Below are 72089 nucleotides of genomic sequence, written 5' to 3' on the forward strand. Positions count from 1 at the left end.
GAATGTGGCCTGCAAGACTTCTGAAAACCTTTGTCTCCCTCCGAAAGTAAATGCTTTCTGTAACATCTGAAAACGAGCGTCATTTCAAAATGTTAGTGACATTAACTTTAAACAGAAAACGTCTCTTATTTATACAACCTCCTACCTTCAGCAGACCTCCTCCAATGTTCCCCTATCACCCAGCTCCACCTCCTCGTCCACTGGACCCACAACATCCACCGCTAGTGTACTATAGTCTTTGGATGCTAGCCAATGATAATTAGGAATTCTTCTTATATATAATTTGCTGCGCACTGCTGAAGAGAGAGGACAAGAGCCGAGGGGGTAGTGTGGTTGATGCAGGACTCCTGACCTTTTGTTAGGTTCATAAGGGTTTTCAATATGTACCGTAAATAGATAGGTCGATAGATAGATAGATAGATAGATGACATAGTATTGTGAGAGGTAATTCCGTCATTTCCAAACAAAGGATTTCTGTTTCTTGCCAGCAGCAACTGTTAACCACCAGCTGGCTCCAACAGACATCCAGTCCTGTACAACCAACAGGAACTTCAAATGTGCACAAAATGTGGGAGAGATGAGAACGGGAGACAGCTGAGGGGCAGGGAAAGTAAAATCGTTTTCACACACATGCATACACAGGAGTTCATCTATTCCACCCTGCAACCTGTGCTACTCTCATTTTAGTCTGTATTGTTGTTTTCTACTTTTCCCCACTCCTCCTGCTTCCAACTACAAGTGAAATGATCAAAAACTGTGTCAGCCGCCGTTTGTATTATATATCATCAAGACAAAATGTAGATGTGTTTTCTAAAACTGTCATTGCAACATTTCCGCAGTAATTCAGAGTTGGTGAATTCAGAATCTTATCAATTATTATAAGATCCTATCCATTACCAGGGGTCACATTATAACAATTACAGAACAACAACAACAATAATAATCTAAAATGTTTATTATTAGGCTGAAAAATATAATTATTAATATTACTAATATATCAAATATGTTATTGATTTCTTTGATATTATGGCTGTGCTGGCAGGAGATGGGAGCCTCCACACACACACACACACGCACACACACACGCACACACACACACGCACACCAGCCATCTTACTACAATATCTATCTCCACTTCCCTCGTTCACACACACACACACACACACACACACATACACACACACACACACACACACACACACACACACACACACACAAATAAATACCCGGGACATACAGTAAACCTACCTTGACTGTGCGTCTTCCCTCAAATCACGGGCGATGAGAATAATGTCAGACCGGCAGATAATAGGTCGGATACGGTCGGGTTAATATCAAACCCTCGGTGAGTTCTCCTTCGTAAATCTCCGGTAGAAACCAACGGAGTCGTTGAGGATGAGGCGGATTCCCTCTCTTCCCAATTCCCCATTCATTACCGGATATTAGTATCTCTTTATCAATAGACGGATGATGATATTATGACCATTATTTTCCTTCCCCCGGTGAGCACGAGCTGACGTCTGAAGAGCTCTGGTGGCACGAGTCTCCTCCGGGCGACGGTGGGTGATGAATTATTCACGAGAGGGGCGTGGCCAATACGCTCAGTGTGCCTATGCGTGTGTGTGTGTGTGTGTGTGAGCGTGTGTGTGTGTGTGTGTGTGTGTGTGTGTGTGTGTGTGTGTGTGCTACAGACAACAACAGAATCCGTGGCTACAGTTGAAGCAGCAGCTGTCATGATGAGGCGGAGGACATCTAGTGGTCAAAGGACAGTTTGCACCTAAAAACCACCTCACAGCAAGGAGAGTACATGTACTGTAATTTGTAGAGAAAATAAACACAATTGTAATTAAAAATAAATTACTCATGATAGGACAGAGGTTGAATAAAGGTGGATTAAACTAAGATATAGGCTATACAATTAGTTTGTTATAACAACATGTTTTCCACATTCACACACCTGTTCCCACTTAATCAGCCCTGCAGTCTCTTGAGCCATGTTGTGATGTGATCACTTTTTGATATAACATAGAACGTTTCATGTTATAATGTGATAACTCATATTCATATTCATATAACAGGAAACATTTCACATTTAAAGATAAGGTGGTCTTGAGCGGAGGTGGACTCACAGTGATATGTCCTCTGGTTGTGACCTGGGACTTGACCTTTTGCAATGAACTGGCATCACCATGGCCCAAAACATGGATGTGAGATTTCCACCAAATTGCAGTGTACCAGAAGAGTGCCTCTCATGCATGGAACAAGAACATATACAGTACCACTACTTTTGACTAGTACTGTAAGTGTATTTCTATGTAGCCCATTTCTTGTAAAACATGTATTTCATGGCTTTTAAGGGTCATCCAGAAATATACAGCTAGCATGTTAGCTAACCTAGCTAGCCATCCAGCCAGCCATGCTAACACAGTCCTGCAGCTTACCCTTCTGTGTTTAGGCACTGACTAGATGAGAAGGGCACACAACAAACATAGCTATATATACTATATATAGACAGTGGGGTCTAAAAATCTAAGACTACTTTCCCATTCAAATTTAATAAATTGGATTAGCTGCAAAGTGTTGGGTTAAGGCTAAATTTCAGCAAATACACAGGGACGTGCAGAGGATGTTTGAATGGCAGTTGCCGAAATTCATAAAAGGTGATTTTTTATACAAATAATTAAATAAATAGGCTAATATGATAAACAATTAAAATAAACAAGGACTTATGATATTCAGCACACACTAAAGTACATATACTGTAATATACATACTGTATATATAAGCCTGCTGGTCCCCTGTGATTATTTAATATGTACAGGTAATTTAAAAAGTACTTTCAGTGTAATTTATTTCTACCTCCCTCCAAAATCTAAATTTGTTACCTTTTTCTTTCCTGCTGTTCTTTCCATGTACACTGCTGTGTAGAGATCAAAAGTCCCTCAACACTTGTAGTACAAATTACAGCTTTATTGTCAGATCAATGCATTTCGGCAAGTGGCGTCCATCAGGATCGTCATACAACAAATACTGTTTACTGTATATATAAACAACCAGTCACCATAAAGAGATCCCTGATCTATAAACAGGAAATGCATGCAGGCAGCACACGAGCTTGTGTGGTCTTGGCCCAAAACGTGCCTTTTTACAGTGGCATACTTTAAAAACCCTTTACAAAAGTGCTATATATATATATATACATTGCAAGTGTCTTAAAAACAATGTCAAAGATAAAATGCAATAAAAAATAGGAAGAGCAATGAGATACATTATAAAAAACACAAGGCAACTAATAAAATGCTGCTATAAAAATGAATTGATATCTCCCAATTTATACCACCTGGGAAATACTTACATTTTTAAATTCGGAGAAAGTTGGCATTACCAGTGTTTTTTGTGTTTATTATAATTAATCTTAAATAATTAACATATGTTTTATATTGCTAATAGATTTATACTAATAGGAAATTATTAATGTGTACAACATTAGATTAGATTAAATGTTTTTCATTTTCCAAGATCTTTCTGGAGCTGTCCCACCACCACCCACAATAGTGTCCATCAATAGCAAAAATCAACCAAATTTGTTAGGCATGCTGTCTGCTATGAGTGACACTTTTCACTGTGAAACCTGCTTAGAATTAGCACATTATATAGATTTGAAACCCGTCAAACAGTATGTTTTGTGTTTGTAATTAAAGAAAACACATATGATTAAAATGTTTGCAGTGAATCATGTACTGTTGTTAAAATGGTCATCAGCAGAAAGCTGAACATCTTGATAAATATCTTCTTCTACTCCATAAATGTCCAGAGCATCTTCAGCAAAGGACTGGCGTAGACTTACATAGGCGTCATCATAAGCAACACTGTCTTCATACACCGCTTCCTCTCTGTTGTCCTCTACAGAAAAATAGGTCTCCTGGTTTCCTACATAACAATGGCCTTCAGCGTTCTCATAGACAGGATCTTCATCGCTCTCTTCTTTATCATGATCTTCGTCACTGTCCACCATCCCACATGTTTGCTTCTCCTGCCTCTTCTTCAATGGTTCAAAGTTCATATAATGCTGTTCCTCCTCCTCCTCATTGTCGGAGTCTACATAATGATTCCTGACAGCCACTGGAACACAAGCACAGAAACAGAATGTGTCATGAATAAGAGACTCAACTGTTTAACTAGAATTACCGCCTCCTGGTTGTATGCCTCCGTATGCCTCCACCAACCAGCCACGTTGCAGGAAGTATGGTCACAGTCTCTCCTTCCTGAGCTACAGCATGAATGTTTTTGCAGAACATTATGATGTCACCGGGAAGTTGACCTTTGACCATTTCGATATAAAATGTCATCACTTTATTTTATCCCTATAGATATTTGAGTTAAATTGTGTCATAATTAGTGTATACGTTTGTGAGTTATGGACAAAAAATGTGTTTTGTGAGGTCACGGTAACCTTGACCTTTGACCTTTGACCACAAAAATCTAATCAGTCCATTGTTGAGTACAAGTAAAAGTTTGTTCCAAATTCCCTCAAGGTGTTACTGAGATATCGCGTTCACAAGAATCCACACTTGGATACTGAAGTGTGTCTTGAAAATGGATAAAACAAACAACAGCACTTTCATGTAATGTAATGTGTGTAATGGTGAGTACAGACATTGAGATTGTCGTCTTCTCTTGCAGACCAGATAGATCACCACCAAGACCAGGAGCACAAGGCTCCCAGCAGCCAGTAAGGAGACCGGCAGTGACAGCGACACTAGGAGAGAAAACACCGACAGTTACTGTTTTTTTGTTCAGAATCAGAGCATGTCTGATTCTCTATTGTATAATGTTTTTTTCCTATTAAAGGTATAGTCTGCTGTTAGAGTCAAGCTGTTTCTTTAAGTGTTGTCTTTAGGAATCTGACAATGATTGTTGTGGTATGATATGTAGGCATGGATTTAGGTATAGAAGCAGGGACATGGCTCTACCCATGTTAAGGTGCTGCTGAAGTGTGCCTACCAAGTCCACACGGTATGTTAAGGTATGTGCAGTGCTGCCAGGTTTACAGTTGAAGTCAGAAGTTTACAGTCACCAAGTTGACTGTGCCTTTAAAGGTTCTGTAAACCATCGTCAGTGCCACTAGAACGCACTAGACCACCAGGATCTCAGACCAAAACAAATGCTTCATCGGCCACACCTCCAGCCCCCTGGTCTAGCACTACCCCCCTCCCTTCACATTCTCAGTCAACATGGTGTTACGAAGCCCAGTGAAAGTGGACACTTAGCAAACAAGAAGCACAACTGAATAAAGTTATCCTGTGTACACAAGAGCTGAAAAAAAAAAAACCCAGCCACAACCATTAGCCCACACCAGCATTGCTGTTATATCCTCCACAGCAAAGCTGACAGTTAGCCAACTAGCAATAGCAACATTTGCTGAACACATTTATAATATGGGTAACAGCAAGTCAGATGATGTTAGTATACCTATTGTAGCCGGTCACTAATGAAAATAGACAAATAACATGTATGTAGCCATCAATTTACTTACACATGAAGAAGGAATGACACTGATGGAGCCGGTAAAGACACTAATGGAGCCAATAAATTCTACCTACTTACACTTAATGATGACAGTAATTGATGTTGTCTTCGTAGAAATGAATTTCCTTGATGACAGTGTGACTTCATACACACAGCTGTAATTGCCCTGGTGTTCATAGTCAGCTGCAGGGAACTCAAAGGTAGTTGAGTGGTTGATTGCAGGCTTAGTGACAGCGGTCTTGGAACCAGAGAAGATGAGAGAGAAATCACCCCAAGGATAGTTGGAGGAAACTGAGCAGGTGATGAAGAAGCTGTAACCCCTTGTGACCTCTGTGGCTTCAGGACTCCAGACCAACCCTCCATCAGGAGATGTCAGGGAGATGTTGGGCTGCTGCAGGGGCACTGGTTACAAAAGAGACAACATAATGTGACCATTTAGTTTTCCTAAATTTGTAAATCAGTAATGCTAAGGATAGATACTACACATATTTAAAGCTGTGCCACTCTGAAAAACAGTGGAAACAAGAATGCAAAAGAATCAAAGTTAAAGGAGAATGTGGAGTTTGGGTGGAACCAAAGAATACAAGATGATGTCCTCATACATGACTTAGGATTAGTATTAGTCTGATACTGGCCAAAAACAATAGATCAGATATCAGATATAAGAAATGTACCTCTAGAAAAAAACAACTAAAAAAGTAATATGACAAAGTTCTTGCAACTGCATTGCCTCATAACAGTTGTATAATCCAATCATGGTATTCAACAAGGTATTCACTCTCTGCATACTTTCTAGTATACTTGATAATTTATACATGTAAATGACAAACCAAGTTCAGGATGTGGATTTATTTTTCTTACCAGTAACTGAAAGCTTGACAGAGTCACTTAGAGGAGAGCTGAAGTCTCGACTTGAACCTCTTATCTGATATTGACACTGGTACGGTCCCTCATGATCAAAGTTCACTTGAGGGATGCTGAAGGTGGTAGAGTCGGTGGTTGATGTTTCGGTCTTTCTGAGTGAGCCTGACGTCTGCTGTAGAGTGAATGTTCCACCTAAATGCTGAGTTTTGATTTTACAGGTGATACCGATATTCTGACCCCAGGTAACCTCACCAACAGGGTTCATGGAGATGCTGGGCTTTGGGAGGGTCACTGAAAAAAATCCCCAAAACATTAGAACAATAGATATTGCCTTTGAAATGAGATACATCTGTACATTTTACCTCTTTGACATTTTTACTTAATTTAAAATGATCATGTCAACAAGTGAACAAAAAAAGGATTGGGAACTGTATTTTTTGTTTACCAGTGACAGAGAGTCTGACAGAGTCACTTAGAGGAGAGCTGAAGTCTCGACTTGAACCTCTTATCTGATACTGACACTGGTACGGTCCCTCATGATCAAAGTTCACTTGACGGATGCTAAAGGTGGTAGAGCTGGTGCTGGACGTTTTGGTCTTTCTGAGTGAGCCTGACGTCTGCTGTAGAGTGAATGTTCCACCTAAATGCTGAGTTTTGATTGTACAGGTGATACCAATGTCCTGACCCCAGGTAACCTCACCAACAGGGTTCATGGAGATGCTGGGCTTTGGGAGGGTCACTGAAAAAAATCCCCAAAACATTAGAACAATAGATATTGCCTTTGAAATGAGATACATCTGTACATTTTACCTCTTTGACATTTTTACTTAATTTAAAATGATCATGTCAACAAGTGAACAAAAAAAGGATTGGGAACTGTATTTTTTGTTTACCAGTGACAGAGAGTCTGACAGAGTCACTTAGAGGAGAGCTCAAGTTTCGACTTGAAATGCTTATCTGATACAGACACTGGTACGGTCCCTCATGATCAAAGTTCACTTGACGAATGCTGAAGGTGGTAGAGCTGGTGCTTGACGTTTCGGCCTTTTTGAATGAGCCTGACGTCTGCTGTAGAGTGAATGTTCCACCTAAATGCTGAGTTTTGATTGTACAGGTGATACCAATGTCCTGACCCCAGGTAACCTCACCAACAGGGTTCATGGAGATGCTGGGCTTTGGGAGGTTCGCTGAAAAAAACACCAGTATTAGAGCTGTAATTCCTTTAAAGTTATAATATGAAACTTTTCCACATTAAAATGTCTAAAATGACAAGACAATGTAAATTTATTTTTGAGTTGTGTACCTACATTATCCCAAATGTTTCCAGGAATTCTCAAACCTAGAGAAATCTGTGATTTTAATCATGGTAGGTTGCCTGTCAATGACATCATCTCCCCTATACACATGTGTTGGGGTTGTGGTTGCCTGCCAGAAGCTCAAAATGGACTTTTATCCAGTTTTAAGACACATTTTAAGATACGCTTTTTGCTCCTTAGTCATTTTCAACTTGGGCCATTTTAATTGACCATAAAACCTTGGCATCAAGGATACTGCCCTCAGTTGCTTTTACTCCTACCTAATACTTTAGATAGAACCTACTATGGTCACTGTAGGTAACTTTGCATCTTCCACAACTCGCATTACCTGTGGTGTACCACAAGGTTCAATTTTAGGTCCAATTTTATTTTCCATCAACATGCTTCCACTTGGCCAAGTCATCCAATGCCACAATGTCTCTTTTGCTACACACATATATACTCTAAGACCTGATGACCCAGAACACCAAGCTGCTGTTTTAGACAGTGTAAATGACATTAACTGTTGGATAGCACAACATTTCTTTCAACTTAAAAACTTTTCAAAATCAGAAATAATACTGTTTAATCCACCAAACCCCATCAGTCCCGTTCAGACTGCCAATGTAAAATCCATTGCTAGAAATATAGGAGTATTATTTGATTCACACCTGACCTTCGATCACTACATCAAAAAAGTTGTCCAGTCCTGCTTCCTCCAAATAAGAACCATCTCCAAAATCACTCCTATAATCTCTTACCATGATCTAGAAGTCAACGTCACTCATGCATTTGTTTTCTAAAACTGAAATAAAATCTCTCCTCTCTGGCATAAGCCAAAAGTCATTCTCCCGCCTCCAGCTAGTTTTAACAGACAACATCACATCACCCCAGTCTTGTCTTGTCCTCATTTAAGAATTGACTTTAAGATTTTACTGATCACTTTTAAAGCACACCGGGGCCTGGACCCAAGCTACATTACAGAATTATTAACCCCATACAAGCCAGTACGCAGCCTTAGATCCTAGGATGGGGCCCTTCTGGCTGTTTTAAAGACAATGCTTAAATCTAAAGGTGATTGGGCTTTTGCCATCAGGACCCCTCACTTTGTAACAACCTGCCGGAGGAGATGAGGCTAGCTGGATCAGTGACTTCTTATTTGTGATGTTGTCTTTTTATTGCCCCTTTATCATCCTTCTATTGCTTTTTTATGGCATTTAATCTCTCTGATTGTCCTTAATTATATTGAGGTAGGCCTATATTGTATGTCTTCCATCTTTAACTTCACCTTGCTTCTGTCCAGCTTTTGTTTGGCTTTAATATCCAGCTTTCTGTTGTTATATTGCCTCTAAGCATCTTGCCAATTATTTATTTTGCTTCAATTGTCAAATCACTTTGTAAACTCTGTTTTTAAAGGTGCTATATAAATAAAGTTATTATTATTAATATTATAAATGATTACTTACTAATTACCTTAGATGGAACCACCTGAACAGACGACCCCAGCATCCTCACCATGTATACAGTCCTTTTGTCCAAATCCACTGTACTGACACTCACTTAGAGACCTTTATTTATTTTCATATTCTTTTATAGATTTATTTTTTATAGCACTCCGATGACTCCATAGTCAAACATAATATTACAACATACATACATAGCAGATACAGTAAGTGAGTCAAAATTCTTCTCACCTGAACAGATGACACCAGCGTCCTCATTATGTTCACAGTCATGTATCCCAAATCCTCTGTGCTCACACTCACTTAGAGTCCCTTCATTTCCTGAACAGTTCACATTATCAAGCCAGATCTTCCCGGTTGCTCCACCAAAGTAGGCAAGCTCAGCTGCTGTACCACAGCCCAACTGTCTGCACACCACCTTAGCATCATTTACGTCCCAGCTGTCATCACAAACTGTCCCCCAGTCGTTATTGTGATAGATTTCAACTCTTCCAGAACATTGAGTAGATCCAGATCCAACCAATCTGATCTGAGAACCTGACAAACATAAAACATAGTTTACAACATTTAGTTTTTTATTCCAGTTACATGTATATCCTCAAATCTGTGCAACATGGAGCTTCAAAGTTTCCAGCCATCACTTTCATCCTATATAGGGTTGTGAGGGGCCTGGAGCCTGTCCCAGGTCATACTGGTCGAGAGGCAGGAATTCTGTGATCCCGCAATCAAATATTGAATACTTAAAGCTTACTTAATCAGGATAACTAGAACAGCATTTGGATGACTATTACTAAGAAAATAATTTCAATAGTAGTCACAAAAATAACTCCTGCAAACTACCTTAGCATCACGTAAGTCCCAGTTGTCATCACAGTGATAGATTTCATCTGGCCCAGAGCACTGAGTAGACACAGTTTATCTGACCTGAACTCCTATCAGCTATGTAAAACACAGCGTACCATATTTAACTGTACAAATCACACGGGAGAATGGACTGACCTGCAGCAGGTGAAGATGAGGTCAAGAGAAAAGAGACTGTAGGAGGGAAGAAAAAACAGTTCATTATATAGTCAGAAATGTGTTTATATTTACATTATTCATCACCATCATCCAACAGAGTAACAGTTCTCCTTAATAATTCCATGATAGCTACAGATATGTATGTGTGTATATAAAATACATACATATGGTATCTATATGGCATTTTATTTCCCTCGTCCCTCTCCTCAATGCACAATTTACAGTGTATTTTTATTGGAGTGGAAGCAAACAAGTCTTCTTCCACTCTAATAAAAATTACTTATCAGCTATATAATAGTGAAAAGTCATGATGATTTGGCAACTGCACTTCCCATTTACACTGAGGTTTGCTTTTATTCTACGATTTTTAAACACATTCATGGACAGCTGTGTACAGAGTGAATTCCACTAATTAAATCAATGAGTGTATGATGTCTGTTTGTTCAGATTTGACTCTGAGAAGTTATGTTTGTGCTAAATTGAGTAAGTTTTGAGATAGTTTTGAGTGTGGTGGGGTGATGGTAGGGTTGAAAGTCACTGCAAAACATTTGTTTTCCGAGTTCATTATCTGTGCATGTCCAAATAATGTGTTCCTATTGGTTTATGCCCTGAGGAAAATACAATCATCGGAAATTAAGACTGGACACACTCATGGTTTAGCTGTTATATTTTGTTTTCTATCTTCAGTCCCAAAGAACCTTTGGCATGTCAGAACTACATTTTAGTTGCAAATGTGAAATGTGAATTTTGTTCCGTAAAAAACACCATTAAAATGCTGCAAGTTTTTCTTTTACATGAAAACACTCAATCATAATCATTATTGTTGATCCTGGTAGGACAGATCAGTAGATACAGACACATGTTGACTGTCTGTCACACATACAGCAGCGCAAGTTACTCACCAAAAAAAAGTGCAGGTAGAGGCTTCAACATTTTGGTCAATGCAGGTGACTCAGAGACGAGGGTTGGCATAAACGCAGAGGCTGCACAGCAGTGTGGTGGCAGTGGCATGAACTTTTTCGCTTATACTGTGAATATAATGCATAAAGCAAATAAAGAGGAATTTGTAGGCTAGCGTTTAACACCCCGACATCAGTGTTACTGACTGTGACGTGTTTTTATAACCACTGAGCATAGACTGACATGTCATAGCCTTGGGTTTTACATCTGCACTTTTCACAGAAACATCTCTCTCTCTCTCCATAAAGTCTTTACCGTTCCATTTATTTATATCTGTGGTCGGACAGCACATCGTACAAACGTGTTTCGTCTCTTGTCACCAGTTCTGTTTGTGATTTTCTTGGACAGAACCTCAGGGTGAATTGGAGAGGGAGGACCACAGAGGCACTGTCATACAAATGATTCCATAAACTGATTAAACGCGATAACTGAAGTGTTTGTTATGATTATAGGCCAATCATAAAGATGCAGTGCAATGCCTAGGGGTTCCATAATCTCAACCATATTTTAACAAAGTTTACGATTGTACATAGCACAGCAACACAGCCATGCAATTTACTGGACTAAACTGAGCATCAGCATCAGGGTCTTTGGAGCACAGCAGAATTCTAATCTTATAGGAGGTGTTGAATGTTGAGCGGATGTGTGAAAAGATCTTTGGTTGACATATTCAGGGTTTTTTAGCTTCCTCTTTCCTCACAACGGCCCTGTACTCATATCATCTAAGGATTACATGCACACACAAAGTCTAGTGTTACTGTGTTGCCTGCCCAAACCACATACACAAAGTTTTATTTCTAACCTCCTTTTGCAGTGCATTGATGACTGGTGTCCATTTGGACTTCAGATTGTGGGTATCAAAGGGCTTCAAAAGTGAGTATTGGCATTACAAATGAATGGAATGAGCCAGGTGACTTAATGCACTGAACTTTCTGATTAGTGAAACACGAGGTCATGAACATCTGCAGGTGTTTAGAAACAGTGAGTCATGGAGCTTAATATTCCAACTTGTTGAATAAATTCAGCAGAAACTCGGTTCACTTCTGGATTTTGAATTATTTCCCATAGCAACAACCAAAGAGGCTTATGGGTACTGTAGTATATAGACCCAATCAGACAAAAAGACCAATCTTCGAATGACCTCTAGAAGCTGGCTCCAAAAGCGAGTCAATCCCTATAGACTTCCATGTTAAAATGTCCAATTTTACAGCAGAAATAAACATGTTTACAGCCTTTTTTTCAGTAGACTATTTCTTTGACACAGGAAATTGTCCACAGTGAAGTCTGTGGTTATATTTTCTGACTCAAAACAACCTCAGAGCAACAAACCTTGATACCAGTTTATACATTTGATTTCCTTGTTACTTAAAAAACTTTTTCCTTATTTTCTACCTATTTATTTTTTTGATTATTTTACTTTTTTGTTAATATTCATATTTAAGTATGTCCGTATGTATCTGTTTATGCACATACAGTATTTGGGTAACTATATTTGCGAAGTATGTGAGTTCGTGGGTATATATTTCTTTTTAATTATTATTGCATAGGCCTGCCTTACAAATAAAATAAAAAAAAACAAGAAGTTGATTTACATAGACACCCAACGGGCACAGAGGAACACAGGCATCCTGTTAGTCATTTTTCTTACATTAACTGGTATTTTATGTACATATTCATTACAGATGCTTCAACAGATATCGACTGACCTTGCATTTTACATGCATTTACAAAACAAACATCATAGTGGGTGGAGGATTTAGAATTACTTGATAAAATGAGTTTTCTTGGTTGTTGTGTCACTTGTATAAGACAATATGAATATTACAATACCACATTTTACAGTGAGCATCATGTTTTTAACCAAAGAGCACACACATATCAAGATAGAAGAAGAAAATCATACAACTTTATTTAACTCCCTGTATTTTTATAGTCTTTGAGTGAGTGTTACCTCACCATAAATTAAAGAGGACAACAGTGAAATTGGAGTTACAAGATTTGTACCTGACAGTAGGCAGTGGCACCCTAGAGGGATACTATGATAGTACATTTTGCATTTTGACTGTAAAAACAAAACACAGCTTTTACATTTAGACGCATGTTTTGGCGGCACCTGTCATCAGTGACGATGAGATTTCCACATTATCTTCATTGAACTATAACTCTGCAGTGCTTTACACCTCTAGTGCCTCAGTGGGGGTTTATTATCAGATGGGGAAACTCTTGTGAAGGGTGTTTGCATTTCAGGTATCACAGTTAACTTTGGTTGAAAGTGTCCACCAACAGGCAGATATTGTACTATTTTAAAACTAATCTTATGTTTCACAGTTTGTTCAAGTCATTTGAGTTGCTGGAGCTGCATCTGAAAACAACCCAAATACATCTTTAACTACAGATGATGATGCAAAGTAAAACAGAGGAGAAAAAAAAAAATCAATTTCCCATATCTAAAGTCTGTAATTCTTGTCTACATTTCTGATTTCAGAGAAGGGAACTGAAGTCAAGGATCATTATTTTTCCCTGATATGTCTGTGGGGAGAAAGAAAGGAGAAGACTGGGGACAGTATGTGAGGTTTGGTGATGGTGAAAAGACGAAGAAGGAAGAGGTCTCCATGGCTGAATTGGGGAAATACAGAATATACAAATGTACACTTAGGAAAATAACTTCTTGTATCAGTCTGTCTCCGTCGAACAACTTCTTTCACAGCCTTTTTATATACACTATATTATACATAATGATTCCACATGTACCAGGAGATCCACTAATATTCAACACATGTAAGAGTAAAGTTATGCCAGAGAAGGACAGAGGCATGGTGGAAGTTTCAGGTACTCAGGTACACACCTGTACACACCTTTGTTTTGTGTCACTCCAGGTGTCCTGCTTATAGTGCTGACAATATAGATCAGGTGTTGGCAAACAAGTTTGGAACCAGGACAGTTTTTTTTTTCTAAGCCATTAGATGGCGGGCCAGGACACAATCACACATACACAGTCAGACATAAGTTTGAATGATTTACTGAACTGGTGTTATCTTTTTCATACCACACATTGTATCACTGTTATTTCAGAGGTCTGGCAAGTGAGCAGAACCAGAATCTCAGAAAGCTCAGTTTGAAGCAACTCACATAGAGGACAATCATCTATGGACAATCTACAATAACATTGAAATTAGTGATCAAAGTAAACATTGGGAAACACTACTGCTTAAAGAAGCTTTTGCTATCAGCAGTTATAAACCTGCCTCGAACGGTGGTTTAAGAGCCTCAAAAGAAATAGAGTTGCTTGCTGAATTTTTTGTTCACTTGTGTTGTTGCTGTGAGATCTCACAAGCTGTGCATCATCAGCCCAACTGATGTACCTGAGCAAAACACTGGCACACCTGCTATTTATCATCTGTTGTTTTGTCGTCACCTCTGTCTGTTGCTGATGATGTTTTTCAAGTAAAACTGCCACCATGCCTCTGTTGCAACTTCACTCTTATATAGATTTTGCATATTACACATGACTTTTCATTAGAAAGGAAGTGAGTGATATAACAGGAATCCTCTTAATCAGTCTGCCCATATTCCGTATACATAATCCTTCATTGAGGTTCACACAGTCTGCAAATAATTAACATTTAGGCATTATAAAAAGACTTTAAAAAAGTGAGCATATTTTTTGCACTGTACGTATGAAACTGATATCTGAACACAAACCATAGTTTACCTGCTTTCACTCGACATGTTTCAGTGAGTTTATGGGTTCAAATGTGTCTTCCAGATTATCTGTTATTAGGTGCAGTTTTTTTCTGCTTTCATTCTCTGTGTGTCTGCCGTGTGGATGGTTGTCCATGCCCCCTGAGTGGTGGCGCTGTGTGGAGGAGAGTTGCTGAGTGTGGAGCTTCAGGTGGAGGGGGAGGGAGAGGAAGGGGAGCAGGAAATGGGGCTTGGGCTGCGGGAGGGGACTGATTTGAGCGAGGGCCTTGGATGACAGCTCCTGAGGTCTTTTTCATCCTCTTCTCTGCCTCCTCTTCTACCTTTTCCTCCCCCTTTCTCTCCCCCAGCTCCATGCCCCTCCAGACCCTCAGAGTTCTCCAGCATCTCCTGAATGAGAGGAGGCATGGAGCCGGGGATCTCCATTTTCAGTGTGATCACTCGCTCTGCTCCTGTAAGAGAAAGAGGTGGAAGAAGAAAGCTCAGGATAACAGAAGGAGTTATTATGAATGGAGCTGCCTTCATTAACTGAAACTGCCACTTCAACGAAATAAATATTCCACAATTTATTACCATTATAACCTGAAGACAATAACAGAACAACAGAAACCAACTCAAACAATAAAGGATGAGCAAAGAACCCAGAGGAACAATGGGTTGAATCTGTGTGTGTGTGTGTGTGTGTGTGTGTGTGTGTGTGTGTGTGTGTGTGTGTGTCTCTCACCCTTCACACTGATGCTCCTGAGGTCAGTGATCTTCATCAGTATTTTAGGGAACATACAGGGTTTATCAGGCCTCCTCCTCCTCACATAGATCTATACATACATGAAGACATGTATTCATTAATTTATTTATATGAAAATGTTCCTTTTTGGTGAATCAGTTATTTATAGTATGTGCTCTGCGATTACAACATTTCCACTGATGCTTGAGAGTAATGGCACATGTGTTTCTTGTTTTGGATGCTTTTTTTACTCTGGTGGTTTAATGTGTGTGTTATGGAGCAAACATAGGCAACAAGGTAATAAAGTGGAAGAAACAATATAGTATTATAATAATAATTAGATGTCAAACCTTCAAAGCTTCTAGCATTGGCTCCTGAAGAACATCCACCTTTTCTGGTTCCTCCAAATCCTGACGATCTGCAAAAACACACACCCAGAAACAAGACCAGGTCAAACCCTCGTTATTGAAAATTGTCATGGAAGCACTGTAGATGACTTTTTATCTGCTCTCTTCTCTCCTCTTCTCTGTGCTCTCATAAAAAAATGAAAATAATAAATCTCTAAATCTTGCGATAAATGCGCTGAGCTGGCCACACTGCAGGCTGTAAACACCCCCCTCATAGAAACGGTGCCTCTTCATTTTGAAAGAGCAAGAGCAACGGCCAATGGGGGAACGCCAACCCTTGGCCGACCGACCAATGGTGTAACTTGATCACTCAACTCTATCAGTCAGTCAGTCAGTCAGTCACAGACATTCATGTTTATGGGGCTGGCCTTGTTGTTGCTTTCTAACCAAAAACATCATTAAACAAATATTAAAAATAAACACACATGCCAGGTAGATGGCAGTGGATACTCTCCAGCAGCCATGAACATGACACAGACACTTGCTGCACACATTGCAAGTTCCACATTTTTTTCCACCACAGCACAGAATAAAAGTAAATAAATAAAACTCTTCTCTCTTCTTTCAGTTCATTCTCCTGAGAAATCAAGTGCAGTACCTCCACAGAGCAGGCAGATGGCGCTGAGTAATCCCGTCTCTGCATCATCCATCTCCAGCGGGAGCAGCTGGTTGGCAAAGGAGAAGACGAGGTCTGTGAGAGGTCCAAACCCGGCGTTGTGCATCTGGGTGCGGTTCAGAGTCAAACCGTCAGAGAAGGTCATTGTGTCCTGGTCCGGGGTGTAGCGAGTGCAGATCCTCAGAACCTAGGAAAAGTGGATGAAGTGGCCGAAGACCAAAGGAAACACTGAACTTTCTGCTGTCACAACTGTACATTTTCTCTGTCTTCTTGAGGAGTTGTTAAACTCACCAGTATGTCGAGGCAGGCGGCTTTGAGCAGCGTGATCTGATCAGCGATGGTTAGCGTTGTGAAGCCAGGCAGGTGCTTGGCGAACTCCACCGTCTTAATGATGCATTTGGTGGAGAGTTCGCTGAACTTGTCCCAAAGACTGACGTCCAGCGAGACACGGTGCTCTGAGCTGTTGCTCTGTACATTGGGGTTTGGGTGAGGGGTGGAAGACAGAGACACAGATCTCTCAAGAAAGCTGAAGAAAATGTCTTTATAACAGTGGCATCAGTTAAAGCTAGATTCATGTGTTAACAGAATGCTGTGGTGTGCGTGTGAGTACCGTGGTGTATTTTCCCAGCTGACACAGGGAGGGAAATGTGTCCTGATGGGCCTGGCGAACCCGTTCAATCATCTGCTCTGTGTCCGCTGACAGAACGTGGATCTCTACCTCCCCTTGCCTCTTCTCCTCCTTCTTCTTCTTCGTTCTGTCGTTTCGTACCACTGATGGTGGAGGTAAAGAGAGGAGGATTTATCTTAGAATTTTCAGCGGCAATTCACATTGAACATTTGAGATGTGAAGGACAAGGAGGTTTTCTTGACCTAAGTTTTAAATCACCACTTTGGTAGACTTTACTTATCACGGTCATGGCAGTTTTATACAGTTTTATAATCAGGCCTGCAAACCCGAATGGGCTGAAAGACGTGTCTGCCTTTGTGCCTGAAACAAAATATCAAGTGTCTCTTGTTGAGCCATATGCTATTTGTCTTCCTCAACCTCCCCTGCCTTTCTCCCTGCTACACTTGAGGATGGCTGGCAGTCGAACCAGTCAGTCAGTTGTTCTGAAGCAGTTCACACAACAGAAATATTCTCACAACTCTGAATACAGTTCTCAAACAATGAAGGCATTTCTCATAACAGTAACTCACCTGTGCAAAAGCCACTAAAACAATCAAAATCCAACGACCCAGTGCTTTAAGATTTAGGTACCAAATGTTTTGATATGTGTCTAGGATTTTACAAAGAAAACAATAGGCGCAGGTGTTTTGACAGGCTGTCGGCTACAAAACGGATAGGGATGAACGCACCACATGTTACTGGGCCAGACAAAGATGGAGTTATCCCTCTCTGGAGAAGGTAACTGTTTTATTTGAAGATATATTTGTGGTTTAAGAACCAAAAACCATCTCAATGTAGTTTTACATCTCTTCTAACAACAGGTCGGTGAGCCAATCAGTAGAGAGGAGGTTCTAATCCTCTCTTCTGATTGGCTGACTATTTTCTGAGAGATCCAATAAAAATATAGCAGATTTCAGGTAAACACTCAGAGAAACCAAATCCTGTAAGGTTGGATTGTGGGCGGGGCTTAGGGCGTGGCTGAGGGCGGCGGCTGCTTTGTTGTGACATCACAAAGTTACAGAAGTCCTGACGGCTCGTTTGAAGGCTCAGTTTCTGAATACAGACTGTGTGCATTTCTCTGTGGACTGAGTGCTTTGATACTTTCACAGTATTAACATAGAACCTAGACCTGCTTTATTACCAAAGAACAAATGGAAATCTCACTTTATACAATATGGGACCTTTAAGATTTGAAAAAGCATCTGAGAGAGTGATGCATGAGCCTGGCTATTACACGGAACGCTGGTGGTTTTGCAGGGCATGTATTACCCATAATAGGCCACCAGGGGGAGACAAATATCAAGGTTAAAACACATTACTGTGCTGCCTGGGAAGAGCACTGCGCTTGAAATTTATAGTTTACCCTGCAGATCTGTTCTATCAATGTGTGACTGCAAAGCATTTGCAGTAAAGTAGCTGCCTACTGTTTCATGTTTCTTATTTTCAGTCTTTTAGAGGTTCATCCCTCTCCACACACTGTACTCACACTCCTTGGACATGCCGACATCAAGGCATTTCTGCAGTCGACAGGACTGACACCGGTTCCTTGTCACCTTGTTTATGACACAGACTTTGTCCCGGTGGCAAGTGTACACCATGTTCTTCTGGATGCTCCTCCGAAAGAAACCCTTTCAGAAAGAGGTGGGGGCAATGAATGAAACACAGAAGCAAGGGAACAAGAATACAAAACAGCATTGCCAGCATGCTGCCTTTTAAACCTGCAGTGAAAACAAGGATGACTTTTGATGATGACTGTTTTGTTGGGTAGCTGGTAGCAGGTCAGTACATGGTCTAACAGGACATAAACTCTGTCTGTGTGTGTGTGTGTAGTGTTCGATGAAGCAAAGAGGCTTACAGATCCAAGGGTAAAGGTTGTGACCTCTTCGCTGACACATTAAGCACATACTCTGTAGTCTCATGCTCTTTCTAATTATTTCTCATTCAGGTTTTCTCGCTATAGCTCGCAGCTGTTCATGTACATGGATGACCCTGTTACCCAGAGAGTGTTGTAGTTTGTGTATGTTGTGCTGCTGTTAAGTTAAGCTAATGCATATGTGTTCAGCTGCGTACCTTGCAGCCCTCACAGGCGCTGACTCCATAGTGGTATCCTGAAGATTTGTCCTGACACACAAAGCAGGGCTTGTAGATGCGGGGTGGGGGCGGAGGTGAGGGGGGGCTGGGGACGAGCAGGTCCTCCCCTGAACTCGTGCTCTCAGTCTCTATGGCTGCAGGAAGACACAGGGAAAACAAGAGAGGTTAGCATTTGGTAAGACAGCAATTAAAGTGTGAAGGAATCCATGTCATGTCTAAAGATTTGGAAATAACAGCAAATAACACCCTAGTTTTGGTGTCTTACCAAATAGAGTGCTGCAGGAATTACATATTTTTGGAGGCCAACTAGGATGTTATCATCACCCTGTGTCCATCGACAAAAACAATGGGATTTTACCTTTTGGATTACTGCAGAAAATAAAATATGTGATATTGTTCAGCGGGATAATCTTCACCGATGAACATCACTTTTATGATTTCTGAAGCCTAAATACAATCAGCCGGAGTCAAAAGCTAAGGTTAGGCTATAAACAAACTACACCACCGTTGCATGACATCAATGTCACCACCACCACCACCACTAACTTAAACTTGTAGTTTGATTTAGCTCTTACTTCTTCTACGAAAGCCTTTCCTCTTACAAAGTTAGTAACAATATAAACACAACGATGCTGTGAAGGTGGACTGGTGAGTTGAGCGGTTTTCACTTTCAGTGTTAAAATGTTTAACATCCCGACAATCTCTGTAGTCTCATTCAGACACTTCTTAGCAACCGGCCTTTTTTAAGAGACGTAAGAGCTTAAAGAAATCAGGACTGGGGTACTTACTGATGAATTTTATGTCGTAGAATAAAACGTTAAAATGTCTGGAGCTTGTGTTAACCACAGAAAAGAAGAAAAATAAAGAAAATAAACTGATTTTCGGCTGAAAGAACAGAAAAATGAAAATAAGCCACAGAATGACAGGACGTATGATTAACAATGCAGCTTTGCAGAGAGGGCGTCTGCTCTGATGTTATTAATTTGAGCAAGACAGCGAGACATGGAGGAGGGTAAAAACAATGACTCTGGCGAGCATGCAACAACATTAGCAAATCCAGTGCAATCTAAATCTGTGAGTCAATCATTGCTATGAATTTAACTTGCGCAAACCCTGAGTATCCAGAATCCAGAAAACCCTGTAAAACAGCCCTGCAATAAATCCTGTGCTTATAATGTTCACTTTGGTCAGGCCGGTGCCAGGAAGGTGTTTTATTCTTTATGTTGAAAAGCCTCAGTGGTTATTGTGTGCACTAGACTGTGCTGAACTCAGTATTTAGTTTTTAAATAAATTTGTAAAGAAAATACTTGGAACCTCTTTGCACACAAAGCAGCCGGCTGCTGTCCAACAGACTTACTCTCGTCCAAAATCAATCTTCTGCATAATAAGCTTTGCATTTCAATAACCAGCAGATGTTACAGGCAGATCTGTGTGTGTTTGTGTGTGTGTCCTGAGGTCCAGGCAAAAGCTTTCAATTTGTTTCACCTCACTTGGTTTACAGTCAATATATATATTATATATACTGTATATATGTATATATATGCAGATGATATTTAACTGCACTGACTCATTCAAAATCAACAAAAAACCTGACTCTCAAAAGTGTATCAGTATTTAATTGTACTTTCTTTAGCAGCATCTTAATGTTTCTGTGTGGTGCACCTTAATTTGTCTTTTCAGGTTTGTGGTTTTCTTCCCAGTGATTTTGTAGCCACAGGGCTCCTCTCAACCACTTTTTCTCTCAGCAGCATTGCATTTGAAGAGGGTCCAAATGTCAACCTGTTTTTTCTTTTTTCAAAAGAACATGTTGCCATCATGTTTTTTTTCCCCCATGATCATATGTTGTCTGAGCTTCTACAGCCTGTCTCGCTCCCCAAGGAGGAACCAGGGGTTGAGGGGAGGTAAGAACACAAAAAGTTTTCAAGGGAGAAGGAAGATCAGGAGGAAGTTAGTTAGTTTTTAAACAACTTCAACAACAGCCAACTACTAACTTGTCCCATATGATCAAACGTGCTGTGTAGTAGGTAAACTATGGCTACGTCCACAATACTACGGTCTCTGTACAGACGAGTGCTTAAGCTCCGTATCAGAATTGATCTCCATCGAGACTAACACACCTGAAAACACACATGTACATCACCGCTCACTTCCACTGGGCATGCAGTGTAAACAGGAAGCAGATTATATTTTCTGCAGTTGATTAGTTGCAGAAATTACTATGAACGAGGAACAGCAAAGTCATTTGTAGCGTTAAAATGCCGAATTTAAGCGCCCACCAGCTGCTAGCAAAGACAACAAGGTGAGTAACACTTGTAATATCATGTTGCTTTCACCACTGCTAGTTGAGGCTGGTATGATAACAATCAGGGAGCGAATGTGGGTGTCTACGTCATCGTCTCCGGTTCTACCCATCCAGACTAAAACACAACCCCACAGTTTTCTAACTAAAACGGGAACAGGAAAGTCTCAGTTTTAGGCATTCAAAAACTCCGGAGTAGTGCGGACGCCAGGTGTAAGCGGAGCAAGAGTGATGCGTTTTAAAACTTAAATGTAGTGGTTTGGATGTAGCTTATAATATCCCCCTCCTCATTCTGTATCCAGGCCCATTATGTCGGCGTGGTTGTTTTATTTTCGTTCACAGACCTGGTAAATACAGACCATGACCATCTACAACAACACTACTCTACTCCCGGTCTGCCTCCTCTAACCTCTAACCGAACACACACACGCACGCACACACACTTCCCCCCTCCCCCTGCTTTAGTAGCCATACCAGACATTCTTCTATGGAGGAGATTCAGCTCCCCTCTGCTGGTCTGCTCTGTTTACACAGAGAGGGAGAGAAGAGAAACGAAGAGATCCTCCTCCTCCTCCACAGCCACCATACCATCCCTTCATCTTTCCCGTCTCTTCATCTCTCCTCTGTTTGCCTTTGCTCTCTTCTCACTGACACACTAGCCAACAGAAGAGAGTACCGTCTGACCTCTTTTAAACTCCTCGGTTCTTTTCCCGCTCCCTCGCCTCATAAATCCAAGAGTCTCTTACTTTGTTTTCCTTTGTGTGTTTGTTAATTCCTGCTGCTTCCCGCCTCGGATTCAGTGTGCAGGGCATGATGCAGTTCAAACAAAATGCATTGCTTTTAGCTGTAGGTTCCTTTGACTTTCTGTCTTACTGTTGATACGACGGGCATTTCAACAGAGAGGAATATTAAACACGTGTATGAGATCAGATAGGAACAACAACGTTGATATAATTTCATCTCACCCTGAAGTGACCCAAAATTTTTATATCTGCAGTCATTTGAGTAAATATTTAGATATGAAGTGTTTAGATATAAAGCATAATTTTTGGTGCGATGAACAGTATTTAAAACAAGTTTTGACACGATGTGACTGTAGTAGCGTCCACAGTTCATAAAACATACCTCACCTAAATAAATCCTTCTTTAGTGTGGCGTCTTAGCACTGATTAAAAGGGGGGTTTCTCTGTCTGGTCATGATGTAAGAAAAAACACTTGGGTTAGGGTTTGACCAGGAGCCAGCTGGCTGTGACCACCTCCTCTGCTTGTTATCAACGTCATGATCTGTATCCTCCCACAGCTTTTACACGGTGAACAGCAGCTTTATTGTCATCATACAAAATGTATGACACCTGCAGCTGCCTTGCAATTGTGAAGGCACAGACTGTGACTGTAACTGACTACTCATATTCTGTGCAAGACAAGTAATGGTATAAAGGTCTAGTGTAAACACGGCTGAAGAGTGTAACGCATGGTTACAGATTTTAACAGCAGTGTAAAAGCTGACCATTCAGAGTCTGGGTCAGTTTAGTTCAAATCCAGTAGTGATAATGTTAAATGTCAGCCAGCGCTGGACTCATTCACCGACTGTGATGTAAAATACATTAAATGGCCTCCGCAGGGGGTCCTGGCTTTACGCCAGCCAGCAGTTCCTGAATAGAGAGCATGCTCGGTCAGCTTAGAGACCAGCCTTTAATCACTCTACTGAATCCTTCTCCACATTTAACAAGGCGTAGGAATAGGTTCTTCAACACAAATTTCATAGAAACACTGTGGAGGGCTACTATTAGTGCTAATGACTGTTTGTTTACGTGTGTTTATTAACGTGGTTTTGGATTCATATCAGTACAGTCTAGTGCCAGCTTTTAGTAGCTTATGCTCCATTTTCACCTGCACCTAGGGTTGGGCAATATGAATAAGTACATGTAATTTTATATAACGATAATACTATATATATACATATGTCATGATGTAGTGTGTATATGGTAGAGAGTATAGTGGAAATCCAAGTGAGAGATCATTTATAGATAAAATAACCAGATGAAGAATGTCTGTTTTTAGTGAATCAAAGTAAAACCTGAACATGACATTAAAGAGACACCTACCACGGTATGAACTGTATGACATCACCGGGTGGTCCAGGCATTGTTCACTGTTTTCTCTAGCATCCCCCTCTCTACCAGATCTGCCCCATCCATTGATTCCAGGCTTAAAACGCACTTTTATTGTGTAGTGTTTGGATCCACTTGATGGTTTTTTTTTTACGCCTGTGACAATGTTTATTGATGTTTGCTGTGTGTCATGTGGTTGTTTTGTTTTTAGTATTTTATTATGTTTTACTGCCTGAGTGTTTATTGATTTTATTCTGTACAGCCAGACAATGTGATGGAGACACTGATTCTAAATACCTAAATAAAACCTAACCTAACCTAAATAACCAGACATGTACACCCACACCAAAACACATTTGTGATAAGTTGATATAATAATAGGATAAACATCAGGGTTTACTGCAGTGTATTGCAGTGGAGGTGGACCACTTCACCTGGAATAAAGAACACCATCACTGACATGAAAAATTCAGGGGAAAAGAGCAGAGAATCTATTTTAGACAGAGAGTGTCATGTTTAATGAATGCAGCTTTTATTTAGGCCGTCATCTTCTCAGTAAATTGATCATGAGACAACACGTGTTGGGAGGCTTATATCACAGCTGAACAATGTCCAGAGGGAAATCCTGTACATTAGAGATGTCCTCAACTGATCCTAAGGATTGGTATTGGGGCGGATCTGGGAATAATTTACTTTATCAGTATCAGCTAAAATAAATCCTATGATGTTGATCGTTTCTTTACTGTCCTCTACAGTTTTTTTTCCCACTTCAGCCTGCTGGTGTCGCAGAGTTCCTCCCCTTTACAATATCTAGGCTCTACAGTTTAACATTTTAATGTATATGTAAGAGAAAATTTGTGTGTCACAAATATGAAACGATGATTAACAATTAATCTCTCCTCTCTGTTTCTTGATAACAAACAACTAAAGATGCGCCGATCAATCAGCTGGCGATCGGTGAAGGCCAGTTTTCGGCGTGAACGGCTGATCAGTCTCCAGTATCTGATTCTGTGCAGGTGAAATTTACACTCATGCTCCACATGATGGTTCACGTTGTGCACACAACAGCACAGACACAGCTACACACACACACACACACACACACAACAACAACAACATGCCGTTGCCATGGAACATCTTCACCGTGAGTGAAAACGACACAACGGTCCGTTTTGTAACAACCTGTGAGGTCAAAGTAAACGGTGGAGGAACGAGCACGGAAACATTCGGAACAGACCGCTGACTTGACCTGTATTTGATGGCCATCAATAATAACAGTAATCCAGTATTGCAAAGTGAAAAGTTGTAGCCAGAAAGCATTCATGCTGATTTTTGTTGTGTGTGTGAGAGACAGAGAGAAAGAGAAAGAGATAGAGAGAGAGAGTGTAATAGAGAGTAATAGTTGATAGTGAATTAATATATGAACAAACAATTGAATTTTCCATTAAAGAAGAGCAACAAAATGTTTGAGCAGCTGTTAGTTATAGTTCTTAGAAAGAAAATCGGAATCAGCAGGTCACAAAAACAAGACTAGGTCAAAACCTAGTATCTGTCTGGACTGCCTGGTCAAATCCTGATTTCATAACTGTGACGTCGTCCGACAAAATTACCAAACACATAAATTAAGGACAAAGACTGAGCTGTCGTATTTACTGTAAAATCATCACTCAGAGAAAATGTTAGAAGAGTCAGATTATCTCTCTTTTTTCAGGCTTTTGCCTTTATTTCAGTCATGGGGAGAGTGAGAGAGTGAGAGAGACAGAGAGAGAGAGAGAGAGGACGACACACACCAAACAGACTATATTTCTTATTTTGTCTCTCACTCTCCCTCCTCACACCCTCCGTCTGGGATCCACAATAGTTGAGCCTTTATTTACTTCAACTCCAGAACATAACAGACTTTTATTAGAGGCAGGTCTTCATGTCTAACTCGCTCTGTTTGATATGTACAGTGGGTCATAGCTGTTAGTACGAAGCCTCGTTACAGATGACCTCTCTCCTCTGCTCTCCCTGCTCGGTGTGTCTTATGTTTAGTTTTTCCTCTGGCTCCTTTAGTAGTAATGATACATGTAATGAAAGTAGTTTATTTGCTGTAATGGAGGGGAGGCTCAGTGTATTGGAAGCGCTCCTCTGCGGTTCCCGAGCAGCAGGGAAACAATAGTGGCTCGGTAGACTGCGGCTCGGCACTCTGCTGACCAGTGGTGGAACTATCATCAGTCAGTCAGTCAGTCAGTGACATTCGAGATTATAGGGCCGGCCCTGCTGTTGCGGTTCAGACAAAAATCATAGATTGGAATCAAACAGTATGCAAAACATTCAGCTATGACAAACATCACCAGTGGCGAGTCGAATCAACTGTTGCTAAAGTTAATTCTGTGAGTAACTTATTGATAACAGGCTAAAATTAGACTTGCTGTTCTTTTGTTTTCTCTCTATAACCCAGTGTCTGTAAAGGAAGAACCTCCACTCAGTACAGGCTGCACTTCTTCTCTAGTAAAAACATCAGCTGATCATGTAACATCAACAAGTCACATTCCTCCAGTTAAACTTCCATTCACATCATATCAGTAATTTAATCTCAACAGTTAAATAATTTTGACCATCAGTATTTGGATCCAGTACCTCATATTTAGTGGGTCATTTCAATGTGCCAGATACATATTTAATAACACAATATACAATCAGTTTTACTATGTATACTCAGAATCTTTGGCACAAAAACGTCTTTCTTCTTCCATAATAAAGCAGGTCTAGGTTCTATATTAATACTGTGAAAGTATCAAAGCGTTCAGTCCACAGACATATGCACACAGCCTGTATTCAAAAACTGAACCATAAAATGAGCCATCAGGACTTCTGTAACTTTGTGACAACAAAGCAGTCACCTCCCTCAGCCACGCCCAAAGCCCCACCCACCTGGACCCACCATCCAACCTTGCAGGATTTGGTTTCTCTGAGTGTTTACCTTAAATCTGCTATATTTTTTTATTGGATCACTCAGAAAACAGTCAGCCAATCAGAAAAGAGGATCAGAGCCTCCTCTCTTCTGATTGGCTCCGCAACCTGTTGTTACTAGAGCTCCAGAGAGAAGCCTGAGAGAGGAGATGTAAAACTACATTGAGGTGGTTTTTAGTTCTTAAAACCACAAATATATCTTCTGATGGATCAACACTTCAAATAAAACCTTTGATGAAACATGCAAGCTCTGCAGAGCTTTAACATTAGCACTATGTGCATATTCAGAATTAGAAACTGTTACCACTTCAAACTGGGATGTTATTCTTTCCTCTTTATCCTTATAAAAACAAAATATGTGAAGATGTGACATGTGAGAAGAAATTCCTCAAATGCAGACAAGGACTATGCTGTGTCAGAGTGTGATGGCAGATTGATCTCACACACACATTCAGAAATAAAGACATCTATCCGACACAAACACTGACACGCAACCATCCACCTCCTCCCCTTTTCACACACTCACACTCAGGTCAAACTTGGTCAGTATACCCTCACATTCCCGGACAAACTGTGAGTGTGAGTGAACACTGAGTGCGTCACTGTGTGTGTGTGTGTGTGTGTGTATGTGTGTGTGTGTGTGTGCGCGTGCGACAGACACAGACAGAGGTCATTCAGTGCGGAGAAGTGATGACTGGGCAGCTGACACAGGAAAGAAAGAGGCAGATAGAAGGAGAAATAAAGAGTGGGAGAGATGTAGGTCACTTCCCAATTGTCAGTGAGTCATTGCTCTGGATCACACCCAAACACACACACACACACTGATGCACTATCCTGCAGCCAGTGCTTACATGTCCCTGGAGCAGTCCCTGAATTTGTGTGCGTGCCAACATCTGTGTACAGCCTTTGACCTTTGAACCTGTTTGACACTCTTCATTCCAGTCACACACACACACACGCACGCATGCACGCACACACACAGACACACAGACACACAGACACAGACACAGACACACAGACACAGACACAGACACACAGACACAGACACAGACACACAGACACAGACACAGACACACAGACACAGACACAGACACACAGACACAGACACAGACACACAGACACAGACACAGACACACACACACACACACACACACAGTGCCTCTCTTTCCCTCTGTTTCTCACCAGCTGACCAGAGTCCACTTTATTTCTTCTCCCTTTATAACTTAAACTTGTCTAAGGGCTGTGTCACGGTGACATCACGATATCATCACCCTTAGGTCACTCTCTCTAGCATGTGACACTGGGGTGGAGCGGCACTCCAAACCCACAGCAGGACGGTCCTTTGCATGTTTATTAGGGGTTGGATAATTATCACCCTGGCCAATAATCAGATCCAATATTCATAATTTTTCACATTATCATAATTGTTATTTTATCTGATCAGGTTATCAATTAAATAAGTAACAAATAAAATGTATGCTGCTTTGGCTCTGATGCAGCCGCCGCTCTGGGAAAGGTTACTACTTGTACTGTGACTCAATGCCCCGCCCACTCCATCATCGGATTGGTTCTACATCTCATGTAAATAGCCAATCAACACTGAGCTCTGTTTGTGGGAGAGACGTGGAAAAGACCAACGCAGAGATGCATCACTGAGACCAACAGATAATTACGATCCATTTCTACGATGATAATACCCAGTTTCAGTTTTTTGGGCTAATGTTACTCCACTGAAAATGCCTGAACTTGTAATGTTTGGTTTGTTCATTTTCAATATTTTTTTCTGGCCAATAGAACAAAATGAAAATGTATTATTTTCAATAGACTGGTGTCTATAACCCATTGAAAAATACAAATAAACAGGAGTCATCACGCAAGGCGATGGTCCTTTTAACTACATGCAGAAGAAGCGACACCCCACATTTATAAATTCATGAGGTTATTATGAAGATCAGCTCTACGGGTGATAAAAAAAAAAAGAGAGCAGAGGAGCAGAATCGCTTGTTGACCGGCGGAGAAATGCACTTCTGGTGTGAGCAGCCAGGCTACTGCTCGCACGACATAGAGTCATACTGGCATTAAACCACAAAATGGAATAAACAGGGCTACCAGCTATTTACTGGTTTTTATTCAGAAATAGCAACTTGTCGACATGGTGTGGGGGTTAGTCTGCTGCGCGGTCTGTTAACTGTGAGACCCCCTTAAGATGGTACTGATGTCCCAGGATATTTCAACTGTTTAACTGTTAATACTAACAGCTGAACAGTTATAATATTAATCGGTAAAACAGTTAATTGGGAACAACCCTAGTTTGGTTGGTAGGATTACAAACAAGTGGTATCAGCCCTGAAAAATACATATAGCACACATAACCATATTAGCACAGTGATAGACGGGCAACTTCTCAGAGGTGTACCATGACTGTAGTGCAGTGAATGCTGGAAAAATAATGTACCGACTTCACCATTACTTTCATTTTGGCTTTAAAATCTTACTTTTTCTAAAATGGTCTGATGCAACCACTTTCCAGATGTGCTGGCTGAGAGATATCGTTATATCTGTGTCTCCAAGCAACAAGGTGTGAACAATGGCTCTGATGTAAACGAGGGATACAGTCCATAGCAGTGGGTGGTGGTACTGAGTCACTTCATAGTTTGCTCGCCACCTCAAAGTATAAAGAGAACAAAAAGGAAGATGACCAAAACAGACAGGTCAGAGAAAATGGAAGAGCTACTGCCAACTGGAGCATTGAGCGTTACAAGTAAGAAGAAAAGAGTAAGATAGGCAGATGGTCAACAGGCTAAAAACAGAAAGTGAACAATGAAGCAAGACGAGAAAAACCCTCGGTCCAACAGTAACATGACAGAAAGAAGCCAACAGCTGCTTCACTTGACTCTACTCTGCACTGGTTACTGTGTTGAAGTGGCAGTTTGAGATTTTGCTGTTTATGGATTAATGATTCAATATCCTTATTTTTATGAGGCTGAATGCTACGAAGTAAACTAACGTTAGTTTTATTCTAATGCTACATGATGAACACATCATTTAAATTCCATCATATGTTAATTAATATTACCATGAGATAAACATTACATGAAAATAAATTAACAAATTTAGTTAAACCTTTTGCTTTAACGACGATTATTTCCGCAGTCAAATGTCCGGCCTGCACAGAGAGCAGCTTCGCACACCACTTGAATCGGGCTGTGGGTTCCCAGGTTGTGGTGACAGATGGGCTGAAATTGTAGGCTATGTGTGTGTGTCTGCGTGTGGATTGTGTGTCTAGTTCGTGTTTTATACACAATCTGGCAACTTGGATAATGTCAGACAAACATAAAACGTGTGGTTGTATGACGAGTATTTATAATAAAGGTTGAGGGTCGTTCAGATTATGGGAGTTTCCCGGGAGAAACAACAAAACGGGAGGTCGCCGGGAGATTACCTTGAAATACAAGAGACTGCAGATGTATCCCAAATGCTTTCTTTTATTTATCAGCCCCTTTAATTACGTAATTCATTAGCACAGTTGCTCCTTGCTCCAGTTGCTAGCTTTCTATCGTAACTGTCAACATGCAACCTGGCTCACTGTCAACAGAGCTACCAGCCCTCAGACTGTATTCATAACTTAGCTGGTCATCAACACAGCTAAGTTACATACAAGCAGCCGTCAGACTGTATTTTCCAGGGCGTGTGAAGATGATGTGGATCGAAACATTAGCGGAACATATTCACATGTCGGGTAACTCACTAAACTGTGGCTTGAGTTGTCACCCCTGTCGATGGGAAGACCTTTCGTTGTCTCTAGTCACTCAGTCAGTGTACAGCTAGCTCGAGTGCCAGAACCCTTCACTGCCTGAATTCAGAGATCAACAGAATTTAATGCTCTAACATCACTGTAATCACCACTTCTGGCTGCAGAGGCTGCTGTTGCGACTGCTCAGCAAAGGTTACATAGTACTGCTTTAATCCTTGTACAGGATATTAAAACTGATCTTATTAGATAAATATACTGAAAGTAAATCAAGATTTTACCCATACTGTCTCACTTTACTACTTCATAATAAACTGATTAAATGTTTTGTCAATAAAATGTCAAAAAATAGTGAAAAGATACCACTGAAAAATTGCTAAAGCCCAAGGTGATGTCTCTAAATGTCTTGTTTTATCCAACCAAAGATAACAATCATCATTTTACTATCACACAGACAAAGAAAAGCAGAAAATCCAAACAGATTGAAAAGCTGAAAACAATGTGATGCTTGAAAGAGGATTAATCCATTATCAAAATAGTCTGCTGATTTATTAATCGACTAAATACTTCAGCTCTGGACCATTCATACATTAAAAATGCGTACTTTATGTTCTGAACTTGTAAACACAGTGATCTCATTCCCAACCAGTGAAAAGCACCGAGCTGGAGTTCAGGTTTTGAAAAATGACTGCAGGCAGCTGCTGACCTACTGGGGTCATTCGAGTTGCTCCATTCACAACATAAACCAAACCCTCATGTTGGACAATAGACAGCTACATTAATGACCTGATATGAAAGGACTTTAATTGTTGTCACAACACTGCTGAAAAGGTCGGTCATTTTAAACTGGAGGGAAAATGGCATCATTTGTCAGATATAAGAGGTCTGGCAATCAGCACTTGGACAGCGAACAACAGGGTACAAACTGAAAAATAATAAAGTATGTCATGGTAACACTTGCCAAATACAAACAGACTGCAAAGAGGAACAGCAGTCACAAGCTGAAACCAGCCAACAGCTTTCTCAGATGTAAACAGTGCAGAAAAAAAGACAACTGGCATGAAACTTAATATCTACCTTGGTAACAGTTTCCTCTGCTGATTTAGTCACTTAAAATCTAAAGTCCTTAAAGTCCTGATATTATTTCATCCAAAGCCTCTCACATGTCCATACACAGAGAGACCATTTTCCATAATGAAATTTAAAAAAAAATCCACTTGATTAAAATGGTGTGCAGACAAGATCAAGCTTATAAATGCAGTAAGGACCTACCAATCACAGAGTGTGTGGTTTATAACAGACCGACACAGAGGTTGTGGGGGCTGGCATGTCCCAGTTTGCACCAACTCATGCATTCATCGCCCCCAGATGACAACAAATACCCCCATCAGAGCATGCACAAGAGTTAAAAAATTATGTCAGTTTTTCAATATATTAAACAAATCTACACTGACTAATTGTGGTGTGATCTGCAGTTACTTTGTTTACATGTACAAAACGGCAAATCGTTTTTAAATGGCACTCACAGTGGCAGGATCCGCTCCAGTTCCTGCCGGTCACCAAGGACGCTCCGAACGACCGCTGGAGTCCTCCTACACCGGACAGGAGTCCCTTCTCCGGCCCGAGCCCCGGGGGTCTGTGGTAGTAGTCCATGCTCAGGAAAGAGCCGGGGCTGGGGCTGCTGCGGCTGGGGCTGGGACTCAAACCCACAACATCCACGCTTTCGTACATCACCCGAGAGACGGTTGTCGCGTCTGAATCCTTTGTACCAAATAGAGAAGAAAAAGAAAATCAAAAAAATCAAAGCGTCCTAAACGGCGAAGAGAGGGAAAAAGAGGAAGGGAGGGAGTTCACATCTTCGTAACAGACTGACGGGAGGAGGTGGAGAGGAGAGACAGAGATGACCTGTCCTGGTGACCTTTCAGCCCTTGGAGGAACACAGGCAGTTTACTGTCAAACGAAACCGTCTTTCTAACAGTTCAATGCCACAGGTGTCACAAACTTCACCGTTGTGTTGCTGGAGCAGCAGCCCTCGTTACTTTGAAACAGCGGATTTAAACGAGCGCAAACACCAAAAAGAAAGCATGTAACATTACACTACTACACCGACACACATGCGGCGTGTGTTACGCTCGAGTTCAAACTGACCTCGACTTGTATCCTACACTGTCCCTGTGTTGGTTTTACACTCGTCCTGCGTCGGTAACGTTAGCAGCTTTTCCGCTGAAGGCTATTTTTACAGTGGCTAAAATGTATTATGCAATTGTCATATCGTTTGCTAATCATTGTAGCCGGGCAGAGGAACGGTCCTTTTCGCTGACAGTCTCTTTAATGTCGCAACAACCAGCGCTGCTTGTCTTAAATCCATACATGCTGTGAATGACTCTGGCTGTAGTGGCTGACACCGAAAAGTAAAAAGGTCCGGTCGGTGGAAAGGCGCTGCTCCGGTCGCTCCGGTTCCAAACGTTTCACCGGAGAAAACTGACTCATTAATGCAGTCGTGTATGACTTTGAAGTTGCTGCCGTGTGTCCAAGAAACAAGAGTATCCAAAAGGTAAAACAGGCGGCGGTAGGGAAGTCGAGGAGGTGTCCGAGTTTGGGTTTGTGTACCTCTTGCTGCTATTGTTGAGGTCCAGCAACGGCACAGGCAGCAGTGTCCTGTGGTAACCTCCGATCTGCACCCGACGGCCTCTCTCTCCCTCTCTCTCCCTCTCTCTCCCTCTCTCTCTCTCTCTCTCTCTCTCTGTGGTTTGATGAGTGACACCAGCTGCACACGAGCTCCACCTACCTGCCTTGCGCGAGCTAAAACTGTGCGCAGCTAAAACAATTTCTACTGCCTGCTATCACTACTAGTGGTAATAATAATAATAATAATAATAATAATAATAATAATAATAATAATAATAATTACCAACTACTACTTTTATAAGTTAATGTTAATTTCTGTAGTTTTGTGCTACCATACACATTCCTGTGTACTTGTACAGTCCATTACCTTTACAGACTTACCTGTATATGACATACAGCTTTGGGATGTAACTAAGAACATTTACTCAGGCCTTGTACTTAATACAGTTTTGAGGTACTTTGAGAGCTTTGAGTATTTCCATTTTATGGGAAGTTGCACTTCTACCACAATTCAAATATTTTTTTTTTTTTTTTTACAAATGTAGTGTACCCTGCCCTCAACCAATGTCAGCTGGGATTTGTTCCAGCAACCCTGTGAGGATAAGCAGTATAGCTAATGGATGGATCGATGTATGGATAAGAAGAAATATTACAACGAAAGAAACAGTTAAATAGCATTAAATTACCTGGTTTCCCTTTTACCTTTCTACCTCTTTTTACCATTTCATTATTTCAAAATTTTCCTCCCTTTCCCTGGTTTCCTGCTCTAATGTAACTTGACTGATTTATAGAAGCTTGCAAAGTGTTTGTATGTGCTTTCAAAATAATGTATTTTTGTATTTTACACATTCAGATGCAGAGAAGCATAGATTTTAACATATCCAATATCCTCTTATTAGACATATCTAGTAACACACAAACACACACACACACACACACACACACACACACACACACACACGCACACACACACACACACTCACACTCACACACACACACCCTTTCAATAAGTGAGCATATGTCCTTGCCATGAGGCCTCCGTGTATTGATTAGCTGCTACTCAAAATGTGACATCACATTCATTGCTACCTGCTAATTGATACAGGACATTAAATCTATGAAAACCACAGAGGCAGGGGTGAGGTGAAAATGGTTTTGGGGGGTGGGGGGGTGGTTTAGCAACAAAGGGAGAGCAGGGGGAGGATGAAGATGGAGATGATGATGAGCTTTTTTTTAGTGGGTTAAATGCAAATAAGCAGCAGCAGCTCACACTGATGAAGAAAAGATGACTACACCAAAAACATTTTCTATAAGAAAAGATATTCAAATGAAAGAACCTGGAAAACCTTGTCATATTTACTGTAAATAAATGCAATCTTGAGCTTATTATTTTAAAACACTGATCATAAATGGCTCCTCCTTCAGTCTGTTTCACTGTGAGTAAGAAAAGTGAACTGAAGTAAAGTGAATCTGGAGTGACAGCTTGGTGGATCTGCCCACCGCTGGTCAGTATGACAGAGATAGGAGCATTCATGGCGACCTTTCTGCTCGTGTTTCTCCCCTCTCTGGGCTACAGGCAAGCACTCAAGCAAACATGCCCAGGTGTCATTCAAGCCAGGCTTCCCCTGTTTTTCAAACTGCAATTGTCATTTTAATAAAAACACTTGGACTCGGTAAATATTCTTTGCCCTCCTCTTCCCCGTTCTCATTTAGGTAAACAGCACCCCTCTAAGTGATGTGGGAATGTGTGATGAAACTGTGGTGGCTGTGAGCTATATGTAGTCTGATCTCACGTCTCTGAGGAGGCCAGGTCGGAGAAAAAAAGAATGATTAACCGCATTAATCAGATAATGCTGCCATCATGCCACTGCCAAACTGTGATTAGTCAGGACTATACCAAGGGAAGCTGCCCTCTGGCTTCTGTATTGATTTTTAAAATTCTTTTCGTCCTGATCTGTGAGGCACTTTGACCTGCGCAAACCTGTATGAAAAGTGCTATACAAATAAAGTTTGATTGATTGATTGATTAAGACATGCCCTTATTCATCACCTGAGGCCATGTAAAATCAGTTTTAAAGGCCATTATTGATAATAATGATGTTTTGCTGACATGGTGCATACACCTAAAATAATTTGTGCCTAATCAACACTTGCACTAGTGTTCACATTGGCACACAGAGGTGGAGGAACGGGGGGTTTAGGGGATTAACAGCTCATCTTTTGTGGTGGTGGGGCACCCAACCATTAATCCAGCCACGTGCCTCCACACCCAGCTCTGGTTGTTCCCTCAAACTAAAGTTGCTCATGTAAATAGATGGGACACACAAGATTTTTGACATTCAACACGAAAATACATCTAAAAGAGCTCCAACTCAAGCAGTAACAGAAATCCATAGAAATCCATCTTTGCACCATCTATTCAATACTGTATGTACAAGTACAGGGAAAGAAGTGCATTGGAGGTGTATAGTAAGTGCTAGTTTGGCATGAAGAGATTCTTAAAGGTGCTCTGATAATCCTCTAGCTTGAAAATGTTTACATGTGTCAGTGCTTTTTCCTTGTAAAGTTCAAATATCATCTGTCAGAGGTGGTTTTATCGATAAATGTTGTTTTACTATTTCGTGCAAACTGTCAAGAGAAAGTAAAACAGAGAGGACAGGAGAAACAAGAAAAGAGGGAGAGAGAAACTTAGGAGAGGAGAGACATAGCGAGGAAAGTCAGGCGGGATGGGTAGAGGAGCGGAGATCAAAGGCAGGATCCTGCTGATGGAGACACTGATAGTAACTGTCTCGCTTCCATTATTCATCAGACAGCTGTGGTGTAAGTAGGTTAAACTTCTCAGAGAGGCAGAGGGAGAGAGAGAGAGATGAGGTAAAGGAGACAGGGATATAGACAGACTGGAGCAGAGGTATAATGAGAGAAATAAAGGAGGATTGACAGAAAAGATAACTCACATGCAGTGACAAAAAACAGGACAGAGAAGGGTGAGAGACAACGAGAGAGACTGGTACGAAGAGAGAGAGAGAGAGGGAGGGAGAGAGGCGGAGGAAAGACGAGAAATGTAAAAATAGAGACAAAAGCTGTAACAGACAGAGAGGGGAAAGTGGTGAAGAGACAGTAAACAAACACGATTAGACAACATTGTGATTCTATGCGCCTGAGGAAAAACAGAGAAGAAAACATATGCACACACATGCATGTATAGAGGCTTTTATGGTTGACATCACACATAGTTTACGGCACAGAAACAATCACGCAATGTTGGAAGGAGGCAGAACATTCGTGGCTCACATTTGCACGCAAAGCACATGTATGCTACTGTATGCTGTACATGTCATGTAACTTGACTTGTTTGTGCATTTACAGTGTGTTATTGTTCCATTTGTGTTTGATGTCACCCGGGGCCTTGTGTTAGCTGAACCCTGGTGAACTACAGAGAGGTTCAAGGTAGTATAGGAGACCCTGTCCTACATAGTGTGACTGTAAGGCCGCGTTCAGACTGACATTTGCGGTAACTTTCTGGAACCGACAATCCGACAAACAAGCCATCTTCGAGCAGCAATTAGTCAGGTGTGAACAAAATAAAAGTGTTTTTTACTGGAACACGCTTGAATGACTTCACCATGTGCAGCCCACCCAATCAAGTCTCGTTTTACAGTATGTGGTGGAATTTAAATCCATGGTCTCATATTGTACAAATGTGGATTTCCATGTCTATTTTGATTATTAAGCAAACTTACCATACCTGGGCCACATACTTGTTTTCTCCGGGCCCAGTATACGCCCGGGTCTACGGCCCGAATCTGGCCCATATACAGCACGATGAGCTACTTCCACATCTGGACCAATCCTGACCTATACAGAAATATTCTGGCCTATGACAGATAACAACTAACAGCCACAATCCGCCCCAGGTGTGGAGGGGCAAGACTTGGGCAGAAGTTTCATTTTGTTAACTGGGAATTTTAAACACCTCTGAGTTTTAAGCCTCTCTGATGATAATTTTCTTTTATCTCTGATAAAAAGTATATCCAGACCTGTATCACAGAAAACCAAACAACATCAGGAGTCCAACTTTGGAGAAGACAGAGAACAATTCAATTCAAAAAATGCACAGTGAAACGTTTCACATCACTATAAACACACGTACTTCTTACATTTGTATGAAACATTTGTATGAAAAAGAAATCAACCATCTTCCTGTTGATGTTTGTACTGTGTCATGCACAGACCAGCCCCTCCTTTTGTTTGTATGGTAATATTTATAGCGTTTTATATGTGTGAAAGGACGTGTCTCTTCAGAATTTTTATTCATCGGTACATTAGCTGCTTCTTGCTGAAGGGAGAGTTCCACTGTTACTGTGTTGCTGCAAACAACAGGACGGCACAGAATCACGTGTCATGTGTCACAGCCATACATCTATGGCGCCGTTATCAAAAATATCTCTCTATCTATAGCACACGATGCTCCTCCGGTGTTTGTGAGGGGGTGTGTGTGTGTGTGTGTGTGTGTGCGTGTGCGTGTGCGTGTGCGTGCGCTTGTGCGTGTGCTTGTGCGTGTGTGTTCTGCGCTGCTGCTGCTGCTGCTGCTGGTGTCATCATTATTTACGGGTCAGTGAGAGGCAAAAATCCCAGATGCAGAAAGTGCATCGTACAACACGGAGCTTCAGCTGAGCTTTAAACTTTAATGAACCTGAACAGAGAGATAAAGGTTAACATCTCGTGACACAATCCAGGGGTGATTTGGATTTGTATCAAGAGCAAATTGGCGAGCTTCTTTAGTTGTTGTCTACATACACTCAGTTGGTAGGTACACCTAGCTAAAAGTTAATGCAGTTTACAATATCAGCCCTGCAATAAAGTTATAATGTTCAGTTTATGTTGAAACAGTTTGAGAGAGGTGTTGATGAAACCTTATGATCATTTTGGAGGCTGCAGTTTATGGTTTATGGTCTTGGGGCTGGAGCTGCCGCTGACTGTTTGAATAGCGAGCGAGGTCTGGTGACATTGAAAATGGGACAGGAACGAAGGATGGAGGGTGTACGGCGTGGTGTAGCAGGGTGTGTAGAGGAGGTGATCCAGGAATTTGAGGTGGGAGAGGGGACTGGGATGGCGAGGAGAACTGGTGGTGGATGAAGCAGGCATCCATGCAGCGGCTTTGGTGAACGGGGTGTTTGGAGGAGAAATCACGGGAGAAATCAAGAATAAACAAAGTTCACAAAGGAGAAATAACTCTAGAAAACACTTGCGACACAAGAAATGGGCCAAGAGCTGGTGATGAGTGGAGGGAAGACAGGAGTATTTGTCCTGTGGCTGATGAGATAGAACGCAGGTGTGTGCACTCCCCAGAGCCAGGTAGAGGAAGTAGTTTCAGATTACATCCCTGTTTAACCAGAGTCAAATACAGAGTCAGTGTGTGAAGTCTTGAGTTATGGCTAAAAAAGTGTTTTGTGAGGTCAGCTTGACCTTTGACCACCAAAATCTAATCAGTTTGTCCTTGAGTCCAACTGAACATTTCTACCAAATTTGAAGAAGTTCCTTGAAGGCGTTACGGAGATATCATGTCCACAAGAATGGGACGGAGGGGCAGACGGACAACCTGAAAGCAATATGCCTCCGGCTTTGACTGTCGCTGGCACGGAGGCATAAAAATTATTTGTCTGACCGTTTATGAGATGTTGTTCTACCCAGTGACTGTTTAGTGGACCAGGAAGCAGAACACAGACTCAGGTGAGCAAGCTGAACTGGATTTATTGTAGAGGGAGTTGAGGCAGAGCAGCTAAAGGTGAAGGCTGCGAGAGGAATGGGGGGCGGGCAGGCGATGAGTGGCAGAGAGGAGAATCCTTTGATCAGGGAAAACTGGGCTGGGGATGAGTAGTGGGGAGGCAGACAGGAGGGGTTTGATCCCAGAGCACAGGAGATATGAGGTTAGTTACAATGCAAAAAACATGAGTAGTACCACACAGGTAGACTGAACGATCTGGAGATGAGTGACTGGAGAACCACGGTTTAAATTCTGCAAAGCTGATGAGATGAAGAGGAGCAGGTGAGCTGGGTGATGTGAGCAGGAGGAAGAGGAGTGGAGCAGGTGAGGAGGACACAAGAGGATCGCCACATCCAGACACACACATCCAGTCACAGACACACAAAGACACAGGGAACGCAAGGGCAGAGGAAAACAGGATAAACAGAATGAAAAGGGGAAAAAACCTGGAGCTTCTGTGATCGCCATGACAGAAGTTCAACAGAAGTTAACTTTGAGTCTTAGAAATTCATTAGAAGGTAAATTTCATTCATAATTGTGAAGGGTGCCCAAACGGCAAACTCCTCAAAAATGAAAAATGCTGAACTGAAAAATGAGGAACTGCCGTTCCTCTAATGGCCACAATCATAGACTCCCATGTTAAAATGTCCAACTTTACAGCAGTAATAAACATGTTTACAGCCTGGTACAAACAACAGTTTTGGTCTCTAAAGTTATTCCTGCTTCATGATGTTTATATATCTCACCTGTTTACATTTTGGCTTAAAGTTCAGCATAATTGAGGGCGTGGCTGCTTTGAGCGACAGGTGGGTGAGCGTATGCTTGCCACAACCCGCATGCACTGAGGTCCACACACGCCCTACCTCTTTGTCTTTTTTTGGATTGGCAGCGAGTTAGGTGGAGTCAGGCACCGCTAAGATGGCAACGGCGGAGCAGCTCACTCTGAGCTTCAAAACCTCTCTTCAGAAACATTCACAGAGGCTAAGTCCATCTTTATTTAAAGAGTACAAAGAAAGATGCTGCAACCCTGCTCAGGCTATAGCAGCTACAGATGATGGATGAGCAGCACTACACACACTGTATACATGCACACGTCCGACACACATGTACTGAACACACCAGTCACAGCAGTCACAATAAAGAGACACAAAGAGACTCTGCCTCATCATCATAATTATTCATGAATCATTGTGTTCGTGCACACACACGAAAACACACACTGTGAAGAGGAAACCTAGAAGCAAGCTTTTCCTCTTTATTTCTCTTCAGCGTGTGTGTGTGTGTGTGTGTCCGTTGCGTGAGTAGACTAGAATAATAGATCAAGCTGAATGTAGTAATTAAACACACACATACTTGTACTTCTATCTTTGTGAGGACTCGTTGACATAATGCATTCCCTAGCCACTTACTCTAACCTTAACCATCACAACTAAATGCCTAATCTCAACCCTTACCCCAACTCTAACCTAAACTAAACCTACATCTACCCTCAAACCTAAAACCAAGTCTTAACCCTCAAACAGTCCTCTGACCGGCCAAAAAATGTCCCGACTCCGTTCATTACCCAGACTGGTCCTCACAAAGATAGGAGGACAAACACATAGAACAAGTTACTGACAAGGCAAGCAGTCCTGCAGCATTGTAGAAAATTAATGTGTGTGTGTGTGTGTGTGTGCATGTTTGTGTGTGTGTGTGTGTGTGTGTGTGTGTGTGTGTGTGTGTGTCTGTGTGTGTGCGTGTGCGTGTGTGACTGATGGGCTGGGGAAGCACAGCAGGGGAAACCACTGCCTACAGTATACAACATAATGAGTTTGTCAGTTGTGCAGTCAGACGGAGGGACAGCTGGGTTACTGTTGGATTCTGTCTCCATGTAAACAAGTCAAGTCTCACATCTACGTCTACAGGTGTCATATATGAGAAGCAGTGACAACCTCAACAGTAAATCCAGGGTAAAAAATATCACAGTACAGTCCCTAGAAATTATATTAACAAACATGGAATTTGTTGACTATATAGAAGAAGTGTAATTGCTCCCTGGATTATGTTCAGGGGAAACATTTTATGCAGTCAAGGAAGTGTAGGGATAAACAGAAGTCATAGCAGAGGGAGAGTGAGCAGTTGGCAGGTACAGAAGGTGTGGGACAGTGGAGACATGAGTTTGTATCCTGAGTCCAGCTTGTGTTTAGGTTTAAAAGAACTAAAGGAATGATTGTTGTTTCAGTTAAAAGTTATTAAAGTTAGTACAGTGTTGTCTCATCCTTTAAAGCACTGATCTTTCCCTTTAAATGAGTGCTTTAAAAATTGAGAAAGAATTTGAAAACTGCTGTGCAACTGCTGAAAACAGCTACTTTCGATGTTTAGTAGCCAAAGCTACTGGAAAAGTGACTAAATGTCGCTAGATGACGCAATACTCGAATTAGCATATTCATGACGATGATCATCACGTCATACTTGCATTCGGCTTAGTGTCAGTTGGTTTCAGCTCTTTATCTGTTCTCTTCTCCCCTCCTCTCTGCCCTCACATATACAGTATCTTAATACAGCTGAATTCACAATAAAGCCTCTCATTGACACGTTTTTCTGTTTCTGTCGTCAGACAACGGAACAAGTTTGAAATAGTGACTGAAAACGTGGTACATCAAGCAGCTGCTCTGCTGCTGCTAAAATCCTGATTTTGTTGCCTGACAAGTTAAAGCCTAAGACTGTGCTGTGATTTCAGCTGTATTTACTTGTGAAATCATCTCCTAGAGAGAAAGTTAGGAGCTCATTCACATCTATGTCAGCTACCGTACAGTCAATTGAATGGGAGGTATACAGAGGCAATTTGCACTAAATTTGAACGAGATATTTTGCGCTGGAGTGAAAACCTAAAGTTGGCCAGGATGATGACTAAAAAAGACACAGGATAAGCCAATTAAACTGATGGGCGGGGGGAGGGGCATGGAGCAGACATTCAGGCCGACAAAGACACCTGAGGCTACACAAAAAGGAAGAGAGACCAACAGGCCTGAAAGCAAACAACACAACACAACACAACACAACAAAGGAGAGGGGCAGCGCTCTCAGCTAACTCTCTGTGACCCCATTACTGCAGTGGGAGAGATGAAAACATGCCTGAATGTGTGTGTGTGTGTGTGTGTGTGTGTGTGTGTGTGTGTGGGGAAATATTTGAGTCTGTTGTGTAAGGTCAGACTGCTCTGCACTGCGCAACCAGTTACACAATGTGTTCATAACTGCAGTCACTCATCACATCAGCAGTTACATGTTCCCAATCCAATGAAATCCACAGAGGCAAAGATTCTTCTTTTGTATCTTTAATCCAGCTAAAAGGCCAGGCTGCTCATTTTCTTTTTGCAGGAGATTTTATTTTATGTTTCTGATTCATGGACGCCCTTCAACAATGAACCCTCTATGAGCAGACACAAACATGTGTGCCCCTTGCTTCTCATTCCTGCACATGACAAACAGGCTGTTGTCACTGCTGGCCTCGGCCAAAACAGGGGAATGTAGGGGAATCCCGTCATATCACAGCTCCCCCATTGTTTTATTCCCCATCTGCTTCAGGCACTGAGCTTCCCCTCCATCCCCGCCTGTGTTTTTACCTCCCGGTTCACTCCCTTTACTTCCTGTATCTGCTCCCTTGCTTCCTACCTGTTCCTTCAAGACTGTGCATTTGCAGTTTGTTCAAAGGCCTTAAACAAGATTTATGATTTCCTGTGGCCATACTGGATTATTACTTGTCTGTCAGAAGCAAAGGCAGAAGTGTTGTGACATTTTCATATCTGTGCAAAGCAATAGGGGGGTTTTCAGGGGGGAAGGGACAGCTCAACAAAGCGTGTGACTATGACAAGCGAGATCGCTGTTTACATCCCATCTCCTACCAACAGTCAATGTTTGATTCTGTTGCTTGGCAAAATGACAAAAATCTTCCACTAACCTAAACCAAGCAGCTTTTGTGCCAAAACCTAACTTTACTTCACTTAAATCACTATTGGAAATCGTTGACAACTTACCTCTTTTGTCATAAGTTCGCCGACTTGTTGGTTTCTCTGTTTCTCTTCATTCTCTCGCCCAACACATCGCACACAGATGGATAATGCACACACAGTACAGTACAATAGTTCAAATCAGTTCTGGGTAATTCAGCTTTCATCTCACCCAGAGAATGGCTCTGATGTTCGCGAAAGATATGCATCAGCAATACATCAAGAAACCAGTTCTGCAACTTCAATGACATTTCTCCGTTTGAAGTATTATACATTTCAATTTTATTATTAATGTGTGCACAGAACTGTAATCTATAGTTGTTCTGGTTTTAAATTTTGTTACTTCCTTAATAGAAAACATGTTCAGTCAGAATCAAACTGAGCTTAAAACTGCATTAATCAATTACGATATAGTTATTTCACTACTTAGGTATTTATTTATCTTTTTGTTTTTGTGGTTATTAACTTATATATTTATTTTTGAGAGTGACAAGTCGACCAATGCCAATCACAGGTTGGGGAGTGAAATTACAGAAACACCCCATAAAGATTTAGCTCCCTCCCTCAGAGTCTAGGAGCAGATCAAGTTGGGAAACAGGGTCCTGCTACTTCCTCCCAAAGGTCTGAATTATGACCACTATAAGCTGTTGTATTTTTATTTTATACAGGTGACATGTTGATCTTGTAAACAACTTCCCAGAACATTGCACTTTGCAGCAATTGAGCGCTTCACTTAAAATTTTGTTATTTTATTTTCTTGTATCTGCATTTTAAAATGTGTTTTGTATTTAGTTCAAAACCAATCGACCCTCTGGGACAAATAAAGTTGAAACTGAACTGAAAACCAAACATGTTGCATTGTGTCAGCCATGAGCGGCAACCCCAGACCAACACGGAGGTGCTAAAAACTACAGTTCATCGAATGACCACTAGAGGCTGGCTCCAAAAGTGAGTCAATCCCCATAGACTTCCATGTTAAAATCTCCAACTTTACAGCAGAAATAAACATGTTTACAGACTAGTACTAAAAACAGTTTTGCTACCTATAGCTGATTTCCTCTTTCATGACGACTGCAACTTAGGTGGAATCAGGCACTGCCAAGATGGTGACAGCAGAGCAGCTCACTCTGAGCTTCAAAACCACACTTCAGAAACCTGTGGCTGACGTCACAGAGGCTATGTCCATCTTTGTTTACAGTCCATGGTTATGACAGGCTACGTTTTAGTCGAGGAACATTTTTGTATAGGTTAATGAATGAATGTTAATGAGTGAGCTTTAAAAGTGCAGTTAGGCAGATATCATTATCTTAGAACAGAGTTTCTAGTCCTTATGCTAAGCTAAGCTAACTGACTGCTGTCTCACAGAATGAGAGGAAGTTGGTATAAACAACTCTCGAATATGAATATTTTTCATAATGGCTGCATCCCTTTTAGCTTAGCTCAGGGGCTCTGTATTATTGTGTATGCTGGGTCACTGGTGTTGCTTCTAGGCACACAATGTTCCTGATACATTGTTAATGTGTTTTCCCCTTTTATGATGGATGAAAATGTTGGCTTGAGGATAAATGAGAGTGTTCGTTACATGCCCAGAACATAAAAAATAATATGTTAATCTCTACATTTATTTTCTACATTTATTTTTAGCTCTATCTAATCAGATGTCATATGGCCCCAATGTCTGTTTGTGGTCTTTCCCATACAGACAGAAACTTCTCTCCCATAAGCCTCAGCAGCACTTCCTCTTCTTCCCTAAGCCGACGCCTACAGCAGGATATCCTGTGTCACCAGCCTGCGTATGTGTGAGGTCATCTAAGCAATGCGCCATGAGTGCAGACGTCAATCATTCAGCGGCACCACCCTTCTCCGAAACCACCCAACCTCGTAGGTCCCTCCTTTTTCTCTCCGAGATCACACAGGGATACTGCAGATCAAAACGCCAGGACACCAGCGTCGCCCTTCAAAAGCATCTTTGTGTGGGTGGGAGAGTGTGAAACCGCCTTTACAGAAAACATAAAAATGGACAGATTTGAGCAAGTTATGTGAATTTTGATTATGCGAGCTAAAGGCTCCCTGAGGACAAATAAACCCCAGAGTGTGATGTGCGGTCGACTGTCTGTCTCTTCCTCTGCCAATGTTTGTCTGCCTGACTTCCTCCAAGCTTATCCATTTATCCACACGTCTGTGTCAGTCTGTGAGAGATGGAGGCAGAGGAAGAAAAAAAAGGACTGATTAATTATTGAGGATACCAACACATGTCTTCTCTCTCCTTTTATTCTCCCTCTGACCTACATAGTGAACCACCTGATCCTGGCTCCAAAACAAACCTATTGACATCGAGCTTGCTATCTGTCTGCTTGTGTGGGTATGTGTGCGTATGTGAGAGAGTGCATGGGTGCATTCACATGTCATTTCATCTCTTCGCGTCAATATGCTCATGAGGAGCAAGAATGAGACAGAAGAAGAAAAAGTACGACGAGGCAGAGATGAGAGATAACGGTTTTGTGCCCTGATCTTTCTGCTCATGAAACCAACCACCCCCATAAGCACATCAGAGATTAGCTGCAGGACTGTGTGTGCGTGTGTGTGTGTGTGTGTGTGTGTACGTGCGCACAAACTAATATACATTCATGTGCGTCCATGTGAGGCATTAAGCGTCTGTCAGGGGGCCCCAAAGTATTCTGGGATAGAATGGAACGTTGGGGCAAAGGCTAAACTCACCTCCCTCATTTTTCTCTCCCTCTTTCCTTCCTTTCTCTCCTTCCATCACTTCTGTGCATCCCTCTCTTTAATCTCGCTCTCATGCTTGCTCAGGCAGAAGTTCCCTTGTTCCCTTTATGTGTTTCATAATTGGTTAACAACCCCACCAACAGAGATGAGGAGAAACAGGGCAAACTGGTGATCTAAAAAATTTAGGAGAAACAAAAATGAAAAGGTAAATAGTCTTGTTCATTCATGGGTGTTCTGAGTTATTATTAAAGGTATTTCTATGTCAATCTAGAAATGTTACCATTTTTTCCTTCCTGATACCAATTCCAATACATGAACGTGTGTATCGACCGATACCGAGCACTGATCAGATACCAATGCGTTAAAGGTTCTGTAAATGAGATTTTGAACAATAATACAGAAACAAACAACTATTTTCTGTGTAAAGATATAGTGTAGCCATAGCATCCTGAGCAGGGAATGAAGTCAGACCCCCTCTGTGTGTGTTGTAATCTGAGCTTCTCTGTTCATTGTTTTGGTAGCCAGTCTGGCAGAGCGTGCATGTTAGTGCACGTGAGTCCCTCCTGTTGAACTGTTGGCCCGCTCCACGTTTATAAACACACAAGCACTGCCCAAACGCGAGATGGTCCGCAGCATTCAGGTGAAAGCCACCTTTCAGAATTTCTTCCACTGAAGAAAATTATTTTTTAAAGGCCAGAGTAGAGGCGGACTGGCCATGGGGACTACTGGCTCAAATCCAAGTCGGCTAGTGGACCGTCAAAACATGAACATAGTTTTTAAACTTTTTACCAGCTCCTTCAGTGTCTCTACTGGCTCCATCAGTGTCATTTGTGGCCGGCCCCAGCAGATAAGTCCAAGACTGAGTATCTTACCAAGTCCGACTGTGGAGCCAATACTGGTCTGGTTTACCAAGAGGAGAACCCTACAAGCTGCTAAAAGGTCCAGCTTGACTCTGAACAGGTTTTTCTTCCCCTCAATGTGCAAGTAACGTGATGGCTACACACTGTTACACGCCTGTTTTCATTAGTGATGGCTACAGCAGGCATGATAACGTTAGCTAACTTGCCGTTTCCCTGTTTATTACTGTGTTTGGCAAAGGTTGCTATCGCTAGCTGGCTAACTGTGGAGCATAGCACGGTAATGCTACTGTAGGCTAACAGTTGTGGCTGGATTATTTTTTTGTTGGCTCTTGTGTGATACCATATTTCATAGTTTGCTACTGAGTTGGAAACTTAGTGATTGTATGTGCAGGCTTTACTGAAAATACTTGGCAACACTGCTTCTGAGATGTCATTGCAAATTATCCATTGGTTGTTTAAAGGGAGGGAGCCGCATTCTGAGATGGAGTTAAGTTTGTCAGAATTCGCCGGCCCCCTAACAGCCTGCTCTATTGTCTTCTTAGTAGTTCTTAGTAGTGTTTTACATTGTGTAAGAAGCTGTGAATAAAGTTTCTTTTTCTATTTTTTGACATGTCTGCCTCCTGTCCTGTTTATTCTGGACACTTACCTGTCTGTGCAGTGACCTAGTCTGGGAAGTAATAATTATATCAATACTTATAACTACAATTCCAGTCACTACACAAAGTTGACCCTTTTCTTTGTGCCGAAACAGTTGAAGAAAATAGAAAAAACAAGTTTGCGCAGGATCGGAATTGCATGCTCAATCTGATTCTGCTGTTAAGAATCCTTACCTGCATGCTTTCAAGTCTTTTATCATTAATACACTTCCAGACAATTTCACCCTTTCCAGCTCTACCAATTGCAGTCGAGGACAATGTGGAAAAGAATATATGTGTGCATCTTACACCGACTGCAGATTGGCAGTGGAGAGAAATGACACAAAGAACACTTAAGATGATCTAAGTCTCCCCTTTTCTTCCTCACTGTGCGTTCTCCCCTTTAGTTTTTCAGTGTTTCTCTTTTTTTCTCCCACCTTTGCCCTCCTCTCTCTGTCTTCCTTCCCCCCCTGTCTCTCCATCTCTCCATCTCCTTCCATATGCCCATCTCTGCCTTCCTCTTCTTAATGAGTCTTTGTGAGGGACAGTAGCGTTTTAGCGGGGAGAGGAGTTAATGGCTTTGCTGATGGCTGCTGCTAATGGATCTGGGCTAATGGCCTTGGCCACCGCTGATGATAACCATGAACTAATAGCATGAATGACAGATCGCCTACTGCTTTCAGACTCATGCTCGGTATCAAGAATAGATAGATAGTCTCAGTGGAACAACTAGGTAGTCCAGACTCCCTGAGTGGAGCAATAATACCCAGAGGACCCATCTTTATTGTGATTAGATATAAAGATGAATATGATGTAACTGGGTAAAATGTACAGCTAAAGTGCCAGATAAAAATCAATCACTTACAGTGTGGGCACCACAAGAATTTCCACAGCAACTAACCACAGCATAAAGAAAGTCTTCACACTGGTCACGGAGAAAGAGTTGTTTTTAAAGCTTTGTTTCATTGTCATTTGAGCTTTTGCACGTTGTCCCAATTTTCCTGGTCATAATCACCAGGTCTGTTTGTTGTGGAGAGGAGGAGACCACTGTGGATAAATCATCACATTCATTCAGTAAAAACCTCCTCAACCACTGACACTGAATGAATCCAAACCAGGAGAAGCTGATGGTAATGTTGATGAAGACAACAACTCCTATGATCCCACGCTACTTAACGACCACACCAAATGCCGTCTTTTGTTATTATTTTGATCGAGAGACCCCTAGCAGCAGAAGTTGTGTGCGTTTCAGTTCATTTGAAAGAACTGAAATTTAAGTGGCTTTAAGTTGGCAGCTGAAAAAACAATGAATTCTCATTTCACCAAGCAAGATGATCCCTGGTTACATTTGCACTATGATGTGATAATAATGTAACAAGAAATCACAGTGACTGCTCACTATGATGGGGACCTATTAGCAAATCTGAACTTCTTTTGCAACTTTCCGATCTTTTAACATAAATTAAATCACAGTTTATGTCCAGTGTCTGTTTGTGTCCACTAAGTAGCAAGGTGACAGTAACGGGTTCATTGTGCTTAAAAAAAATCTAGTTCACACCTGAATGTTTATATTCGTTCTGGTCACACTTGAAGGAGGGATGACTGCCTCCCACTGCCTCTCTGATCTCGCTCCAAGAGCTTTGCGTCTTTGTTCTCTGGATGGAGTGAATCACTTGTTTGGATGGTTCTTCTGAAAGACATTTATGGTGTTGCACATGGTTGTAAACTAAAAGAGGAAAGTAGCAGAGTGAAAAATACTAAAACAGTGATGTTGGAACTCTGCCTACTCTCACACTGGCGAAGCTGGCGAATCATTGTGTATGGTGGGCGTGATTGTCACGCCAAAATTGCATTACATCGTTTAAACAAAGCTCTTGTGCAGAGTTTTCTTCATTGCTCTGTACTGGATCCTCAACAAGTCCTTGAAACTAAACAAGAACGACACACAGAAGCATTTTTTGATCTGATGCTCGCGTTGCCAGGACAACTATTGTATGTCCCTTTAAGCTGCAGAAAAAGAAATCAATTTAATTGACAACAGTATGGTTAAGGTTTAGGCACAAGAACAACTTGTTTAGATTTATGGAAAGTTAGTACTTTGTTACTTCATTGAGGTTCAGGGAGTCCCACATTTCACACTATTCCAGTGTTTATTTTAAGTTTAGATCCATAAGAAGATATATTTGTGGTTTATCAACCAAACCAAAAACCAATTCAATGTAGTTTTGCATCTCCTCTTTCAGGCCTCTCTCTAGTAACAACTCTCTAGAGCTCTAGTAACAGCAGGTCGGTGAGGACTGACTGATCTAATAAAAATATAGCAAATTTCAGGAAACCAAATCCTGCAAGGTTGTATGGTTGGTCCAGGTGGGCGTGGCTTTGGGCATAGCTGACTCTATGTCATTGTTTCCAAAGGTCTCCATTTTTATCCGTTCAGATTATAATGTGAAATCTGAGTTTCCAAAAGTCTCCATTTTAGGCACTGACAAAACTCCAGAGTAGCGTGGACGCCAGGCGTAAATGAGATGTGTTTTAAAACTAAAACGTGGTGTTGTGGGTCGCCTTTCCTCAACATTCATACTGAATATCCTGATTTCTTTTCATTTGAACCACATTAACTTATGATATAATCAGTGAATTTCAGACTTAGATTCAATCTGATTTATTTGTAAAACTATAGAAATGAGTGTCGGTCAGTTTCAAACAAAATATTCTAATACTGTGAATATTTTGTCAACTACAACTCTAATTATTCAGTCTGCAGTATGCACTAGAGGCGCTGTGGGGAAAAGGAAAATTTGCTTTGAGTTAATGTTTTCTTATCTTTCCCTAATCTTAATCGTCCTGTAGCTGACCATGCAGATCATTGTACAAATAAATAAATCTAACCATCATTGAATCATCATATCCACATTGCAGTTGGAAACCAGTGCCTCGGAGGAATGAAAGCTATTTTAAAAAACTTACATTACCCAAATCAGGTCCTTCCCATCCCAGGGCTCTACTTTCCCTCCCTCACAACTGCTATCAAAGGTGTTTTATTTCATTTTCTGAATTTAATATCCCTTTTCACACCGAGCCAAGATAGGTGCCATTGTGAAAGTGTGCTACTGGGTATGATAACCCTGCAAAAATGACCCCAATCAAGACTAGGACTTGGCTGGATCAAATTCTGCTATGGTATGGTGTGAAAATTCCTGTTTGGAGAATCATGGGGATGTGGTGCCCAGAATATACACACATTTATTTTCCTAAACTGTGACACGCTGTAAGACATTCCAGTGAAGGATGTCTGGGCAGAATTGCCTTCTGTGTGGGAAGCATCTGCTGCAGATCATTAAAGCAAACTGCCATGTGAATGGGTTAATCAGAGTATTTTGTTACTTTGATGACACTCTTAGTATAGTTTTTTTTTTAAAAATCCCACCTCTCCACAAGTCAGGTAGCTCAAAAGCCGAAGACGTACATGTGATGCAGTGAGGAACCTTTTTGCAGGAATGACTTTCCCATCTCAAGCTCCTGTTGGAAGGTCATCCAGCAGCGGAGTGACGAAGACTCGAGGCCAAGCGGAGCGATGAAGAGCTAAGCGTCCCGCAGAGGCAGAGCCACTTGTTAGAGACACACCATTACAGTGACATACAGTCATTAGCCAGCTCAGCTCTTTGCTGCCAGCCCAATATGTGCCCCAGCAGTTAGCATTCAGCCTGCGTTAATGGGGTAATTCCCATTCAGCTGGGATAGCAGCTTTATGAGCGATGTGTCACATCTACAGTCAGCTAGCGTAGCGGCCATGCAATAATTTCTCCACTCGCTCCTGTATTAAATGACACTCCGTCTACGCCAAGGCACGCCCCTACTTCTCCATTTTCCTCCCGGCCCTAAATCACACCTCACTGTCTCTATTACATACCTCAGCCGCTCTCTAAATCACTTTCCCCTCTACGTTCCTTTTCTCCTCTACTTCACCGCATCCTCCTTTTCCCTTGTGAATCATAAACACCTCGAACTTTTTCTCTTCATGGCACTTTGAAAGAGAGTTTGACAGTGACGATAACATAAGACTGAAAGCTGTTGAAACATGACTTTGTTGGGAGGATGTGAGAACTCAGCCTCCTGTTATGCCTCCGCGTCGGCAACAGCCACAGTCATACTGTATTCGGGTTGTCCGTACATACGTCCCTACGTCCGATTCTCGTGGACGCGATACCTCAGTAACGCCTTGACTTCTCCAAATTTGGCACAAACATTAATTATGGCTCACGGATGAACAGTTTTGGCCTCTTCAATGTGGTATCTTGAAACCACCTCAAGGAAATTTATTTAGATTTGGCACAAACATTCACTTGGACTCACATATAAACTGATAAGATTTTGGTTGTCAAAGGTCAAAGTTCAAGGTCACAGTGGCCTCATGTTCTTGTGGCTGAGTCTCTCTGATGTTTCCTCCGCTAACCATTTTGATACTCTGCTCTTTCACCTGTCAGGCTGGAGTGAGCAGCAGTGGTGGGGGGCGGGGGACAAGGTCTGATCCAATTTCTCAATCAGGAAGTAAGAGTAATGAGCTTCCAGCCCCTTTTCAGAGTTTTTTTTTGTACTTTTTATGTGGGGGAAAACCATGTTAAACAAAATATTAATCATAGCAGAGGATTTTTGCACTGTTTAAAACATGTCTGGAGAGGAACTTTGCCCTCTTCTTCTGCAATGGTTCAGTGGCACCCGAGTGCAGAATTTGCACAACCAACTAGACATTGCCCATGTCTCAATACTTACATGAGCAGGAAATGCACATTCATCTGCTTTTTCTTTAGTCATTATTCTTAAAATTTGATTATAATATGCTATCATGTTATCAGGATTATCTCAGTAGGCCTTGCGGACTACAAACACAATTTACGCAAAGCCTGTGTGAAGAATTTGAAAGATGTGGGCATTTACCAGCGAGGGAGGGTCTAACAAAAGATGCTACTCAAGGAGTAGAGATCTGGATATGTTATTCTAAGTAACCTGCTAACCTGCTGGTCTGCTTGGCCCTAACTCACCCTAACCCCCCCCCCCCCCCCCCCCCCCCCCCCCCAACTATTCATTCCCTCACATCCCCCTCCTCACTTAATGTTTTGGGTTTTCAGCTGCTGTGGACAGAAAGCCCATTTAGGCACTATGTGTGTGTGTGTGCGTGTGTGTGTGTGTGTGTGTGTGTGTGTGTGTGTGTGTGTGTGTGTGTGTGTGTGTGTGCATGCATGTGTAAAACGGTTCTTCTGCGTCCATTTTGGGAGGAGAGGTGCGTCAGAGCGTGAAGGCTAGCTGTCAGTCCGAATTACTTTCAGTTGTTGAGCACTCTGTATGTGTGTGTTCACATGTGTGTGTGTGCGTGTGTGTGTGTGTGTGCGTGTGTGTGTGTCTGTGTGTGCACATGTGTGTGTCTAGGAGCACAGCCCCAAATGCTGTAAAACAAAATGAAGTGATCTCTGTCTTCCCCGGCTGTCGCTGCTGCTTCTTAATCACCTCCTGAGCACACGCACACACATTCACACACACACACACACACACACACACACACACACACACACACCTTCCATCTCTGCCTCACAGCTTCTCTGCATTGCACAAGAGGCATTTAACCAACCACTTCTTTCACCCAGCTAAAAACACATATATGCACGCAGCAGACACACTGCCATCCTTACACCTCACATTTCTTCCTGTTTTTCAGTTCCGCTGCTCAGACATGACCCTTAGTAACCTTTATGGGTTGCCTCCTGCCCCATGTGTGCTTGTGTGTGATGGAGAAAGAGGTCATGAAAGCATGCAGGGGAAAATAAATCAACTTAATTCTCTTGAATGCAGCACCATGTTACCAAAACATCAACATTTTCACATCAAATCCTCAAACACAGGAGTGCATGTTTGTGTGTCTGTGTGTTTTAGAGCTCCAGCAGCAGAAGAGGATGCCGGTCAGTGCGCATTACACCCCCTTACACACACTCAGAGCATTTACAGTTCAGGCATGATGCTCTTCAGGAAAAATGACTGTGAATCTCGAAGTACAAAGAATATAATATAAATCATGGTAACTAAAAACAATAACAATAATAATAATAATAATAATAATGATAATGAAGGAGAATTAAGTGGAGAAACAGCTGGAGAGAGTTTTTGTCTATAATTTGTGCACAGTAGAAATGGAGAAGCTGAAAGCTCAGCAAACGTTGGAAGACAGTGCAGAAACTGAAAGCAGGTTGAAGAGGGGGTTCAGAGGACTGGAGGGTGAATCGAGACTACCGCAGGCTTCAAGCAGAGCTGCCACAGGGCTGCGGTGGCAGAGTTCTCACACCAGTCACTTCCTCAGCCTTCTCACGCTATGAGGTTCATTGTTACGCCGTGTGCACATTTGAGCGGGCACTATCTCTGTATGAAAGCTTCAGACCCGGCGATGTGTTTTGAGATGGACTCGGTAGAAGATAACAAGCAGATGTAATAAAAAACATTGTTCCTGATCAATAACACAAATTCTATTAAAGGCCCCATGTTGTGTAAAGGTAGATGTCCACGTCTTTTTTGATTATAAAGCAGGTGCAGGTTCAATATTAATACTGTGAAAGTATTAAAGTGCTCAGTCCACAGAGAAATGTACACAGCCTGTCAGAAACGGAGGCTTAAAACGAGCTGTCAGGACTTCTGTAACTTTGTGATGTCACAACAAAGCTTGATGTCGCCACCCTCAGCTACGCCCCAAGCCTTACCCACTCGGACCCACCATCCAACCTTGCAAGATTTGGCTTCTCTGAGTGTTTACCTGAAATTTGTTACATTTTTATTTGATCATTCAGAAAACAGTCATCAGAGCCTCTCTTCTGATTGGCTGACGTGTTGTAACTAGAGTTCCAGAAAGAAGCCTGAGAGAGGAAATATAAAGTATATCAAGATGGTTTTTGGTTCTTAAAACCACAAAAATATCTTGTTATGGATAACACAACTTCAAAAAAAAAAAACCTCCAGAAAAAATATGGGACATTTTATTCAAGGAGAACTTCTTGGCTACATTTTCTTTTCTTGACAGTTATATTGTTTCCTGAGAAAAAATCTTTATACATTTCCATCTTGAATGGAACAGATAGAAAATAACAAGAAAACACCTTTACATGACATTATACAAACATACTGTACATACTGTTTTACATGAATCTGATCAGAGTTATCAGGACAAAAATGGCCTCCAAGTGATATAAAGGTGTGGTTCAAGCATCCACTGTGCCTTAGAAAAACATCATGTTATTGGAAGACTGTCAGTATGGCAGAGTGGACCCTGTCTTTTATTAAAAACCTAAATTGTGATGACCTCTAGTGGGTGGTACTGGATACTACATCAGTTCAGCCAATCTGAGAGGAGATGTAGCGCTATGAACTGGATCAGGCTTTTATCAGGCCAAATAATGCTCATAATATATGCAGCATTATATATATGTATATATATACTTTTCAAACCCCAAGTTACAAAATAATTCAAACAAGGTAACAAATTAAGATCCACCAATTATAAAATAATTAGATTTTACAATAAAACAATTTTAGTAATATAAGATATAATAAACATATAACATTTATATAGAATATATAAAAATATAAAGAAAATAAAAGACAATTCATGTCATAAATGGGTTACAGGCACACCTCAGTTTATTGTATGTCTAAAAACAGATGCTAAAAGCTGTGGTATGAATTGCTGCACCCTACAACTTCCTCTTCATTGCTTTGATGTAAAGTATTCACAGTGCAGGTCACAGCATGTTTCGATGCTGACACATGAAGGAAAGCAGGTATGACTGATTTTTGTGTGTTTTAAAATAAAAGTTATCAGGTATTTATCAGCATTGTGTTTTTAACAAGTTACAACATTTTTTTCAGGATTGAGTACTAATCACTTCAGGAGATAAAACATTATTTTCTTGATTATCTCAAGCTGTTTCTCCTTGGTGACTGTGCATAGGTCTGCAAAATTAAATCTAAGTAATTTCAATAGTTGTAAAATAAAATAAACTTTATTTAAATGTGAAAAAGTACAAACAATCAGACGTACCAGTTCTTAAAATAAAACAATTGAATAAAAATTCCAACAAAGATTAATGAAAAAAAGACAGACAAATAAACAATTAAGTGACAGACCTCTTCAGACAAGCATTTCAGAATAAATATTAACTACTGACAAGCACTTCTTGTGTGTTACAAATTTAAGAGACTATTTAGTTACGTTCCAGAGATGTATTTCTCTGACTTTGTGATGATACACCTAGGTGGTGCAACTTGGGATACATGACAGACTGGTTGAATGACATCAATGCTTGGATGACTACCGACTGCAATTACCTCAGACTTAACCTGGATAAATCTGAAGCTGAGTATATGTATGTATGTGTATATATGTATGTATATATATGTACATATATTCTTGCTGTTAATTGACTTTCCTGTCCTCTGATTTTTTTGTGATAAATGATGCAGCATTTGTCACTGAGCCATGATGAACAGACAGAGAAACCTTCGCTTTTTGGTCTTTGGTAAGACATATGTTTAATTTAGTTTTTAAGGCTTTTTTCTGTCTGTTTTTTCTCTTTTTCTCAACAAAGATAGTATACAAAGGAGGGAGGTCTAAATATCTAGTAAATATCTATTAAATTAGTTTAATAAATTATTTAAATCATAAACAAGGGCAACTTTTCTTTTAGCACTTTCCACCTTACTGAATGTACTGAACTACGCCATTTTTCTCCTATAGTCTCTTTTCTGTCGGCGTCATCTTCACCTGCTGGAGGTCAGTTCGTTCTCCTGTGTCAGACATAGAATGTTTTTAGCTTTGAGCAAAATATTAAAATATAGTTTGTCATGTCTTGTGCCTGATAGGGGTTCAGATCAGACTGGCTGGATCTGGATCTACTCAATGCTCTGGTAGAGTTGAAGTTTATTACGGAGGTGTCTGGGGAACAGTTTGTGATGACAACTGGGATGTAAATGATGCTAAGGTGGTGTGCAGACAGGTGGGCTGTGGTACAGCACTGAGTGCCCTTCAATCAGCCCAATTTGGTCAAGGAACCGGGAAGATCTGGCTTGATGATGTGGCCTGTTCAGGATATGAAGGGTCTCTAAGTGCGTGTCAGCACAGAGGATTTGGGACACATGACTGTAAACATAGTGAGGACGCTGGTGTCGTCTGTTCAGGTGAGAAGAATTTTGACTCACTTACAGTATCCTCTATACTGAAGAGCCAAATATTTTTCTCAGTAGTTGGCAGAGACCAAAAACAAAGCTAAACAAGAGTTATAATTGTGAATGCAATGTCTCCATAACACCTTGAGGGGAATCCCTTCACATTTGGCACGTTCACTTGGACTCAAGGCAAAACTGGCCAGATTTTGGTGGTCATTACTGTTTTTTTAGCCATAACTCAAGGCTTCACACAGCAATTATGACAACCTTTCACACAAATGGTTCATATTTTATTTGATTCTTGATAAATAGGGATGGAACCAGAAACCCTAAAGTGAACTTTGACAATGAGGGATTGTATCAGTGTCAGCATGAGAAAAGCATTTCAGGTCAAACATTCAGCTCCAGCCTATCTGACATTGTCAGACTCACTGTTACTGATAAGAAAAAATTATTCTATTTTCCTGTTTCATTCACTTGTGTAAATCATTAAACAGTAGCAAACTAATAAGAAGTCATAATCAGTATAGCTCAGTTCAAAGGAAACACATTTATGCTGTAATACTGAACTGCTTCTTCAGTGATCTTTCCCAAGCCCAGCATCTCCATGAACCCTGTTGGTGAAGTTACCTGGGGTCAGGACGTTAGAATCACTTGTTCGATCTCAACTCAGGTTTTAGGAGGAACATTCACTTTAAGAGGACACCAGGTTCATTAAGAAAGACACAGAAATCCAATACCAATTCTGCTACCTTCAGCATCCCTAAAGTGGAATTTGTCAATGAGGGATTGTACCGGTGTCAGTATCAGAAAAGCAGCTCCAGTCGTAACTTCATCTGCACTCTCAACGACTCTGTCCGACTCTCTATCACTGGTAAGAAAAGCATATAAATCAATGAAATAAGTCATGAAACAAAACAAAACACAGTCGTGTGCAGTAGATTCAGAGATTTTTGAGTAGAAGCGATCAGAGTGGCCACACAAAAAAACTGGAGCACCTGTGGGTGCAGCACCTTTTCTCCAGGTAGGGTACCTGCTGTTGGTGATGTCATGTGATCTAATATGATGACTGTATGTGTTTCATCAGATCCAAAAAGTTTTATCATCAGACTGGTCATCCTGCTGCTGAGTCTGCTGTTGATGGTCAAAATCATCTGTTTCGTCAATAAGGTACATGTACTGACAGGAAGCAATCAGCTTGTGTATATTGAACTGAAGAGAGGGGTGATGCAGTAACTTACGTCTGTGTGCTGTCATGTCTCTCCAGTCCACCAGGGGGAAGAAGCCTGACCAACAGGAGAACATAGAGTTGGATCATATCAACCTTGGTGTTTCCAGGGCTGAAGGAGTGCTGACAGAAGAGGCAGGAGTCCAGGCAGCGGAGTAGGAGCTCATCTCACATCCAGATGGATTTCTAGCTAGCTAGCTAATGTAAGCTAGCTAATGTTAGCTAGCTGATAGCCCGCCCCATCATTTCCAATGTTGGCTTGGCATTTCATCACCAATATTAAATGTCATATATGATCAAATTTTAGCAAACAGTAGTGCTCAGTCATGATCAGTGAGACAATGGAGGATTAGTTGTTATAGAGATACATTAATATAGAGTTTAATATTTAATTTTAGAAGCCTTTTGTGTGGCTGTTATGGTTAAGTTATTATTTTACCTCTTTGAAGTTAGCTTTTATAATAAGTGACCCCTTTTGTTTTCACTCAGGAAGTCAGGAGTTTTACCTGGTTGGATTATTAAACAATGTTGAAATCGATGTGTGTTGAAGGATAGACTTTAAATCTTTTCTGCTGACACACAGTCTGTGTAATAAACCTTAACCCGTGAGGAGTGCCCAGCGGTCGTTATGATGTGTGACTGCTTCAAATGGCATGCTGGCAGCTTTAATCTGAGTTTTGTTTTCTTGCCAGTTCTTCAGTTTTGCACCAGTTTATAATCTGTTTATTAAATTACCCTTGTTGCACTTACCAGCTTTTGTTTGAGTTTCTCCTGAAAACATTCACATTATGGTGGTTCCACAAAGAATAACTTCTGGGTCTCCTGAAACCTCTTCCACTAGCAAGATTTCCATCACAGTGCGTCACATGATCTAGAGCTTCGGCCTCTTGATGGAAGCATGACTGAGCAGCATGAATCCATTGACCCAGCCTGCCTTGTGGCAACGGTCAAGGCTGGTGGAGGTGGTGTGATGATGTGGGGAATGTTTTCTTGACACACTTCTGGCGCCTTAAGATCAATCAATCATTGATTGAATGCCCCAGTGTGAGGTTTTGAATAGATCTGAACCCACAAAGCAGAACACTGAGTAGTGGTGAAAAACAAGCAGGTTGTGGAGTTGATATCATGATGAGAAGCAGGTGAGTATGGAGACTGAAGGGAGCAGGAACCAGGAAGCCCCGCCCAGCTGACAAACACACAAATACAGACACAAAGAACAAACTGGGGACGAACAAACACATGAGGGACGGGAAAACAGCAGAGCACAAGAGGGAAAGAAAAGGACGACAAGGCCCTAATCCTAACACACAGTCTGAGTATTGTTGCTGACCATGTGCATCCCTCCATGACATGGTGCAGGATAATGCACCATGTCACAAAACACAAGTTGTATCAAACTGATTTCATGAACATGACAATGAGTTCACTGTACGTCAATGACCTCTCTTGTCACCAGATCTGAATCCAGTAGAACACCTTTGGGATGTGGTGAAAAAGGAGATTTGCAGCAAGAAGGATGTCGCTGCAGAAATGATGTGATGTAATTAGGGATGGGAATCGAGAATTGGATCCAGTTCAAAACCAGTTTCAAATTGTCCGAACCATGGGAATTGTATGTCCCATTGCCTATCCATCCCATCGATGCCTGCATGTTTTTCAGAGCTAGGCTTAATCCTCTTGGTAGATTTAATACATATCTAGTCGAAATCAAAACTGACAACCTCATGGTGCTGCTGCGGGAAAGTAGGGTTCATCATCTAGGGACCTATAATGTGGTTTTCTACTGTAGTGTGAAGCCAGTTAACCACAGATGAAGAAAAGGTCAAATCAGACGTACTCAGATTCATATATTTAATCATGTTTATCTACTTAGCATTTGAACATGAAACACAGAGATTTATTTATTATTATTCAGTTTTTCAAACAGTATGTTTCCATTTGATAAGAGAGAAAGGCTTTTAGGACTAACCAATATGTTTGATGAACATAATGTGATCTCAAACAAGAAGTTGGGTGGGGGTTGCTGGAGTGTACACTTCCTGAAATACAAATACAGCAGGATAGAGCTACACGTCCCACATGGAAGTATCAAGGACCGGCCTCCAGCCAGTATGGTAGTGGCCCTGTATCTGTGGGCACATTTTTTAAAGAAAACTTTTGGGAAAATTGGAATTATAGATTACAATAAATACATTACAACGTATAATAAATACATTCTCAGAGGTAACCTCTACATATAAAGGTAAAATGCAGTTGGTTATAAAGAACAGTGCATGCATATAAAAGTGAGTATTCAAAAAAAAAAAGAAGAGATGGATCAAAAGTGAAAGAGAGAAGTGCTCCAGGAAGTGAGAAAAGTGTGAAAAGTTTCTGTACAACGTCTTGAGTAGTTCAGTTTTCTGTCTCCTGTTTTTCAGTGATAAACGATGCAGAGCTGCCTTTTTCTCTGAACCATGAAGAGCAGACAACAAAGAAACCTTTGCTTTTTGACCCTTGGTAAGAAAAATTAAATATCTATTACTCTAGTTCAATAAGCAGAAACAAGGGAAACTTTTCTTTTAGCACTTTCCACGTTACTGAATGTACTGAACTACGCCATTTTTCTCCTAGTCTCTTTTCTGTCGGCGTCATCTTCACCTGCTGGAGGTCAGTCCGTTCTCCTGTGTCAGACATAGAATGTTTTTAGCTTTGAGTAAAATGTTAAAATATAGTTTGTCATGTCTTGTGCCTGATAGGTGTTCAGATCAGATTGGCTGGATCTGGATCTACTCAGTGCTCTGGTAGAGTAGAAGTTAATTACAGAGGTGTCTGGGGAACAGTTTGTGATGACAACTGGGATGTAAATGATGCTAAGGTGGTGTGCAGACAGTTGAACTGTGGTACAGCACTGAGTGCCCCTCAATCAGCCCAATTTGGTCAAGGAACCGGGAAGATCTGGCTTGATGATGTGGCCTGTTCAGGAAATGAAGGGTCTCTAAGTGAGTGTCAGCACGGAGAATTTGGGACACATGACTGTGAACATAGTGAGGACGCTGGTGTCGTCTGTTCAGGTGAGAAGAATTTTGACTCACTTACTGTATCTGCTATACTGTACTGTATGTTGTAATATTATGTTTGACTGTGGAGTCATGGGAGTGCCATAAAAAATAAATCTGTAAAAGAATAAGAAAATAAATAAAGGTCTTTAAGTGAGCGGCAGTACAGTGGTTTTCGGCAAAAGGACTGTAATCACAATGAGGTGATCCACATTAAAGAAAGTTTCTTTATCAGTTTCAAACAAACTTTTGTGTTTCCTCTGTAACTTATATATAGTCAGTCAGGGCTGGCAACCAACTTTTGCATCTTGTATTATGTTTTTATGTGACTGCAAGTTTTACCTGTCTTGTCTGCCGTAAACCCATGACAAACAATGAAAACAGATTTAATTTCCATCCTATGTTCTGTGCCTAGGTGTCAGATTAGCTGGATCTACTCGATGCTCTGGAAGAGTGGAAATCTATCACAACAACGCCTGGGGAACAGTCTGTGATGACAGCTGGGATGTAAAGGATGCTAAGGTGGTGTGTAAAAATTTGAACTGTGGTACAGCACTGAGTGCCCCTCAATCAGCCCTTTTTGGTCAAGGAACCGGGAAGATCTGGCTTGATGAAGTGGCCTGTTCAGGAAGTGAAGGGTCTCTAAGTGCGTGTCAGCACAGAGGATTTGGGACACATGACTGTAAACATAGTGAGGACGCTGGTGTCGTCTGTTCAGGTGAGATGAATTTTGACTCACTTACTGTATCTGATATACTGTATATACAGTATATATACATTATACTGTATATATACTGCATGTTGTAATGTTATGTTGTACTCTATGGAGTCAAAGGGGTGTCATAAAGAATTGTAAAAATGGAAAAAAAAGAAAAAAAGAAAAATAAATGGTGGAAAAATAAAGAGAAATAAATAATTGTCTGGTTCCAGACTGACAGTCTGAGGGACACAACACTGAGTTTGGTTTACTGAAAGGCAGCACAGTTTATACACTTGGATATCTGTAAAGTCAAAACAGAAGAGCTTCACTGACAAAATATTCATTAAGTCTGCACAATGTTTGGCTGATGAAAAGTAAAATTAACCAGTTCCCCAAATTGGACCAAAATAGGAAGTGTTTTTTTTTTAAAACTTGTTTCATTTTGATAATCTTGTTCGATAAGAGGCATTGTTAAAGGATTACTCCACTAAAGAACCTGTGTTTGAAATATCAAATATTGACCACCTGTAGTCAATGAAAGGTAGCTCCGAAATATCAACCAGTGACTGCCTGCTTCAAGAAAGGTACAGTCGGTGTTGTCATCAATACATATATATCTATATATATATAGATATATATTTATTTATTGTCACTGTAAAACCTGAATGGCCATTACAAGTAAGAAGCAGTAAAACACAAGAGCTGTGTCCCAATTTAGGGGCCACATCCTTTGGATATTGCGATCTAGCTGGCGTTGACTGTGAAGGCCGAACTGAACCGTTGTTTTCTGCCATATTCATTTTCATTACCAGCGCACAACAAAGTGGGACAGCCTAGTTTCCTCACTGTGACACAATCGGCCTTTACATGCAGCCTGCGAAGGATGCAGCCACCTCACTTGGGACACAGCTGATAAAGCTCAAAGAAAAGAGAGTGCTGTCTACAGTATACACATATTTATGATTTAATTATTTAAAAATGGCTCATCTTTCCATTCAATACATCCAATTAAAGACAGGGTTGGAGACACAATCTTATCTCTGGTTATTTCACAACTACATGGTCACTGAGCTCTGAAAAACAAAGGTCAGTTGCTGTGTCTCAACCTGATTATTGTGTTGTTTTTTCAGTGAGCCTCCCAAAGCCCAGCCTCTCCATTACTCCTGCTGGTGAGGCTACCTGGGGACAGAAAGTCAGCATCACTTGTTCAGATTCAGCTGAGCTTGTAGGTGGAACATTCATTCTGACGGAGACTTCAGGCTCATTCAGAAAGACCCAAACCTCAAGTACCAACTCTGCTGTATTCAGTATCCCTAAAGTGAACTTTGACAATGAGGGATTGTATCAGTGTCAGCATGAGAAAAGCATTTCAGGTCAAACATTCAGCTCCAGCCTATCTGACATGGTCAGACTCACTGTTACTGGTAAGAAAAAATAATTCCACTTTCCTGTTTCATTCACTTGTGTAAATCATTAAACAGCAGCAAACTAATAAGAAGTCATAATCAGTATAGCTCAGTTCAAAGGAAACACATTTATGCTGTAATACTGTGTGCTGCTCTTTCAGTGATCTTTCCCAAGCCCAGCATCTCCATGAACCCTGTTAGTGAGGTTACCTGGCGTCAGGACGTTAGCATCACTTGTTCGATCTCAACTCAGTTTTTAGGAGGAACATTCACTTTGAAGAGGACACCAGGTTCATTAAGAAAGATACAGACATCAAATACCAATTCTGCTACCTTCAGCATCCCTAAAGTGGAATTTGTCAATGAGGGATTGTACCGGTGTCAGTATCAGAAAAGCAGCTCCGGTCGAGATTTCACCTCCCCTCTAAGTGACTCTGTCAGACTTTCTATCACTGGTAAGAAAAGGAAATAAATCAATAAAATAAGTCATAAAACAAACTAGAATAACCGCAGTTGTATGCCTCAACCACTCAGACTGGTTTCAGATTTCATCCCTGTTCATCCAGAGTCATAAAAAATATTAACCATTTCTGTGAAATTTTGTCATAATTGCTGTGTGAAGTCTTGAGTAATGGCTAAAGAGTGTTTTGTGAGGTCACTGTGACCTTTGACCTTCAGCCACCTAAATCAGATCAGGTAGTTCTTGAATCCAGGTGAAAGTTTTTACCAAAGTTGAGGAAATTCCTTCAAGGTGTTGCTGAGAAATCGCGTTCACAAGGCCTCCGGCTCTGGCTGTCACTGGCACAGAGGCATGAAAACACAACAACATAGTTTTTGTGAGTGAAAGTGAAATGTATTAAATGTATTGAAAACTTTCTATAAATATGTTAGTGTAGCTGCTGATCTTAGAAAAACTACAACACTATGTCATTGAAACAGCCATGATTGATGTTTTTATAATAACGATGTAATAAATGACAGTGTGAGAACAATATGACAAGGTGAAAGCAGTCGCTCTTAGAGATGAACCTACAGCAAATTATCACCTGAATTTCCTTCTGTTTCATTGTGAGTTTCAGCTTGTTGTTTATCTCTTCCGCCCACAGCTTTACTGTCCATAACGGTTCTGGTTCACTGATCTCATAGTGTAGTTTCTGTTTCTTTTCAGCGATGTACTACCTGCTCATCACTGAAGAGAGGACACAGTTAGACACTTACTGGTGATAAAGGAGCTTTTAGCTGCTAAAGAGCTAAATATTTTTCTCAGTAGTTGGTGGAGACCAAAAACAAAGCTAAACGAGAGTTATAATTGTGAATGCAATGTCTCCATAACACCTTGAGGGGAATCCCTTCACATTTGGCACGTTCACTTGGACTCAAGGACAAACTGATTATATTTTGGTGGTCAAAGGTCAAAGGTCAAGGTCACTGTGATGGCACAAAACACTTTTTAGCCATTACTCAAAACTTCACAGAGCAATTATGACAAACTTTCACAAGAATGGTTAATATTTTATATGATTCTTTATAAATAGGGATGGAACCTGAAACGAGTCTGAGTGGCGGAGGGAGATAACCACGAGGCGGTAATTCTACTTTGTCTCTATTTTGATACGTATTAGCCCAATTGTCCAGCAGCCCACCGGGAAGACTCCCGATACTCCCGATGGCCAATCTGCTGGATGTGTAAATAAGCAACTAGTTGCTAACAAGCTCACCATATCAACTTAAAAGCGTATGATATGTCAGTGTTATTGTTAGCTTGTTTCCAAAGCCCCCAAGTTGCCAAAAAAAAGTTACTGCAACTTTGAAATGCCACCTTAGCCGTTAGTCATTTGCTTTGAAAACTTACATGTTGAATGTATGTTTGTAATTGTGTTTAGAATGAATCTGGATCTCATTTTAAATGCCTAGAGGCAAACCATCTGTCTTTTCATTTACATAGTAAGACTGGAGAGGCCCAACATCTCCCTGACATCTCCTGACGGAGGGCTGGTCTGGAGTCCTGGAGGTGCAGAGATCACTGAGGCTTACAGCTTTGTCTTCACCTGCTCCATTAACTCCATCTATTCTGGAGGCCGTTTCTTTCTCATCTTCTCTGGCTCCAACACCTCCGACTCCAAGCCTGCAGTCAACAACTCAGCCTCCTTTGAGTTCCCTGTAGCTGAGTATGAACACCAGGGCAACTACAGCTGTGTGTACGAAGTCGTACTGTCCACGCGGATATTCAGTTCCACGGAGACAGCACAGATAAATGTGGTTATTAAATGTAAGTAGAATTTAAGTAAATCATTTTGACATATTATTAATAAGCTGAACATATGTTTTATGTGTATCTGCTGTGAGTTTGACTTTACGGCTGTTGGTTCATGGTCTGACCCTTTCTTAATCACTTCTTGTGATCATCACTCGCAGATGTTTCAAAAGACCGGTTGGATGCTTCAACTCGTTTCAAATTCATTACTTATGTGGGTGTTTATTCAGACCCGGCGGTGAGTTTTGGAATCTGAACTGATTTATTCATAAAAGTCATTCAAACATTCGTATGAACTGACTTCAGCAGCACCAGTAGCTGTGCTGTTTGTATTGTCCGCACTAGAAACTGCACCTGACACACGCCTCGAGTGCAGCCCTAAAACCAAAACACAGTAGTTCTTCTTCTGGGTGTTTTTTTGGCAGCTTTTTGGTTCACCGCCATCTTCTGGTGTGTGTGTGTCACTCACTGTCACCGGAGTCAACGACGCTTGCGTTCACGTTCATTAGTTGTAAAAACATACGCTCAGTTCATCATTCACCAAAATGCATACTGATGTACTGAACAGAACTGGCTGGAATCACCTTCAGAGAGCCTGAGTTGAAGGTGGCGTTGCATGGTCCATTTTGAGACTTTGGCAGGAAGGACTGCTAGAGCTGGATATGATCAGAGTAGCAGTGGTATGAAAAAAAACATATGCACGGATAATCAGACGAAGGGAGGTGGGTGTGATGTATGTTGATGTAGAAGAGAGGCGACCAAGCACCAATCCCTGTGGTAAAAAGTGACACTTATTCTTGCAATACCAATTTAAATAATTGATCTGGAAGGCAGAACTCAAATTAGGGTAGTGGTGTAGGAGGGTTGTGCCAACGGATGATGCCGACAGGTCTAGCAGAACTGATGACTGGACATCAGTTGCTGACAACAGGGTTTCTATTACTGAAAGCAGTTTCACTGGGGTGACTGGTTTTGAAACCAGATGTGTATGAGTCAAATTTTGATTATTTATAGATTATTTTGAAAGAGGAAGTCTGAAGACTGTACACTCTGTACATTACATTTGGAGACAATTAGACATGATTTCAAGGATAAACTGTTCAGTGTTTTACCTCCTAGTTCCTTTGTTACTGCTGGCCTCCTCAGTAGCTGCTGGGATCCTGGTGCTGCTCCTGCTGGTCTTGTTGGTTGTTTGTCTGGTGCGCAGGAAAAGACAACAAGACACCAAGCATCTGCCAATCATCTTCAGTCAAGGTCTGCACTCACCAGGACACACACAGTTCCACAAATTTAAATACACACTTTCATCAAAGTGCTTTCATATCCATTCACATTTTCATCTGATGCTTGCATTTCAGTGGCTGCGAACCATTATGAAGATGATTGCGACGATGACTATGAGAATGTAGATCAAGAGTACATCGCAAAGAAACTCAATGGGAGTGTGGAAGAAGATGATGATAATGATTATGAGGAGCCTGAGAGCGACGAAGATCATGATTATGAGGATGCCGGCCCCGGTGTAAATTACGTAAAGTCCGAGGACGTCTGTGAAGAGGACAACAGAGAAGATGAAGAAGAAGAAGAAGAAGAAGAAAGCAGCGATGATGAAAATGACTATGAAAATGTGACTCCGGAATTTCATGAACAAATTGTGGATATTTATGACAAAGATGAAGATATTTATCAAAACTTTTAGGTGACTCTCAGTCAATAGTGACAAAGTGATTACAATTGATAGAGGACTGATTTGTGCCAAATTAGGACAACTGCCAGTGAAACAGCTGGCTCAAATTGATATTGAATGATACTATAGAAATATAACTTGATCTTTTCTTGCCATAGTAGAATATGATAGTCATTCGATACTTCATCTTATTTTGGATTACCATTTCAGTGTATATACAGCATGCATTACATGATGTGATTAGTTTTGGGTGCAGTCCCCAGACCATTCCTAAAGGTTTTGCCTCATAAGTCTTGAAATATGGGGCGTAGGACCAAACATTGCGTGCATTCCTTGGATTAAAATGAATCAGCATAGGGCAAACCCATTTGTACAAAAGTATCATCTGTTTTCCTGTCAAAAAACAAATATGAAAAAAAAGAAAAAAGGCCCTTTTTTTTATTTTTCCAATGTCCATGCACATTGAAAATGAATTGGAACAAAGGGGTTTGGTGTAATTTCCATTTTTCCATCAAAATAAAAGTGAAATGTGGGAGAACGAGGCACTTTGCAAATGATTTAGTTGCCTGTAGGTTCAGATTAAGCTAAATTTAGCTAGTGTGATATATAGTGATATTATTTTCATTGAGTGGCATTAATTAATATTGTGGAAACTGTTACCTGTATTCCATATTCTCTACCCAAATAAAGAGCATTTATAAAGTCACCAGCAGAGGTCCCTGTCACCCATTGTGAAGTTATAAATGAGCGGGAACCTCTGGAACTGAAACATGAAGCCAAAAACTGCAGTTCCTCTAATGGCTCCAAAAGTGAATCAATCCCCATAGACTCCCATGTTAAAATGTTCAACTTTACAGCAGAAACAAACATGTTTACAGCCTGGAACAAAAAACAGTTTTGGTCTTAATTTATTTAATTTCCTCCTTCATGATAACTGTACGCGGGTGAATTTATATATAACTCACCTGTTTAAATTTTAATAAGGCTTAGAGTGTGGCCGCTTTGACTGACAGGTGGGTGAATGTATGCTTGTCACAAACCAGCATGCACCGAAGTCTTGGCCCCTCCTCTTTGCCTATTTTTGTATTAGCTGGGAGTTCAGTGGAGTCAGGCACTGCCAAGATGGCGACAGCGGAGCAGCCCACTCTGTAATGGTTATGATAATAATAATTTAAAAATTACATTGTAAATGAAATCTATAGTCCTCTATCATTACATGTGGTGTTGACTAATTTTTACTCTATATGTAACACCAGCTGATTAAAAGCATTTTATTTTATTAACTCTGTAAAACATTTATGTGACATGATGAACATGCATACAAATAGACACACACCAATAAATATTATTTACATACACATATACTGAATTGGGGACCATACACATGTGCACACATACACATATGCAACACATGTAAACTGATTGTAATGTGATGTAAATTTTGTAATTTTTGAATGAAAATGTCACTATTTATTATGTGCTCAACTTAACGAAGATACTCTAATTATATGTTATGAACGCTTTTAGTAGAAATCCTCACCAGGGAAACGGGTCGCAAATTAGCCTCGGATAGAAATCCTGTATGCTACATACACATCTGTATCATGTTACTGTAACCTTTTACAATGTTTCCTGCATTGTCCCTGACAAACAAACTAATAAATAAATATATAAAACACCTAAGCTCCTGGTAAATATTTGAATGTGATGAGGAACTTTGTCAGAAATCGAGTATCTTGCAAAGAAATTTGGGCCACATTCTTTTTAACACTGACATTCCCTGATTGTACTGGGAAATGAAATGCATGACTCACTTTTGTAAAAGTAAATTTATCCCCCTGAACATTTTCACACTTTAGATGTCTTCCTGATGCACAATACAAATATGCACTTATAATGTAAGTATGTCAAATATGTCATTATAATGTTGCAGACTCAACAGAATAAGGAGCAACATGGTTACAGAGGGTAACAGCAGACAAAATCTGGTCTCCAGATAGGCTTTGGTTACAGTATCTACACTTCCACAAAGCCTGGTGTTTATGGTATATTCTGTGGACTCAAATCTGAATTAGCAAATGTTGCCCACTATTGTATTTTAAGTAAGCCACCAACTGTTTGCAGAAGTGTGCCACTGCTCTTAGAATCAACAGTATTGGGAGAAAGATCAGTCAGCTGGTTTCTACATTCTCAGGTTTGGCATGCATAAACTACCATGCACAGTTTTAGATATTTAATATTCTTAGTCAAGTGAAAAAAGTTGTTTGGTTGGTTTACGACATGCTAAACGCAGATCCTAACCCTATGCAACATGATTTGATGTCATCAAAGTGCTGTCCCATTCCTCTTAGTACCATTATGAGAACCTTGCGGCTTCTCACACTCAGTCACTTCCCAGGTGATGTCAATTAATAAGTCAGTGTGGGATCAGGGCTTAGGTGCACACCTGCGCAACAATCATGCTGTGTAATCAGCATCTTGATATGCCACACCTGTCAGGTGGATGGATTATCTGGGCAAAGGAGAAGTCCTCACTTACAAGGATTTATTTGAATTAATGAAAAATGGGAGTGTTGCATTTATAGTTTTGTTCAGTATACATAAATAGAACAATGTAAATGTTCAAATGTAAAAATAAATCAGTGCAATACAGCAAACTGTGTGCATAAGTTAAATGTTATATGTTAAATGTAAATCAAATTCAAATGAGCAAACTACAGGCATAAGGGGTCTAGTCCGAGGGTGGGAGAACCCGGTCACACTGGCTTCTCCATGCCTGCACAAGGTGGCTCAGGGTATTAAGGAAGACTTGACTGAAAGCTGAAGTTGCAGCAATCTCCGCCCTCCTCCAGCATCCTTGCTCGCATCTCATCATCAAGCTCAGCTGAAGTTCACCTCCTGCTGCTCCACATCTGTCTCCTGTATCTCCATCAGGAGATGCTCCTGTTCCCGACATGTTTACCTCCTGCCTGGATAATAATGAAGAAAAAACAGGCTGGCTGTGGCCGTAACAGTTAAGCTACGCTAACCTGCCACTAGCTCCAGCTACATATTAACTTCACAGATGTGAGAGTGATCCTCCTATCTAACGCTCAAGAAAGCGATTTTCTAAGATGTCATGTTATTCCTTCTGGTGTAATTGACAACATTATTATTTGAAGCAATGATTAGGAGCTTTAATTTTTAATGAGAATAAAACACAACAAAAATATAATAAAACGCAACTCATTATAAAATACAACAACACATTCCTCTGCACATTAGCAAACACATGCACAAATTACCAATATGGCCATGGTGACTTAAGCCGTACAGCCATATAAAACCATGAATAATGACCAAACTAAAATGGGTGGTTTAATTTAAAGCCGAGGAAAAGGCAGCCTTTTTGAATCTTCCTTTCTATGTCTGTCCTTGCTCTCTTACACACTTCTTTATTTTTGCACTAAACCTTCCAATGACTCAAAGTTGACAAACTGTCGAATGATGTCTTAAGCCATCCATCTTCATCTCAACCAATAAAATCTGCTGAGTGTATCATATACAGACACAGCAGAGTTGGATCAATATAATATCTCTGTTATACTGTCAACAAAACTTGAAACAGTAATCCATTAATACTAACAACACTGACAAAATATCTCTGCACACTGTTACAAGCAGAACCTGGAAATACCACACTGAGGAAGCTGTTCTGAGCCAATCACATGAGAACCAGGTCACTGTATGAACCAATGATGTGAGAGCAGGTTTACAATATGACGCCTTGAAAGCCACAAATAGATATGACACATGCTCCTTGTAATGTTAGCACACTGGCTTGACACACGCACACACACACTGACACACACATGCAGCCAGACTCAGAGTGTTTGCACTCTGAGCTCATCCCTCGAAGAAGCAGGGATGAAGCCTCGTAACTTGAGACAAGACAGGCTTTGTTTACACTGCTGGTCTACATGTTAAGTGCTGAACAGCTGCTGAAGTCTGGTTCATGGACGTCAGTTCAAGGAAAAGTTTATACATCCAATGAAAAGGCATGTCTGTGAGCTGTAACATTTATAAAGATCGTTTGTGATTACCTACACGTTTTCTTCAGTTTCCTCTGACACGACCCATAGGACTGTCTCCTGAAATAGCGCCCCTACGACAGCAGGCATAATGGACCTTGATTATCATGGTTATAATAATAAGCACACGGACTGTACTGACAGAAACTAGATCATCTCTCAAAACTAGATGATCTTTGTATAATAATCAATCACCACAACAGTGGGGCCAGCTTTATAATCACAAATGTCCCTGACTGACTGACTGATGATAGTTCCACCACAGGTCAGTGGAGTGCCGAGCCGCAGTCTACCAAGTCTCTCTGCTCGGGAACCACAGAGAAGCAGAGGAGCGCTTCCAATACACTGAGCCTCAACTCCATTACAGCAAATAAAGTGAAGAGGAAAAAATAAAAATAAGACACACCAAGCAGAAAGAGCAGGAGAGAGGGAGAGAGAGAGAGAAGTCATCTGTTACGAGGCTTGGACCAACAGCTATGACCCATTGTACATATCAAACAGAGCGACTTAGACATAAAGGCCTGCCTCTAATAAAAGTTTGTCATATTCTGGAGTCATGCTCTGTCTCTTCTAACTTTCTTTCTGTGTGATAATTTTACAGTAAATCCAGGTGAAATCTCAGCTCAGTCTTTGTCTTTAATTTATGTGTTTGGTGATTTTATCAGACGACGTCACAGTTATAAAATCAGGATTTGGTCATAGGCAGTCGACACAGATACTAAGTACTAGATATTAGGATACTGGTGTTCATGGATGTACATTTTGACACTTGTTGGAGGTGGTATTTACTGAGTAGATATTCATTTGTTGAGCACACATTAGCTGTTTTCACTGTCATCACAGATATTCTCACACTGCAGCGTTGAACAAACTCACCATTTTGCTCTCACACTTTTTAAATCTGTACCTGCATCACACATTAGGAATGAAAAATAGCAAACATGACATTTCTGTCTGCAGTGTGAACACGCAAACACAAACAGGATGTGACCATGAGCTGTCTTTAGCCTCCTGATGAGTTGCAGGGCATTCCTGACCCCTCTGGCACACGCTAGCAAACAGCAGTGAGCTCATGGGGTATAAATAACACGGTGGGAGGGCTGGAGTGGGACTGCTGGGGTATTTAAAGGGGAGAGTTGTGTGTAATCTCCCAAACTACCTGACAGAAGACTCGCAAGAAGAAGACGCTCAGGAAATTGTCAGTTCTCACTCTTCACTGGAGCCTAAAGATATTAAGGAAACTACGAGACTACAGCGCTCGCAAGTTGTCTTATAAACAAAGCAAAGTTTTTGTCAAGAACGGTCTTTCAACGTTGACATGATGTCCCAGCACGCTGCCTTGACCAGCCTGTTTGGCGATGACCCTTTCTTCAGCCAGGAACGGCTGCTGTGGCCGCTGAACCACGGGGCCCTTTCCTCGCTGCAGCAAGGCTTCTTCAACCAGAGAGCCAAAGTGGCCG

The 72089-nt window shown here is 41.1% G+C and overlaps 4 protein-coding genes across 10 annotated transcripts in view; 2 read left to right on the top strand and 2 right to left on the bottom strand.

Annotated features, from left to right (window-relative positions):
- Nucleotides 1-2962: 2962 nt before the first annotated feature.
- On the bottom strand, nucleotides 2963-11157 carry LOC111223731 (soluble scavenger receptor cysteine-rich domain-containing protein SSC5D-like). Of its 3 annotated transcripts, XM_022747980.1 has the most exons (9): nucleotides 11074-11157; nucleotides 10151-10186; nucleotides 9383-9688; nucleotides 7287-7580; nucleotides 6839-7132; nucleotides 6391-6684; nucleotides 5608-5931; nucleotides 4658-4759; nucleotides 2963-4122 (listed from the first exon to the last, which is right to left on the bottom strand). In XM_022747980.1, exons 1-9 carry the CDS (start codon nucleotides 11141-11143, stop codon nucleotides 3734-3736), a joined length of 2109 nt encoding a protein of 702 aa, XP_022603701.1. In that variant the 5' UTR covers nucleotides 11144-11157; the 3' UTR covers nucleotides 2963-3733. The 3 variants fall into 3 exon arrangements, with proteins under 3 accessions (XP_022603701.1, XP_022603702.1, XP_022603703.1); XM_022747981.1 differs by lacking the exon at nucleotides 7287-7580; XM_022747982.1 differs by lacking the exon at nucleotides 6839-7132.
- A 3060-nt stretch (nucleotides 11158-14217) lies between these two features.
- LOC111223734 (retinoic acid receptor alpha-B-like) lies at nucleotides 14218-33111 on the bottom strand. The gene is made up of 10 exons (XM_022747989.1): nucleotides 33062-33111; nucleotides 31978-32212; nucleotides 19315-19469; nucleotides 18731-18872; nucleotides 17188-17348; nucleotides 16869-17045; nucleotides 16560-16764; nucleotides 15905-15972; nucleotides 15555-15645; nucleotides 14218-15282 (listed from the first exon to the last, which is right to left on the bottom strand). Exons 2-10 carry the CDS (start codon nucleotides 32180-32182, stop codon nucleotides 15020-15022), a joined length of 1467 nt encoding a protein of 488 aa, XP_022603710.1. The 5' UTR covers nucleotides 32183-32212; nucleotides 33062-33111; the 3' UTR covers nucleotides 14218-15019.
- A 26751-nt stretch (nucleotides 33112-59862) lies between these two features.
- On the top strand, nucleotides 59863-67385 carry LOC111223733 (deleted in malignant brain tumors 1 protein-like). 5 transcript variants are annotated; one of them, XM_022747983.1, is made up of 9 exons: nucleotides 59863-59973; nucleotides 60088-60123; nucleotides 60213-60527; nucleotides 60928-61230; nucleotides 62343-62636; nucleotides 62780-63073; nucleotides 64564-64887; nucleotides 65992-66126; nucleotides 66231-67385. In XM_022747983.1, the coding sequence occupies exons 1-9, from the start codon at nucleotides 59931-59933 to the stop codon at nucleotides 66569-66571; spliced, it is 2085 nt and encodes a 694-aa protein (XP_022603704.1). In that variant the 5' UTR covers nucleotides 59863-59930; the 3' UTR covers nucleotides 66572-67385. The 5 variants fall into 5 exon arrangements, with proteins under 5 accessions (XP_022603704.1, XP_022603705.1, XP_022603706.1 ...); XM_022747984.1 differs by lacking the exon at nucleotides 62780-63073; XM_022747985.1 differs by lacking the exon at nucleotides 60928-61230.
- A 4565-nt stretch (nucleotides 67386-71950) lies between these two features.
- LOC111223772 overlaps nucleotides 71951-72089 on the top strand; it is an 870-nt gene continuing 731 nt past the window's right edge. Inside the window, exon 1 of the mRNA XM_022748037.1 lies at nucleotides 71951-72089. This exon is cut by the window's right edge and continues 82 nt beyond it. Within this exon, the coding sequence (XP_022603758.1) occupies nucleotides 71951-72089 (139 nt within the window).

This window comes from Seriola dumerili, unplaced genomic scaffold (genome assembly GCF_002260705.1).
Source record: "Seriola dumerili isolate Sdu_G_001 unplaced genomic scaffold, Sdu_1.0 BDQW01000113.1, whole genome shotgun sequence".
In the NCBI taxonomy this organism is placed as follows: Eukaryota; Metazoa; Chordata; class Actinopteri; order Carangiformes; family Carangidae; genus Seriola; species Seriola dumerili.

Excerpts from the sequence above, each read along its gene's own strand:
- LOC111223731 (XM_022747980.1), bottom strand. The coding sequence starts at position 11,143 with ATGCCAACCCTCGTCTCTGAGTCACCTGCATTGACCAAAATGTTGAAG. Across the intron at positions 7,581-9,382 it reads CGCTGGTGTCATCTGTTCAG|CGAACCTCCCAAAGCCCAGC; the intron begins GTGAGAAGAATT and ends TGTTTTTTTCAG. Across the intron at positions 4,760-5,607 it reads AATTACTGTCATCATTAAGT|TGTCGCTGTCACTGCCGGTC; the intron begins GTAAGTAGGTAG and ends TTTCTCTCCTAG.
- LOC111223734 (XM_022747989.1), bottom strand. The coding sequence starts at position 32,182 with ATGTACGAAAGCGTGGATGTTGTGGGTTTGAGTCCCAGCCCCAGCCGC. Across the intron at positions 15,973-16,559 it reads CATCTGCCTGCTCTGTGGAG|ATCGTCAGGATTTGGAGGAA; the intron begins GTACTGCACTTG and ends GTGTTTTTGCAG. Across the intron at positions 15,646-15,904 it reads CAATGCTAGAAGCTTTGAAG|ATCTATGTGAGGAGGAGGAG; the intron begins GTTTGACATCTA and ends ATGTATGTATAG.
- LOC111223733 (XM_022747983.1), top strand. The coding sequence starts at position 59,931 with ATGAAGAGCAGACAACAAAGAAACCTTTGCTTTTTGACCCTTG. Across the intron at positions 60,124-60,212 it reads GTCATCTTCACCTGCTGGAG|GTGTTCAGATCAGATTGGCT; the intron begins GTCAGTCCGTTC and ends TGTGCCTGATAG. Across the intron at positions 60,528-60,927 it reads CGCTGGTGTCGTCTGTTCAG|GTGTCAGATTAGCTGGATCT; the intron begins GTGAGAAGAATT and ends TTCTGTGCCTAG.